This window comes from Nylanderia fulva, unplaced genomic scaffold (genome assembly GCF_048542155.1).
Source record: "Nylanderia fulva isolate GAGA-0341 unplaced genomic scaffold, ASM4854215v1 Scaffold101, whole genome shotgun sequence".
Classification (NCBI taxonomy): Eukaryota; Metazoa; Arthropoda; class Insecta; order Hymenoptera; family Formicidae; genus Nylanderia; species Nylanderia fulva.
In genome coordinates this window covers 1-55,328 of record NW_028189204.1, presented here as the reverse complement: position 1 = coordinate 55,328, position 55,328 = coordinate 1, and the positions used below count along the sequence as shown (strand labels likewise).

Genomic DNA, 55,328 nt, shown 5'->3' with positions numbered 1-55,328 from the left:
GCCGTGGAAATGGGCCGACAAACAGGCCCACGCGTTTGAGAAAATTCGATCGTATCTCGTTGCCACGCCTACGTTGTCGCGACCCGATTTCGATATTCCATTCGTCCTTCAAACGGACGCCAGTTCCGTCGGATTAGGTGCCTTGCTTACACAAACTATTAACGAGGAAGAACACGTAATCGCCTTTGCGAGTAGGACTTTAGCCAATCCGGAAAAGCGATACACCGTGACGGAGCAAGAATGCTTGGCCGTTATCTGGGCGATTAAGAAATTTCGACCTTATCTAGAGGGATATAAGTTTACAGTGATCACCAATCATAGCAGTCTGCGATGGCTGCACAATCTAAAAAATCCAACCGGTCGATTCGCGAGATGGGCTTTAGAGCTTTTAGAGTATGATTACGAGATCATACACCGGAAGGGCGCGTTACATCACGTGCCTGATGCGCTCTCGTGAATGTTCGAGAATAATACCGAGATCCCGATTGTAGCCGCGGTAGATGCCGTAGAAAACGCGAATACGAGCGACGCATGGTATAGGAAGCGCTTTGCGGAAGTCGCCAAGAAAGCACGCCCTTTTACGGATTGGAGAATAGTTGACGGACAATTGTATTTCTGTCGGTCGAAGCCTGTTGTTTCGGAGATAGTCGAGGATCTGGACAGATGGAAACTTGTGTTGTCGAGGAAGTTGCGGAGAGACGCGTTGAGAGAGGCACACGACGAACTGCATCGAGAAAACGTACCATTGCTTAGCCGTTCGCTATTATTGGCCAAACATGTTTAGAGATATCGCGGACTATGTAAAGCGGTGCGAGGTCTGCCAACGGACCAAGGTCGAGCAGGTCAGCCCTGCGGGTCTAATGGGTCACCGTGTTATAGACACCCCATGGACCGTAGTAGCTGCCGACGTAATGGGACCGTTCCCTCGGAGCAAATCCGGTTTCACTTACGCCCTCGTTGTTCAGGATTTATTTACAAAGTGGGTAGAGTGTTTCGCACTAAGGATAGCTAACGGCAATAAGATCGTCGAGGCGCTGGAAGATGTCGTGTCGCGATGGGGTACACCAAAGTTCCTTTTAACCGACAACGGAACCGAATTCGCCAACCGAACCATAGTAGCTTTCGCGAAAGATTACAGAATAACAGTTTCTAACACTCCGCCGTATCACCCACAAGCAAATCCGACCGAACGTATAAATCGCATTGTGAAGACAATGATCGTTGCCTTTATTGAGCAGGATCATTGAGAGTGGGATGAGCACTTGGGAAAATTCCGTTTTGCGTATAATACCGCTCCTCGATTGGTACCTCGCCCGCGTTTTTGAACCTCGGACGGGAACTATGGCCTCCGAACACGATACGCGCAAAATATGATGAGGTTGTCGCGATACAACCTCGGGACCCAATTGAGTGGTCAAAACGTATGAAGGCTATCGCGCCCCTGCGCGACTGGGTTTCCGAGAATCTCGAGCAAGCCTATCAAAAGCAGTCCAAGTACTATAATTTGAGACACCGCTATGTCGTATACAAAGTTGACGATATGGTGCTCAAGAAACAGCACGTACTGTCAGTCGCGTTGAAGCATTTTGCCGCCAAATTAGTGCCAAAATTTCATGGACCGTTTTGCGTTAGTAAAGTCTTATCGCCTGTCGTTTATGAGCTCACCAATTTAGAAGATAAAGTCGTTTCGAAGGTACATGCAAAAGACCTCAAACCCTATTATCTTCCTCACTTCTAAATAGTTGTCGGAATCCTAGCTGCTGGCAGATAAAAATGGAGGGCTTAGTGAGGGATTTCCTTTAACGCCACGAGGCCCTGCTGGACGAGGCCGAAAGGACCAATCCCGGAATCTAGGCCGACATTGGGGAACAGATCACCGAGTACCGGCGACGACGATATACCACTCGAGGAGCGGTGATGCGAGAATTCCCCGCCACCCAGGATACCGACCAACAGATCGAACAGCCGTGGTCCCGACACCACGCCTTTTATTCGGCGTTCAGTCTCGAGTACGAGACACGGGACCAGGCATCCCAGACGGAGACAACCGTGATGCGGGACCGCGGCGCTCAAGTCACCCCCATATTAGTACCAGGGAAAACTCAGACGAGTCGCCCCGTACCGCTGAGAACCCGCTCCGTCGCCACCCAGACGGACGGCGTCAATAGGTCGTCAAAGCCGGATGGAGCTTCCGCTTCCGACTTCTGGGATGTGCCGCTGCCAACACCTCGGCCTCGGGGCAGAGAACGCGGATGGCGACCTTTCTCCTCCGGAACCATTGAGCCGCTCCGGCCAGGCCTCAGAACGCTAGTGAAAGCCACGCGCCAGCTTTCACCCTCGAACGAGCAGCCCGATCGCCCGCCCAAACGGGCGAGCCCGACCTGTCTGCGGGACCGGAAGCGGAACTATAGCCGCTCTCCCGCCTGTCGACTCTCTCAGACGCGGTCACCGGAGGCGACCGAGAAGGAGATCGCCGTATCGAGAGAAAGAGCTAAGGACATCGCGGACCGCCCGTTTAACCAACCCCATCCTCGCTCCACCAGCCATCCAGCATTAGTATGCTGGAATTGTCAAGGGCCCGATTATCGGTACTCAAATTGCCCGTTGCCGCGAGGAGCAACCCCCTATTGCTACGACTGTGGCCGGTGGAGGTCACCATGCGGACGTGCCCCCAGTGTGGACCCGGCGGGGCCGACCTGGGCTCATATTATCCCGAGAAAGGACACCTGGGCCGCCGAGGACCGCCCGACTAGTTGCCGCTCCTATTATATTTTTTTTTCTTTTCTTTTTTCTTTTCTACCGCCTATCTATTAGTTGCCGTCGAAGCTTCCCATTTTGTAGCTATTCTACAATAAACAAGGAGAGAGGCATCCGCTAATTATACTCCGCTGAGTGACCTTTCTTTCCCGTTTCGTCTGTGAATTTTGCATGTACCGCGTAAACTTGGAGGCGAGACAACTAGTTCTTTTGAGTTTAATTGCTATTAATAGAGTAAAGTCGTCGATGCAAAGAAAGAGAGATCAGCCGCTGTCGAGCCATCGCCCCTAGTACCGTTTCGGAGTACAACCCGTAAGTAGTTCGGCGGATGGATGACAGCGTCGATTCTTGGTCGGGACCTTCTCCCGATCTTCCTTTGGGAAGGAGAAGTTGTGACGTAACAAATTGAGATTGTCCGTCACAAGGGCCGAATGGCCGACCGGGAAGGACATGGGACCTCTGCTCTCCCGATATAGCGGGGGAAAGAGAGAAAGAAAAAGAGGGAGAGAGGGAGAGAAACCCCGCGTTAGGAACGCCGACGGGAGAGCTGTCGCCTCCCCGGAGGCCCGGAGGAGAGCCAAGGAGCGGCCCCGCCGTGCACTGCCGCGTCGACCGCCTAAGGAGGGCAACCAGCGGACAAGGATCCGCGCGCCAGGATAATTAAGCGCGCGGCCGCAAGAATCATCAAGGCCACGCGCGCGGCCCGACCTGATAGCGCCACGAATGGCTTATCTAGGTAATTGGATCACCGGCGTGTCTCCTGAGGGTTCCCGATTTGTCACTGTCTGGCGAGCGCCCGGTGAGATAAGTGGGTGGGTCCCGAGGTAGATAAGTGGGTGGGTCCCTAATTAACGGTCGTTGTCAAGAATTACGCCGAACCTAGTTGCCAGTCACGCGTGAGAGTTCTAGATATTGTTTTTTTTTAGCCACCTGATTAACGTAGCGGATATTGAGAGAAGAGCTATGACCCATCCACTCTCTCGCGTTCCCGAATATTCTCTCTCCCGCATCGACAGTCCTCGCGTTTAATTATTGTCGCAATATATATATATATATATATATATATACATATATATATATATATATATATATATATATATATTATCACCGGTCGCGCAAAATTCACATTGAAAATGTGAACCGTAAAGTAAAAAGGAAATTTCTTCTTCAGAATGTCGGTTTTCAAAGGAAACTTCGGCACGATCTCTCCGTCCAATAATTCACAACTGACAATGAGTTGGGCGCCAGGTGCGGCAGCCGCACCGTCTCTCAATCACACTGATTACCAGAAAAGCCAAATTTTATTATATATATATATATATATATATATTATAATAAATAAGTAATCTTATATAAAATGCGGAATGATTAACAACAAGCAAGTATAATATGAGTTTTTAACGCAACAAAGATTATATTTACTTACCTTATATGAAAATACATATATTTGTACAGGAACAAACTCGTTAAAAACAAACATGCTTGTTTTTCAATAAAGAGAAGTTTAGACATATGAGAACACCGATGTATATTTATATGTATAAAAGGGTAGTACCTAAGCGAACAAGAATTGTAAGTAATAGATTAAGTCATTCTCATTGTAGATTATTCAGAAAGATACACTCTCAGTCAGTCAATCAGATCAGTTCGCATACGATTATTATTCTCAGAGCTTTCGCTATATACGATTCGTCAGCGTTATTTATACTTATACATTTTTGCATTTTATTCTTAAATACTTATAATTATTCGTATACATAATCATACTTGTACTATATTTCCAAAAGTGTACTTATAAAATATATTACTGTATAATTATTCACCGGTGTAACATCACTAAATTTCATATCCTTCATTGATTCGAGAGTCGCCGACCTCCATTGTAAGTATTACAAGTAAACATTATAATTATTCACGAGTTAGAATATAAATCAATTAATTAATATTAATTACTGTTCGATATAAAGTACTTAACAACTAATAAATGATCATATTATTTATTAACAAATAATATTGAATATAATTCAACTATTCATATATAATTATTAATGAATATTTACAATATATTAATCCATATTAACACACATAACTAACTCTTAATAAACTACATCATTAACTAACAATTAACTATCTCACTAATCATTTGTTATAATCTCACGACGATTCCGTTAGTGTTAGTCGACACTCGCGGACTATCATTGCTGCTCCATCCTTTGAGTTGTCTCCTTATACGACTTATTGTACCTGAAATAAATCACAAGCTAATAGTGTCGCATGTGATATAAATACTTCTGCGTGTACAATATATATATATATATATATATATATATATATATATACTCATCTGAACTTAAATCCAATTGGGTTGCTATCTTTTTACTTTCATTTTATTTCTTTATCTATCCTGTAACAAAAGAAGGCAAAGCACATCTTGTAAGAAATCTAGTAGAAACTATCAAAACTGCATACTAACAAGAATAATTTAACATTCAATATGGATCTCATAAAAGCTTACCTATTTATCTCCGGTATAGTAGCAAAATGGGACGCGGAAGAAGAACAGATCGCGCGCGCCTCATAAGAAAACTTACTAGTGCTTTAGAATCGGGCGACTTCTCTTGCAAATGTCACATTCCCCTACTATTCAGCGTGCTTTCTCCAAACGACTAGTAACTACTAAGGAAACAGTCGACGACTCTGAGCCCGAGATTATTTACGAATCTCTGTCGCAAAATCTTCCTGCGATCAAGAGAATCGTTACGTTATGTAAAACATTCAAAATAGTTATCAGACCTCCTAGGAGACCAGAAATCATCACCCTCGACTGAAATAAAAATATATACACATATATCTCAGTAACATTGAGTTAGTTATTTTCCTGCTACATAGTATATAATAAAACTTCGCGTTAGAATTAGTTAATATATAACTATTAATTTAAATAATTACCGATACTATATTATCTTATATAATTATCGAAATTATTTTTTTATTAAACAATTGAAGAAATAATTAATATATAATTATTAATTTATACAAGTATTGATATTATATTATTATCTTATATAAATATCGAAATTATTAATTATTAACAATTAAAGAATTAATTAACACATAATTGCTAATTTAAATAATTATTGATGTATTTATTATTTTATATAATTACTAACCTTGTTACTTATTAAACGATTGATATTGAGAAATACTTAAAAATTTTATTAAATAAATTATTATCAAACCTTATTATAATATCCTTTTATTATCAGTTAATAATATTTATTATTACGGCAGTAAGTACTAACTAATTATACATTTTAATTATTAAAATACTTCCCAATCTCCGTATTCAATCTGTTATCCTGTCCTCGCGCGTTCTTCCCCTACTCCTGACCACGCGCGTTCTACCGCTCGGCCCCGTTTACTCAGGTTTCCCCCACTATGCGTACTCGTGAAGGCGCGTGAACGCGCAGAATTTAAAGCCCAGGACGTGACAATATACTACAACTGAAAACTCACCATTTCTTAGAGTGCAAATATTATGGAGAACGCAAAAAGCTAATATAACTTGTATTTTTTTTATATCAGTCAGGGGTAAGCAATCTAACAAAATACAGAACCGTACCCTTAATAATCCGAACGCTCGCTCTATGGCCATCCTGGTTGATAACAAACAAAAGTTATAATTTGTTTGAAGTGCTGTGAGATAACCATTATCTTTAAATGGAATCATTAAATGCGGAAAGATTGCATATGCAAAATCTGCTATAATGAATATCGAAAGGAAAGTATTCATTTGGCATTTCAATGTATTGTAATTCTGCAAATGCAGAATTTCTCAACACTCTTGTATCATGTACTGAGCCGACATGTCCTGCATAGCAGTGAATAAAAACTGTTTTTGCATTACATACCGCTTGCAAGTGAATCATATGAAATTGTTTCCTGCATATGTATGAAGCAGGATTTTTCTTTGGAGCTCTAATTCTAATATATGATCTATCAAGGGCTCCGATTACATTAGGAAAACCTTGCTTTCGCAAATTCTTCAATAGTACGGTGTAGCACTTCATTTTTTGGCCACTGAATAAATCTTGGTGCAAAACAATGCAAGGCATAAGTTACCTTTCTTACTGCTCTGAATGCTGTTGCTTTTCCAACACCAAATTGGATATGTATTGATCTGCGAAAATAAATATATATGCTACACAACTCTACATTTAAAAATAACAAAAAAACTGCATTCTGATATTGCCAAAACTGAAAATCTATAGTGTATGTATGTATATGACGAAAATTATAGATTTTCAGTACTAGCAGTAAATATTAAAATAGCCATTATATTATTATTTTATTATAGTATAAGAATAAAAGTAAATACCTATATCTAATCTGGAGTAGCTAAAAACTATAATGTTATTAATAGTTGTTTTTTTGCCGATATTTGTTTTCTTCCTGTTGTATTTGTTAGACCCAAAGCTGGCTCAATCAATTGCATAATCATTTCAAATGTTTCAGAAAACATCCTGCAAATAATAAACATGACAATTTAAAGTTTACTATTTTATAAAAATTGCAATTAATTTCTATATTTGCTATTTATTTTCTTTTATAATTAAACAAAATTTATATTTTTTAAGCGGTAATGATGAAAATGCATTTTCAAATAATGAAAAGCAAATTTAAACTTACAAAATATAAATAATTTCTTGTGCAATCATATTAAACTTTACCTGGTATTCCTTGTATTCTTGTCGCAAATATCCTGGTCTACTCGTTGTACATAATCAAATAATTTTTCGGAAGGAATATTTGTTCCTATAGTATTTCCTACTATAATAATAGCATAAATAGTGGACATATCTGTTTCTTCATCACTGTCACTTTCACTTTTCATTTTCACTTTCACTAATGCTCGACAAACATGAGTCGATTGTTGATATTTCATCTCCTAATATCATAAAAGAAGATGAAACAGTAATAATTGAAACCAAACAGGATTCAGTGTCAGCGTCTATCACGTCCATGTTTAATGCATAAAGTGCATGCAATCTGTTCCGTTACTAGAAGACGCATGGTTCATGCATAAAGTGTATAAAGAAACGGAACAAATTTTGCACTTCATGCTCTGCGTAGGGCATTCATGCCTTCCATGCGTGAAACGAAACGCACCCCCAATGATTAGGCGTTTTGTGCACCTCGGCTTCTACAACGCGTTCCTCTGTGTATCGTCTAATATCACGGGGATGGTCGGTCTCTATATCGCGATTAGCAAGTGGTCTATGTGCATCAACTTCCACGAATCGATTATTGTCGCGGATTATGGTATAGTGAAGGCGGTTAATTTCGCGGTCGATGGCACCCTCGGACACACTCATGGCACCGTTCGGCGGTGTCTGCAACATGTTAGCCTGACATTAGTTTGAATCGAAAATACTGTTGTCGTATGATGTTAATGAAAACTCTCTACGTTGCAATATGTTACTGGGAGTTCGGCTTACGCGTACTTTAATTTTATTTTTATTTTCGATATCGGCATTGGTTTCTTTTTCCGCAAACAGACTTTCGTCGAAAGTATCAAACGGGAACTCGCTCGTTCGGTTATCACGTGAGTAGATAATTCTGAGTCGCTCTCGCTCGAATAATGTGCTTCTAATTTTATTTGTACCTTTTCGAGGGTTTCTAAGACAGTGGCAATGCCTTTATTGCCCGCTCGGCTAAGTTGCTAAACAGCCACGATTTATTTGCTATTGATTGCTGGGGAGTTTCGTGTCCTTCTGACATTCACGAAAATAATAAAATTCGGACTTACAGTATTACGGCTCGCATCGTTACGCTCTATACGGGTCGGCTGCTGCTGCTGCAACTCGATCACTTGTGATCGTGAGCTGATAACAGCTGCTCCGAGTTATCGCTCGTAATGATGCGCTGCTCGTGTGGTTGTCGTAGATCAGCGTTGTGATCCTTGGATGTTGGCGATCCTTTTTGACCCTCAACTACTTATCACTCGTTGCACTGCTTGCGTCCGTTTTCTCTTTCTCTCGTTATTGTCGTGGCTTCTGCTTGCTTCCGTCAGTGTTACTGACGTGCCCGTCTAACACCTTTTATAAATATTTTTTTGTGTTTTTACAGGACTTCTTTCTATAAGGAAACTTCGGCAATCTCCGGCATACTACCGTTGCTACCAATTTGTTGCACCTCGGGTAAAGTACTTAGGGATGTAGGCCGGATTAGGAAAAGAACTTCCGAACTGTCGGAGTTTTCCCAATAATTTGTAGTCTCGATAAATTTTAAGTTTACTTCTTTATTCAATATATTGATATATAAACTCAATCAAGACTCTGAGTATAATTATTTCTAGACCTCGTGTGACTCCGTTTCTCTTTTTTACTTGCTTAACGCGACTCTCAATTTATTCGCGATGCGACTCTGATGTTGATCTTTTTGAACTCATTCTTTGTTCACTCCTGAGTTTTTATGTAAACTCGGTTTTTTGTTATTTCGTTTGGAAGGAGTGCCTGGCGACAGGCACCTAGTTGGTGAATAGTTTTTACATACGCGGTTAGATTTTGAGCGCGAAGCTGCTCGAAAGACGAAGCTCTTAGCTCGCGTCTCCGCGGTTTCCGGCCCGCTGCTGTATCAGCGGTCTTATCGCGGAAAATATAGTAATTCTATATTTTATATCCGCTGTATATGTAATTATAGCCTTTCGGGCTATAACAATTTAAAATAATGAAATGTAATAAAATCTTTTTCAAAATAAATTTTTATTTTTATGACGCAATATTTTGATATTACAATTTTTTTGTAGAATTTTCAACTAACATTTTATAACCAATTTTTTACATTAATTTAGAAATAACAGTTTTTTATATAACACTTTCGGATATTGAATACATTTAACGGTTTTTATTACTCTCTTTTAAAAAAGATAAGTTTTTATGAATATACAGCAAATAAATAGTAACAAATAAATAACACAACATATGTTATGCTCAATTTATATATAACATATTTTGTTAACATATATATGTAATGAAATACATATGACTGCATGTATATATAAGTTGTTAGAAAAATTAAAAATAATTAATTAATAATACTTAAGCAGCTAAGTAATTTAATAATTAATTTATTAGTAGTAACTTAAATAACTAATTAGTTCATATTAATTGTTTGATGTTAAGCTTAATTATTCTTTTTTTTAGCTTTAGTAGTATAACTTTTCTTATAAAAATCATAAAATAAATAAAGAAATATTAATACATTTCCTATAAAAAAAACAGCTATCACTGAATGAAACTTCTCTTGCACTTGACAAGCTGGATTAAAAATTTGCAGACCATATATTATCATTGCAATAAATTGTACCTAATTGCGCAAACAGAAAAATAAAAATGATACACATGCGCATTATATTGCTTATCGAAACATCAAAATAATTAAAATAAATGTGTTTTAAGTGTAAAAGTATAATAATAAAATTTAATTTATAAAATATATATTTTTATTCGAAAAAGATGACAGTCATCAATTTCTTCTTCTGAGAAATATCAACTTGAATTGCTGTATGTTTTATTACTATTATTTTATGTAAAGATAATTATGTAAGTATAATTATAATAATAATAGCTAATCACAAAAAAAAAGAAACATGTATATGGAATATACATAATGCTTTTTACGATTCTGCACTGTCAAATGACATCTGATTATATTTTTCATTAAGTGGAAATCTTTATTGATTTATAGCTTAATGAGATCTGCAAAGGTCGTCATTGACAAAAGTTTGTTTGCTTATCTTACAAACAAGAATATTCATTTTTGTGAAGTGTATTTCTCACTTTGTATGGCTCACTTTCGTGAAGTGTATTTCTCACTTTGTATAGGTGTATAAACTTCTAGCCAGTACATTATTACACATGCGTTTTATAATTACAAGCTCTTTATCAAGATATTTCAGTTTTTTCCGTTTTTTATTATAAATGTATTTGTTTTTTTGCGGTGTTTTCATTAAACTGAGCAATTTGTCACCAGACATTTGGAAGATCTATTTTTTTCCAACATCTCTTTGATATTTCTCAATCGTAAATACATTGCAAATAAAGAAGAAATAAAATGATGATTTAATATTTGAGTTTGTCATTATATTTAAAGCTTACTGTGCTATATATAATATACAGGGTGTCCAGTAATTGTCGCCTCAACTGTCGTGTGTAGGTAGAGTGAGTTAAACCGAATAGGAAAGTCCTCTACCGTTTTGTGATTTTCGCAATAATTATTGAGTTATTAAATAAAAAAATCGGCCAATCCACGCGAATAGAAGCGCGCGACGAAAAGAAATGTCCTACTGTAACACGATACACGGAGCGTCGCTCCTCTCTCCGTTTTGCCGCGCGCCATGTATCATGTTACAGTAGGACATTTCTTCTTGTCGAGATATATATTATTTATTAGATTTTAAAAAGGCTAACTTTGCTAATAAAAAAATATACTTAAAATTTACATGATTCACTTGTTCGTTTTTCTGTATTGTAATTCTTTAAAATCTTTTATGGTAAAGACAGTGTATTGATTTGAAATAATCCATTTTACAAAATATCATTTTTTTAGACGCACCAGAATTTTAACCATACTCATTAATTTTATTCACATACAACCGTATAAACATTGAAAATGCATCTGTCATTACAAACGCGCCACAATAATAAAACAAGTTAGCCATAAATAATAGAAGTTTTCAGTTTAGCAATGTATATCTTTGTAATGTATGTATTTTATTAATATTTATTTCTTCTGGGTGCTTCCTTTCAACTGAAATACAACTGAGGCAGTTTCATATTAACTTTTTAATTTTTGGTTGTAGGTTAGATATTTAATAATTAGGAATGTAAAAATTGGCGTTATTGAATTTAGATTGTTCGTATATTTTATCTTATTCAGTTTTTTCATATGATAACTTAAATTAATAATATATTCTACTAACAACCTTCTAATGTTAAGATATGTATGTGATATAATAAAAGGCCAACTTAACGAGCTTATATGATATTAATTGAAAAATTTTTTTATTGATTTACGTCATAATATACAAAAGTTAAGATAAACGTTTCGACTGTACGACAGTCTTTTTCAATATCATGCTAATATGTCAAAAAATTAATTTAGTCATATCGACCTTATTATAAATACAACATTTATGAGATTATCATATGACGAACGCAGTACAAAATTCATGTTTGTTGGCTTGAGTTAGAGCGTCAGATTTATGTATGTCATGCTGTTATATTATGTAACGACATTTTTTGTCACAAACATAACACTTTTTTTAAAAAATTATTTCTTTTTACTTAACATAATCACAATGTGTACTTTTTTAAAAAACAAATCTATATCTGTCTATGTCGTTACATAATATAACAGCATGACATACATAAATGACGCTCTAACTCAAGCCAACAAACATGAATTTTGTACTGCGTTCGTCATATGATAATCTCATAAATGTTGTATTTATAATAAGGTCGATATGACTAAATTAATTTTTTGACATATTAGCATGATATTGAAAAAGACTGTCGTACAGTCGAAACGTTTATCTTAACTTTTGTATATTATGACGTAAATCAATAAAAAAATTTTTCAATTAATATCATATAAGCTCGTTAAGTTGGCCTTTTATTATATCACATATTTTAATTGTATACGAGCCGAAGTTTAATTTATAAAATATATATATTTAAGATATGTAGTTTCTTTGAACGTGTGTATTTTGTTTTTTTTTTTTTAAACTTTTGAAGAAGACCATATAATTCTTATGGTCGAAACGTGGTCGAAACGTAAAAATATAAACACCTATCAGTACTTGCTAGTGGGTCGATTTCACTCAAAACTTTTTATTCAATAATTAGCTTTTATCAAATCTTTACGCTTGGTAATTGAAAAATCTTTACGCTCATTTATTTTTATAATAATTTAATCATTTTTTGAAGATATTGTTAAGTTCATATCCACGTTTTGATTTTGGAATAACAATTCTCTACATTCAACAATTTTTAAGATTGTTCTTAATTAACTACTCTAATTTCTTCAAATACCGTCTTCCTATTGTGCTTTCAGTACGCAGTAATCAAGTAGTTAGTAGTTCAAGTCGATATTTTTCAAAAAAAGGAATTGGGAATTTCTTTATTTATGATAAATATATTTTTTGAATAACAATTTGTATAAATATATACTATATGTATAATATATATTAGATGTATGCAAAAGTTTTAGTCATTTTTTTAGATTCTTGCTCCTTTTATAAATTATACAGGGTGTCCTATTTTAAAGGACCCAAATATATAAACTCCGCATTACATTTTAAAGACCCAAATATATAAATACTGCATTATATTTTAAAGACCCAAATATATAAACACCGCATTACATTTCAACATTTTGACTGGAAAAATCCTACTATACTACACAAAGAGAAATTTTGGAAAAAAAAAAAGCTGAAATGTATTTCATTACAAAAATCAGGAAATGCTATTAATTTACAAAAAGGTACAGAAAAATTTACCACAGTATATGACTGTTTAGATGTTAGTATTAGTTTGTTTAATGTATGTCTCGTTTATTTTGTTGTCGGATATGGACGTAAGTTTCAAACACGAACATATTAATATTATATATATTGCGACGACTTTTCTCGCCCCTGGAGCACCGAAGTGGCGAGCAAAGGTCGTTGTAAAAAAAGGAGAGAAATAATAGAAAATTGTTTATTCCTTAAAAATTTATACGCGGAAACTGAGGTTGGTGGTCGCTCCGCGCGTGCCGCAGCAAAACGCCAGCCGACGGATACGCGAAAATGCTCTAATTTTTGGGCGCCAGACGCGATCTTTTACGCGTCAATTCGCGACACACTGAATAACACGAAAATCCGGCCGGAAGTTCCGCAACGGACCGGCTGCTCACCTAACGGTAGAGGGGCAGGGTGTGGTTGCCGCGAAAGAAATAACAAAACGTGGACTCGAAGTAGGCGCGAGATTTCTTTTTTCTGATCACCCGGTGTTAGGATGCGACAACACAAAGAAACATATAATAATAAAGACGCGACGTGTAAGATAAAAAATTGATTCCGATTTATTTCAATAATAAAATAAAAGAAAGAAAAATAATACAAAATGTAATATCAAGTAAATCGGATAACTCAGAGTCAGAGTACAAAAAAAGTGATTAGTAAAAATATAATTTGAGTCGTTAGCGAGATTTGTAAGCAACGTAAAATCGGTTTTACAGACTCAATATAGAATAATAACGCCGAAAAAATATGATACTAACGAATTTGACTTGATTCGCTACTCGCGCTAAGCGAGTGAATTCAAATCAGGTATCGACTTGACGACATAAAATTTCCGACAAAGACGACAACATATAATGAGCCGCCAAATACAGCTTTAATCTCCGCTCGCGAAATAACACAACTCTACGCACGTCACACACGCGACAACTCTACAACAATTTACACGTCATAAACGAGCGAACAAAAGATTCGGCGGTCGGAACATTCGAGTTTAGATCCGACGAAGTCTCCGTGATAATCAGAGAGCACAAATGTCGCCGCGAAAGAATACCATTCGATAGTGGATGCGAATGCGCCGGCGACCGGCAGTTCACGGCTATCGCCGTCTCACTCACTCTCGCGCGCGCTCACTCTCTCTCCTTGTCGCTTTCGCGCTCTCACACGCGGTCTCGTCTGCACGGTTCTCTTTCTCGACATCTCTTTACCGCCGAAATAAGCGACGGACTGGTACACGATCTATGCAATTTGCCTCACTCACTCGCACACACGATACTCGACATTCTCCGCAAGATGTGATCTTTCAAACACGCGAATACACACGACAAATAAGTTGAGACGGCGCGACGATAACGAACCCCCAAGAGACGTAATTCGCAATATAACTACAACGCGTACTTGTTCCGGAATTCTTCGCCGCTTGACCACGATTGTTCTCGCAAAATCCTTAATCCGAAATAATACGCTACTAACGGGCTTAGCCCGTACGCTAAATAATAAAAGAAAAACACTAAATTTCGTGATCGCGCCAGCACGGTCGAGGCTCGGAAGCACAAAGCGGACGAGTTACTTGCGTAATACTCAGAGTAGCCTCACCGGAGAAACTCCTCTCTCGTCCTCGGGCCTCCCGAATCTTAATCCTGCGGTGTTTGGTCCTCTGCAATCTTACGATACGTCTCTGTACGTCGAGCGGTTGCGCCAATCTGCCGGGTCTGCCGACTCGCTATCGGCAGCCGGGCGAATTCGACAAGTTAGGGGTGGGATTTGCGATAGCCAATTACGGCTTTCCGCGTATTTCCCGATTTTCGAAATTAGTACGGACATGTGTGGGGTACTTTTAGTACCCCTCGCGACAACAAATTTTTATACCCGAATCTCGCTGAGGAGGAGCGCTAATTTTTAGGCTTTCACGGCCTGGAACGACGGCCTCCTTATCATATGTTGGCCGCCTGGGTACATGCGGGGAGGACGCGGAAGACAGAAATTATCCGCGGGCCTTTGGGAGCCTTCTTGGCGCCTGTTGGCGGGCGCGCTCCTGCGGCTCCCTCTCTCCCCGCGGCCGTTGTGGTGCTGTCTCCTCTAGGGCCACGTATTCCGTGCATGGTGTTTTCGCCGCTTGCTGATTTTTGGTTTTTCTCCTCGACAATCTCTTAAACCAATATCCGTACACCAAAGCTCCCGCAATACATAAAAAAATAAAAATAAACTCGTTAATAATAATATCTTTCGCGCCGCTAAGTCTCTTGGGACTCGCTCTCGCTCTCTCTCTCTCTCTCTCTCTCTCTCTCTCTCTCTCTCTCTCTCTCTCTCTCTCGCTCGCTCTCTTGGCGCGGCCGCTCGGCTTTATGGCCCCACGTCGAGGAGTGACGGACGTTGGGACGACCACGTCACTATATTTAGTTGATTTTTGAGACTTGTGTTTTTGCGCTGTAATGTAAAAAATTGAAAGATTTATTTTAATTTATATAGTATAACGCATTGACTTGTTTTTGATTGTGATTTTCTTTTGTATAGAATTTTTCCTTGATAAGGACTACAAACCATATAGTCGAAACGTCACAAAAAATTGATTATTTTTGTGGCAATTAAATAATCCCACATAATATTTATGCCCGATGCACGGCCGCTGCGCATAGTTCAAGGCAGCCAAGTTCGCTCGCCCGTGAGTGAGATACGCGCGGGCAGCTATATACGCCGTGCGCGCTCAGTATCGGGCACGTCCGTTAGGCGCTGCACGCCGAGTTTGCTTTTCCGTAGGCAAGATTCCTGCCACGAGAAATATAAGCGAGCCCCCCTGCGGAGTTAGACACGATAAATTTTAGCGGATTCTCGCTACATCTTTCCGCAAGGTGCCTCGACGCCCACACTTTGGTGTTCAAACGTTGGAATAAACGCGACCATGGCAATCAAGGAGAACGTCCTTCCTTCAGGAGGAGAATATTACGGTATCAGGCGACGAACACGGCCTACGCTGTTACACCTCCTGGCGAGAAAAGGCTCCGGCCTTTCGAGCCAGGATCCAGGCGCATTTCCGCCTTCTGGCGCTTTCTCGCCTTTCTTGGGCACGTTCTCGCTTCGTGGCGCTTTCTCGCCTTCTTTCGGTGCCCCGCGCCATCATCTCGGCGCTTTCTCGCCTTCGTCCAACGTTCCACGCTACGTCTCCGGCGATCCCCGCCACGACACCAGCGCTTCCCGTCAAAGACCCGGTGGCGCTGCCTCGCCAACACCCGGCGTTCCACGCCACCACGAAGTCAGCGCTCCTCGCCACAAAGCCGGCGCTCTTAGCCAAAACGCCGGCGCTTACCGCCAAGGATCCGGCGTCTTCCGCCACAATGCCGGCGCTCTACGCCACTACTCCGCATCTCTCAGCGAGATTCCGACGTGACCCCATCCTTGTCCGGGGTGGTACGCCAAAATCCCAACAATAAGTCGCCGAGGAATATACGCATCCTGACGGACGTCTCTCTGCCTCGAAGCGACATTCGGCGCCCGAACTCCGGTGCTACATTCCCTAAGTCCGGCGCCAAACGCCATTGTTCCGGTACTAAACACCGCGGCCAGGGGAAGGCCGATTCCGACGTCAAAGGTCTCGCCTACAGGACTATAGCCGAAGGAGACGTCTCGAAAGGTGACCCCTCCAACCTCAGTTCCTGATACTACCATATCAGAACCGGAGTTGGACTTGCATCCATCGTCGCCAATTAGCCTCTCCTCGACCGACGGGAGCCCGAAATGACCTTGGACATCTCGTTGTTTAACGTCGATCATCAGCAGTACTCTGCCTAGATCGACCCGGACGATCAAGACACAGAATGAGGAGTGGAAGAATCGAGACCAGGAGAAGACCACGGAAGATCTATAAGCAGTTCCTTGCAAGGAGACGCAAGACCAGGAAACATAAACCCGGAAACGTGGGGGCCAGCGACTACGTTCCTATTGATTTTTTTACACACACTTACACGCCTCCACATGTAAATAGGAAATAAACCATATTTTATTAATTAAACACGAGTGAATTAATAGCGAACCTTGTTACTCCCTAAGCGTCTTTACTCTTCTGCGAAAACCGAATAGTAGTAAGTATCCTACAATTTTAAATAAATTGTTGCCAGTGTGTCAAGTTATTATTATATTTATTATAAAATATCTTATTACGAATTTAATTACATGTCCAACATAAATTTACATGATTCACGCTTTTTTATGTAAGTCTTATTATTATTTTTTAATTTTATTTTTAATTTTTTTTTTATTTCTTTACGTCATCCAATTTTAATTTTTGTTTATTAATTTTTATTTTTATTATCTTTCAATCTTTTAATTTGTTTTGTTTTTCTTTCAAGGAGCCTTACATTTTTTAAATAAGTCTCAATCAATATTATGCACATTATGTAACCTTTTACATCGAATTTATGGGTAATGTGTTTTCTTATTCGTAATTTTATTATGAGTTACGTAAATTATACGGAAAAAATTGTTGCGTTTTTCTTTTCTTCGTATTTACGACTACTTGTTTCAATATTATAGCCTGAAAAAGACCCTATTACAAGGTCGAAACGTTGCATAATTAATAAATAACTTTTTATTATTAGCCAGTGTGGTCAATTTAAACTCACAACCTTGATTTTTATATTGACTGGCAATTACAATATATTTTACCTTAATAAAACATCTTGTAAAATATTCAGCTTTTAGAATCATATCTTAATACTTTTATGCATGCAATAATAAAACCAATCAATCAGTGTAAAAACAACACAATTGCTTTTAAGAAAAAGTATGCAGCTGTGTGTATGTTGAAAATTACATTTTTAAAATAATTATCTATTTTCTTTGTACTAATTATAGCCGCGTCATCGATAATTCCTTTCTTATAATCGCGACTGCATCGGAATAATTTATTTGTGCGCCGGAAGAAAATTAGACGTTAGTTAATATGTTCGTTTAATTTGAGAATTAAAATTTATTCAATTCAAATTCAAACTCTTGGACAGACAGGACGCAATCAAGTAAGCGTGAAAATTTTAAGAGTGCGAGACTTTCAAGTCGAGCCGAGTTATTTTCTGGATGAAATCTGGTCGTATAGTGCCTCAAATTCGGCAAATAAATTAAACTCGAGCTACCTCTGACCGAATGACTCTAAACAATTGAAACATGACAATACAATTCTTTCAATCAATTGCGGGTTGACAGATTTATTTGTCTCGAGTCCACTTATTTTCCCTGTCATTATTGGTCTCGAAAAAATTAAAAACAACTTGGGCAGTCTGAAAGCGGCGTTTTGTTTCAGAGTTCGAGAAACGATTTAACGGCTGAATTTTAATATTATACTTTCTTGAACACTAATTGGGCTCATTATTCTATATAAAAAAGTATTAAGGTAAGATTATCAAAGATTGAATATTTTACAAGATATATTTTATCTTATGTCAAAAAAATGTTTACTTCAAACCTTTATAGCTTAAAAAGTATTTAATAAAAAAAACATTTTATTATAGGTTTTTTAAAAAAGCTTTTGACAATGAGATAAACTACAATAATATGCATTGAAAAATAAGTTATTCTTTTTAAGAAATTGACGGTGACCTTTACACGACTGTCCAAGGTCAAATTATTGTCATCATCTTACGGTCTCCTTGAAGCCATACAAATTTGTTTGAAATATTTTTCGATTTAATGCAGTGTTTCTGATATTTTAATCCTTTAAAATGGGACATCCTGTATAATATATGTATACGGTAAAATTTAAGAATGTTTTACAATATTTCGCAAATATTTATTAAAATATTTGCTCTTATTTTGTACTTTTTGCCATTTTCCGAGCAACTATTAGATTTGATTGTAAAAAAAGATACTGGTTTAGAGGCAACTTTTAAAATACATATCAATCACATCTTTAAAGTGTTGCTCAGCTAGAAAATTTCTGTATTGACAGGAACAGATGATAATCTAATAACACTAAATCTAAAGAATATACCGTGCGAGAGAATTTCTTACCTTAAATTAAAGATAATTTGTTAAAAAAAAAACAATATGCGACTTAGCATTATGTAGCAAAATATATTTACTTTCCGAGCTTTTAAATTTTTCCAATCTTATACAATCATTTGAAACTGATTACTCTAATTGTAAGTTTTGTCATGTGTTATTTGTGGCAGATTTTCATTCAATATACATATAGTATATACAAGGTGTAACTAAACGAACGAATACAAAGCATACCATCAGGTGCAGACCAACAAATTAAATCTAAAAGTCCTGAGCCATTTTTTAATTTAAGTTTTATTTTTGACGCTATAAATTATTAAAGTTTGCCAATTAGCGCGTGGCTACAACGGTAGATAACGTAGGCGTCTTAGTAGACGTACTAAGGGCTACTAGATGGCGGTCGCGGGCCTCGAGAGTATCGAGATTCAAGTAGACATCGACTTAGTAGGCCTTAGTACGCTGTTTTCCGTATATAGTCACGCGCTTATTGGCACATTTTAACAATTTATAGCATAAAAAATAAAACTCCAATTAAAAAATGGCTTTTTCGACTTAGTTTCTTGTCCGGCACCTGATGATGTGCTTTGTATACGTTCGTTTAGTTACATCCTGTATATACAGAGTGTTCCAAAAGTAACGGATCACCCTAACTCTTCAGTATTGAAGTTTCAAGAAAAATGACCTAAATAAAAGTTGCTGGAATTAAATAAGTTACCTTATGATGACCTTGACCTTTACCTTGATCTCCATTTTCAAGGTTATTTGAAGGTCCACTCATGTTTCTTTAATGGAAACCCCTATTTTTGACCTTGGATGCTAAAAAAGCGGAAAATTTTATGTTCGGATACCCTCTGATGAACTTAATTCTTGCGGCTCACTATTAGAGAATGCCGGCTGGAACTCTGGCAAGTTTCGACGATGAAGTCGGCATGTTTTTTGTAATTTAGATATTGCTAAAAAAGATTCAGTCCTCACTGGTTAGATTTCTCGACGCCAAAGAAATCTTTTAATCGATTGAAAATTAACCGCGATAAGCTGTTTTTCCGACATGTGCTTTTTCACTACTTTGACCTCAAGAAAACTGTAGCTGAAACGCATTGCTTATTATCCAAAGTGTATGGTGATAAAATTCCACCGGAAAGAACATGTAGAGTTCGGTTTGAACGCCGATCTGATCAGCAGATTCTACTCCTTCTCCTATGGGCTTTTACTAGTGTTACTTAATCCACGTTACTTAATTAATCAAAAGCAAAGTTCTAGATATTCTGTTAAGTGTGACTAGAATGAATCCAAAGCTGTATAAATTTCGTGTTAAAATCAAAATTGTAGTATGGATTAATGTTGGAAAATAGAAGTTCACACTCATGTTGTCATTAGTAAAATATTATGAATAAAATTGACTATACTTATCCGACATTGTTCTGATGCAACTACGTATTTCTTTACAGAGCACTTCATTATTAAAAAGTTTCTCTTGAATTAAACAATCTTTTTTGGAAATCTTCCAAGTATTTTTTATGTTCAGTCAATTTTTATCTTTAAACTATGGCGTATGTACGAGAGTCACTATTTATATTTCGGGAATAGAAACAAAAACAAATAGTTAAGCTGCGAATATATTTTTATTGTTTTTCAAAGTACTCGCCACAATGATCGATACACTTTTGCATGCGCTTAAACCAATTTTCAAAGCATTTATTCCATTCCGAATGAGGTATCTCCAAACCATGATTTTTGAACGCTTCAATAGCTTCTTCGGGCGATGAAAATCGTTGACCACGCAGTTTATTCTTCACGGATGAGAACAAAAAGAAATCATTGGGTGCCAAATCAGGGCTGTACGGCGGATGACCCATCAATTCGATGTTTTGAGTGCTCAAATAATCTCTTGTTTGAGCCGATGTGTGAGAGCTCGCCTTGTCATGATGAAGAACAATCCGACGTCTCTTGTTTGTTTTCCTTATTTCACCGAAGATTTCTGACAAACAGATGGTTGTGTACCACTCAGAATTTACTGTTCTACGATCCTCTAGAGGCACTGTTGCAATATGACCAGTTTTTCCGAAGAAACAGGCCACCATTTTCTTTGAAGTGCTTCGTGCGCGAACAACTTTTGTTGGATTTGGTTCATCTTGGAACACCCATACAGTCGACTGCTGCTTACTTTCGGGCTCATACGAATATATCCATGATTCGTCACCTGTCACGATTTTATAAACGTCTTTTGAAGCACCGCGATTGTATTTCTTAAGCATTTCTTTGCACCAATCGACACGAGCCTTTTTTTGAGCGATTGTCAAATTATGTGGGATCCAACGCGAACATAACTTTCGCACAGCTAAGTGTTCATGTAAAATCGCATATATGCTGGTGGAACTAATGCTTAGGGATGCCTCAATCTCACAATAGACGATCTTGCTTAATCATTTCGTGCACAGCATCGATGTTTTCTGGCACTACAGTCGATTTTGGACGACCTTCACAAAACTCGTCGGACAGCAAACTACGACCACGATTGAATTCACTATACCAGCAATACACAGTGGTTTTTGATTGAGCTTCATCGCCAAAAGTCAAATTAAGTTGATTGACGCACTCTTGTTGTAATAATCCACGTCGAAAGTCGTAAAAAATCATCGCACGAAAATGTTCACGATTCAGTTCTATTTTTTGCCGAGACGAAACTTTCAACTAAATATAAAATAAACAAATAGCGTCCGTATGACAAAATGTTCTGAGTACGTATATCGTCAAAAATGTCAAACTTTACGATGGAACCGTCAGATGGACTCACATGACATCAGTGTTGCCAATTCCCGAAATATAAATAGTGACCCTCGTACAACTTAGTGAGTAGGAACGATTAACACTATTACAAAGTTGGAGTGATCTTCAACATTCTTACTCGCAAACTCGAACAATATTTAATCAAACGTTCTGAAATGATGGTCAACTGTTAATTTTGAGATCTACAGTCATTCGAACTATGCAGCAATATAAAACTACTGGTGGAGTAAAAGATAGCCGGATATCTAGATAGCCTAAATCAGTTACAAATAAGAAGAATCAGATGGAGATTGCACAAGCATTTGTAGAAAACCCTCACCTTTTTATTTGCAACGCAGCTGAACAGCATAAAAACATTCGAGCATCTGTTCATAGAATTTTGAAGTTAATCAAATTTCATCCATATAAAGTTCACTTAGTTCAGAAACTCAATAAAGACGATGTTAATCGTCGAATAGAATTTGGTGATGATGGATTTGCACGACAGGGACCAAGATTTTTCTTACAATGTAGTATTTTCTGATAAAAAAACTTTCATATTAAAGGGCAAAGTAAATAGACACAACTGCCGATATTGGAGTGACACCAATCCACGCTGGATGCAAAATCTCTTACTCAATATTCACAGAAATGAATATCTGGGCAGGTATTTTGAATAATTCAATAGTGGTTCTTTTTTTATTGATGGTAATTTGAACGCCGCAAAATATCTGGATATGTTAAGGAATCAAATAATACCAATGATAAGAGAGATTGCAGGTGATTTGAACAAATTTGATTTCAACAAGATGGAGCAGGACCTCATTATGCCATAATTGTTCGCGACTTTCTTAATAATTAGTTTTATCATCAATGGATTGGAAGAAAAGGTGAAATCAAATGGCTTCCTCGATCCCCAGATCTGACACCTCTTGGCTATTTCCTGTGGGGTTATCTGAAGAGTAGAATCTATGAAACAAAGCCAAATGATATATATGAGTTCCGAAATCATATTATCCGAGAGTGTATCTTGATGAACCAAGATATGATAAGATCTGTCTCTAATTTTTATTAATGTACGACATTTTTCAAGAGGTTGGAGGCCTTCAATTTGAACATTTAATCCACTATATACATCTCCTTCTTTTTGGCCACAGAGCCAAACGCGATGTTATTGCGAAAATTAACCAAAAAATTAAGGAATCTGAGAATCTGTATCTTATGGTTGGGATCTTAAGAATTCTCCTTGTTCCTCTTCTAACTTCCCCTGTACAGAAATAGGCGAGAAAAATATTGGTCCGAAAGTTGGCTAAATCGGGAATCGAACCCGAGACCTTCCGCTTGCCGGGCGAATGCTCTTCCAACTGAGCTATTCAGACACTTACGAAACAATATTTTTCTCTTATTCTATCTAAGCATTTAAGCTTATTTCTATCTAAGCATTAAAAAAAGTACTAATTATAAAAAAAGAAGGGCTATAAGAGCTATTAAACGTAAGACAATTAACAGTTGATATTAAGAAAATTCAAACCAAATAATAATTACATAAGAAGTCATTATTTGCGAACGTTTCGGCTGACATTTCAAGCCTTCTTCAGCGCAATACATAGATTTTTAATTATAAATTAAACCTTACAAATTAAATTTAAAAAGAGATTGTAACATTAAATATTAAAAACGGTTATTGACAATGTCAAGAAAACATATAAATATTGAAACAGTTATTGATCTCGTTACATATGTTGTTAAAAAAGTTATCGAGTATAACACCAATAATACTGATACATACTGAGTTCGAGCGACCGTACAATACAATTATTTATAAGTATTACCCTTCTTGATTTGATGGTCAAGGAAAATATCTTGATTCAATCTTTATGATGTAATGATGTTAAGTATTTGATTGAGATCTATATAAACAATATCTAATTATACATTATGATCTACTAAGAAAAATGCACTATACACTCACTCCAACAAATTGGTGATTTTTTATATAGATGTTTCAAGTATCAGGACTGACATTTTTTTAGATGTTTCAAGTGAAGACAAAACAAAACGTCTAACCATTACGACTCTCACATATCAAATGAGACAGTAACTCAGTGTTTAACCCCTGTATATCAAGGCTTGTTTTTTGATCCTGATAATTTTAGTAGAGACTCTAAAATGTTATTATCTATCAGGTAAATATTCAGTGTCATTTTGTAGATTCAATCCATTACATAGTCTTTTTATATATAACATTTCCGATATTAATCTATTATTATAATACGGTTCTTTATCTAAAATTTTTACTTCATCCCAGTCAAAATCATGGAATGTCAAAATCAGAACTCAATTCTATGATCAGTAACAACTGACTTATTAGAACAATTTCTATTGATATGTTTTTTATGCTCCAATATCCTAGTATTCAATTTTCTGCTAGTCTGACCCACATATGAGGCATCACAATTTTTACAGTTGATTTTATATACTACATTAGTATTCGCTCTTTTAGATATTTTATCTTTATGTATTTTTATAAATTTCCCTAATTTATTCATACTTACATAAGAGAGTCTAGTATCAGCTTTTTTGTGATATCTATCAATTTTTCAGTAATATTCGATAAGTAAGGTATAGTAAAAAACAAAGTAGCGTCATTTGACTGTCATAGATTATTATTTGAAATATTACTTCTGTTATATCCCCCAAAGATATACAATAGATATAACTATTAAAAGTTAACTAATATTAAGAAATGGGTACTCGTATTGCATCCGCAATTACGACAGACACTGACCGCGTTAAAAAGCGCATACGATGCGAGGTATACGCGAAATCAGAATTACGACAGATAATGACCGCGTTAAAAACGCATACAATGCGAGATATACGCGGAACAGAAATTGGTCAACGTGCAAGCAAAGCAGAAGGACTTTGAATCTGCTTCGCTTGCACCTAGATTCTCGACCGGGGAAACCTGTTGCCAGGCACCCCTTCCGATCGGGAAAAACTCCAAAAAACAACGATATAAAAAGAGAGTAGAGACGCGACAACTCGCTCAGTCGCAGACACAAATAATCGCTCTAACCACGATCTCGCTAACCGCGCGCGCACTTAGCATCGACTCGCAGTTGTGCGCGATACGCGGAGTAATATAAAGTCAGTGCCGCACACTCGTAAAGCTTCAGTGTATTGATAGTGAAATAAAATAAAGACCAAGGTTGAAGTTGAATAAAGAATTTTAATACAAAAAGTGTAGTGCATTTCTCTACAAACACCCGACAAGTCCTGACGCCCCGGATTCCCATCCCAATTTGGCGCGACCCTTAAGTGTCTCTCCCGAGGCACACAACACTTCTAGAATAAATTATGGTTTTTAGTCTATAGTTAATTGCGTCAAAAATGAATTTTATTGGATAATTATTATTGATTAGGATGTTAATAATCATTTCAATATTTTTTTGATGAAAAGAAGGATGCGATAATAAAAATACTCTGTCAATCAAACCAAAAATTGTGCCTCTTTTTTTGACATATAGAGTGTTGCGAAAGAAAATTCAAATACCTTCCAGAAAACGTAGGCTTTTTAACACACAGCTAATCACAAATAATTTCGTTATTTTTTGATATCGTATTAATTTGATGTCCAAGAAACTATGATTTTTTTCTTTTTCAATTGTGAATTGTATACGTGGGTGTAATGAATTAAAAGTATTTAACGTGTGATCAATATAATTGTTAGGTACTGACAAAATAAGGTCATCTACATATCTATGGAAAAATACCGGTTTATAGTTAAGTAAATTTAGAGCTTTGGATTTCAAATCTTGTAACACTATATTAGCCACTATAGGAGAAAGAGGGGAACTCATCGGGGTTTCAAAGATTTGTTTGTATATAGCATTGTTAAATGTAAAAAATGTAGAGTTTAATATTAGATTAATACCATTCATAAATTCCAATTTACTAAGACTGCAATTATTAGTAATGAATTACCATCTCTCCAATAAACCTTCCAATACTAAGTCTATGGGTATATTGGTAAAAAATGTATTGTTTCGTAAGTGTCTGAATAGCTCAGTTGGAAGAACATTCGCCCGGCAAGCGGAAGGTCTCGGGTTCGATTCCCGATTTAGAATTCTTGAGATCCCAACTGTAGGATACAGATTCTCAGAATCCTTAATTTTCTTGCTTAATTTTTGCAATAACATCGCGTTTGGCTCTGTGGCCGAGAAGAAAGAGGTGTATATCGTGTTTATATTAAAAGAGCCGATCTAATATTCTTATTATTTAATCCACTAGTTTTCCATTCACACATAAGTGAGAATCCAAATCCAGAAGCAATCTCCATCTTGCATCCATTGGCCAAATAACTTAGATCTTGCCTTCAATGGCTGGATCATTACGATGTTGCCTTTAGTGGCTGGATCATTACTATTTTGCCTTCAATGACTGGATCATTACGATCTTGCCTTCAGTGGCTGGATTTGGGGTCTGAAAATCCAGCTTGCTATGCAGGCAATGAATACCTAATATTTTGTTCGATCAAGTGAACATTAGGAACGTATTCCATTACTGCACGGTGCTCTCAAATAATTATTTGACCTTCAAATAACCGCTACAGTTTATTTCAACCTTCATAGATACATATTTGAACGTGAAATTTTCCGCTCTTTCAGAATTTGAGATCAAAAATAGGGATTTCTATTTAATAAACATGAGTTGACTTTCAAATGATTTTGAAAATGGAGATCAAGGTCAAAGTCAAGGTCATCATAAGGTAGCTTACTTAAATTCTCACAACTTTTATTCAGGTCATTTTTCTTGAAACTTTAATACTGAAGAATTATTAGGATGGTCCGTTACTTTTGGGACACCCTGTATATATAACACTTGCAAATCATTAGTTTCTAGTTTTCGTGGCCTAGAGTGTGATTGACAATTAACATCAAAATTACTATTTGCAAGTATTATGGATAAAACATCTTTACAAAGAGCAGAATAAATTAATTTATGTATACATGTATACTTATAGCAACGTTTTTTTCTTATTGAAATTTATATCAAATGTACATATCAAATATAAAACTTTTGGTCACTTATCTTGTTTTGTGAAATGATGTTTAATATTAATTATATTTAACGTTTTAAAAATGTTAATGTTAACATTTCAAAAACACAAAAAGGTAAAAATTTATTAATATCTTAAAGAATTGTATCAATATGTAGAAAGACTAAAACTTTTGTGTAGAATACCCCTAATATATTTTTACATGCATACTCACTCGTGTGTGTATAAAGTTTTATTATAAATAAAATATAATGCAACTTACCATTTGTATTTTAGTTAAAACAGGTTTAAGAAAAGATATCATTTGTTGATATTTCGGGCCCCATGCAGAAACAAAATAATATACATACATAATTACATGTATCACACAATTAAATAGAGAAATTAATAACACTCTCTCGTCCAAAATGTATTTTAAATAAATCCAAGCAAAAAAAATAATAGAGACATGATGATAGACGTGCAAAGTGGAAACTTGATCCTGTTTCTTCCTCAACACAAATATACAAGTTTCTGTCAGATCGAATATTTTTAATACAAATAGCCACCATATAGAATTGAACATCTGAAACTCAACTTTGATAAAACCAAGCACACGAAGTGCTATTAAAAAAAATAAAAAAATATTGTCTATATATATATATATATATATATATATACATAAACAATATTTTTTACATACATAGACAATATATATATATATATATATATATATATATACATAAACAATATTTTTTTACATACATAGACAATATATATATATATATATATATATATATATATATATATAGAATGTGAATAATAACAAACAACAGCAAATATCCCACAGTAATTATCATAAAAATATCTGATTAAAAACGGAAATAAAAGAATTTTAAGTTAGTATAATATTAAATGAAAAAAATTATTTAATTGTGTACTAATTTGTGTAATAATGATCTGCTCAATAATTATCGATAATATAATTATATTAATATAATACTTTTCTAAAACACTGTCTTAATTTTTTCTCTTTGAAACTGAAATTATTACGACTTATAAAATTTATATATTTGTAATTTGCAAACATTTAATGTGTAAGTAGAGAAATAATATGAGGGCTCTATTGAACCAAAAGTTTGATCTTAGAACTTCTTTTTTAAACTGCTGACAATTTCTTGAGTAGAATATAAGGCCACTCATAATCTTATATTCTATATTATCATATTTACTCTACTCGCTTTCACATTGTCTATTTATATTTAAAAATTATTTATAACTTATTTTTCGAATAGACAATACATAATTTATAACTAATTATAATATTACATATAATAAAAATATACTTTAAGCGTATTGGGAGAATGCGGAAATGGCTCTGAACACAATACGCCATATTTTGAAAACCAGCCAAAAGATATATGTTCTTGTACCATCCATAAGTTTGCTAAAATTTGTATAAAGTTATAAAGCAACATCAAGGTTTTCAATTTATATGGCGATCGACCTATCATGTAGTGGGGTCCAATATAATAAATAAAATACAAATATCCAAAAATTATCATCATTAATGGAAATGGTGAAGATATTAATGGCCATTCACGACTTAACGGAGCTGTAAAAAATGCAACAGTTTTTGAAATAAAATATACAGTGTGCACAAATCCTATATAATAAAATTTAAATTAAAATAAATTGTTATAAATGGCTTTCAACATAAAAAGATAGAGTAAATAGCAATAGTAGCCTAGCACCGTAAGTCAGGTGCAAAAAATCTTGAAAAAATGACAATCTTATCTAAAGACACACTTATCTAAAGTTAACATCGCGAAATTTATTATTCATACAAGTAGACAAATGTTTCACACATAATCTCAACAATAATAGCGGACATTTCGAATCCCTCTTAGAGCCATCTTCAGCGTTAATAAAGTCTAAATCATCCCGCATAAACAAAAATTAGAAGATAGAAAATAAAGGTTTATATCTATGCCCAGACAAATTTTCCATTAAAAAATCCATAACAAATCCGCCAATCCGATAGAGTAATTAAAATCAAATCTCCCCCAGCAAACACAATATATAAATGTTATATACTCAAGCATGTTACATGTAACGTATATGTTAGTTGTAATTTCCCACTCATAGATGTAACATTTTTAATATTACATATATTACATTGTAGTTATATTGTCATTATATCCCAAGATAGCACTGACTTATCAATACATCAATGTGCTATTTGGTATATAATTACAATATAACTACAACGTAATATATGTTATATTAAAATGTTACATCTATGAGTGGGAAATTACAACTAACATGGATGTTACATGTAACGTACACGTTATATTACCTGTTATATTCCGTTTTATTGTAGCAATGTAACAATTATATATCGGTGTTTGCTGGGCTAATTGTCGTCATCATAGCGCCCACACGATATTAAATTCCTTCAAGGTTGATAAGCCAAGAGCAGAAAAACACAAGACACCATAATAAAAAACTCATTAGAGTCGTATCATAAAATTTAAGAAATATAAGCAATAAATTATAATTGTAGTTACTCAAGAAGTCAAAGTAAATAACTAATTTTTAATATAGGAATGATATATTTAATTCGACCCAAACTAGCCAAGAAAATTTTTATTTTATTTCCACAACGTTTCGACAATCTGTTTTTGATCCTTTTCAAGTGAAAAACTAGAATGGTACAATTAATTAAAATTAATAAACATTTTTGATGTTGTTCGCGAACGCGCTGCGTGAGGAATCGCGCGACACGACAAAGGATGAGTCACTTGTAGTATAAAGAAACCTTTAATATACGAATCTTTACTAAAATATAATGTACAATATTTAACAATTACACGCACAAAATTAACATAAAGTTTAATTAGTTTCAGCGGAGAAATCAAATCAAAAGAAAGAGCGGCGGTTGTCGATATAAATGTTCTGCGGTTTTTTTGAGGCGGTTTTGACTTACGCGTACACGGCGGAAAGCGATAAGGCACCTACGCCGGGGTGAGCTCCTCTTTTATAAATTTTGGAGCGGAGCCCACCTTCGCGTGAAGCGCCAATAATTTGCGTGATTTTTAAAGTAGCGCATGCTCAATAGCATGTAATTATTCGGCGGAACGGTTGCGACACCGTTACTTGTTTGTATATTTGAGCGTTTTTTATGTGACAGCTGTAAATTTACGACTTCTTTTTATTCTATTATACAAAACAAACGTGACTTTATTATTACTGATCGATGATTCCAGAATTTACCAAATAACTATTTTCGAGATCGAATTTTGTATAAATTGAAAATCCTAATAACGTTTTACTGCCGAGGTAATTAACAGACGATAAGATTTATTTTGCATCTCAAACATCCCGCCCGCCTTGGCGCAACGTGACAAAAGGTTGATGATGTTTCCGGCGCGGATCACATTCCGATAGCGGTTGATGGTGGGGCGGGCTCGTGTCGGCGCGGCGAAATTCACGTGATGATCGCGTGTTGTGAGTCGATCAGCTGAGTCGACGAAAACACGTGGTGATCACGTGTTGCGAATCGATCAGCTGAAACGGCGAAAGCATGTGGCAGATGTGAACGGCGAGTGAACGATGCAGTAAACGGTGAAAACGAGACAAGTGTTATAGTGAGGTGATGAGTGAAATGAGTGAAGTGTGACAGTTGATATGGTGCATGACGTGATGATCGTGTAGTGAGTGATGCTATGTGTCAACGTGCGGTGTAGGAACGTCGTTCACGCCCGGAAGAAACACGAGCTTGACGAGTGGGCGCACGAGCTCGGACGTGGCCGTTCGGATCGTCACTACGCGTGTAACTCCATCGTCCCCGGGGTGCAAACGCGATATGCGAGAGAGGGGCCAGCGGTTCGGGGGGGTGATCTCGGAGCGAACGAGGCAGAGATCGCCGACGTGGGGTGCAGGTGCATCCTTGAGCCACTTGGTGCGTGGGGCGAGTCCGTGCATGTATTCGGATGACCATCGCTGCCAGAAGTGATCCCTCATCCGCTGCAGATGACGCCAACGTGACAAGGTGGACACCGTCTGCTCTGTCAATGACGGTTCTGACAAGGCGAGGAGCGGTGTCCCGATGAGGAAGTGACCGGGGGTCAGCGCCGAGACGTCCTCTGGATCATCTGAGAGTGCCTGCAACGGACGTGAGTTAAGACAGGCTTCAATTTGTGCAAGGAGTGTGCTCAACTCCTCGAACGTGAGGGTGGCCGCGCCGATCACCCGACGGAGGTGGAACTTGGTCGACTTTACGGCGGCCTCCCATAAACCACCAAAATGCGGGGCCGCTGGCGGGTTGAAGTGCCAGCGGATTCCTTGAACGGTGGCGGCAAGGATGACACTTTGACCTTCGGCTGTCGCTGCGTTGAAGAGACCTCGCAGCGTCCGATCTGCTCCGATGAAAGTCGTGCCACAGTCGCTGTAGATCTCAGCACACAGGCCCCTGCGGGAGACGAAGCGGCGCAGAGCGGCGATGAAGGCCTCCGAGGTGTAGTCTGAGACGACTTCTAAGTGAACGGCCTTTGACCAGAAGCAGACGAAGACTGCGATGTACCCCTTGTGCGCACGGTGTCCACGCCCCTTGCTGGTCCGGAGGAGGATTGGTCCCGCGTAGTCCAAGCCGGTGCTGAGGAACGGTCGAGTTGGCGTTACTCGCTCCCGAGGAAGGTTACCCATCGGAGGCTGTGGTGTGGCGGCGCGCCATCGAGTGCAGGTTATGCATCGGTGTAGCTGCTGTTTGACGGTGGTCCTTCCTCGAGGCACCCAGAAGCGCAGGCGGAGCAGGCCGAGAGTCAGTTGCACACCTCCGTGCAGCGTCCGTCGGTGGCAGGAATCGATCACCAGCCGAGTCAACCATGATGCCGCCGGGATGATCATTGGATGTTTCTCGTCGAGTGGTAGCTGAGCATGTTTGAGACGTCCTCCGACGCGCAGCACGCCTTGATCATCGATTACCGGACTCAACATCGCTAGGTGGCTCCGTGGTGGGCTAGTGCGTCCAGCAGAAGCCGCAGCTACGTCCGTAGGAAAGTGGAGCGCCTGCACCACTCGCAGCCATCGAAATAAGGCGACGTCCAGCTCGTCCGGATGCAATGGACGGCCAGGTATGGCGTCACGTCTCGCCTGATTGAGCCATCGCCGACACCATGCCGTAACCCGCAGCAGCCTGTGCAGCGTTGGAAACCGGAGGAGGAGGTCAGGTTCTGCCGAGACCGGTGCCTTGATTACCAGACTGGTGGCTCGCTGCTCCGGGAGGTCATCCTCTGGGACGTCGATGTTTGAACCCGGCCATGCAGTCTCGTCTCCTGAGAGCCAGGTAGGTCCTGTCCACCACAACTCATGATTGATTAATTCAGCAGGAGTAACACCGCGCGATGCGCAATCTGCAGGATTCTCTCGTCCAGCGACGTGTCTCCATTGAGCGTCTGGAAGCAGGGTCTGGATCTGAGATACTCGGTTGGCGACGAAGGTTTTCCAACGGGTGCTGTATCCGCGGATCCAATGAAGTGTGACCCTTGAATCTGACCACAGATGCACCGGCGTCGTTGTCAAACCGAGAGTAGCGCGCACGTGTAGCATGAGCGTGGTAAGTAGAGCTGCTGCACAGAGTTCCAAGCGAGGTAACGACACCTGCTTGACAGGCGCGACCTTCGATTTTGCCATCAATAGGTTGATTGACGTTTTTTCTGTTGCAGCGTTGCGGATGTACACCACGGCGGCGTATCCTTGCTCTGAAGCGTCGGCAAACCCATGGAGCTGCAGTTGCGAATGGTCGTCTCCGGTGTTGAGCCAGCGAGTTACACGGATGTTATCCAATAGAGGAAGCTGATCCAACAACTGCCTCCAGCGGTGTGCGTCCTGATCAGGCAGCGGAGAGTCCCAATCCAGCCGTTGAAGCCACGTCGTCTGGATCAGAATTTTGGCTCTGATGACGACAGGCGCGAGCCAACCCATCGGATCAAAGAGCCGAGCCGTTTCGGCTAGAACTCGTCGCTTTGTGAGATCAGTGACTAGACGTGGACGAATTGAGAAGGAGAACCAATCGCCTTGAGGATGCCATCGGAGGCCCAGGGTAGCGTGACTCTCTTCTTCCCATGAGTGCGGCCCACGTTGCAGCTGATGTTCTGGTGGAATTCCTGTGAGCACCTGAGGATCGTTGGCGGCCCACTTTCTCAAAGGAAATCCGCCCGCCGTGCAAAGACTCCGTAGTTCCTGCTGAAGGTCGATAGCATCTTCCAAGCTATCGGCGCCGGTGACCACGTCGTCGACGTAGCAGTCGTGTCGCAGTGCCTTGACTCCGCGTGGATATCGTGCCTCTTCGTCTGCTGCGAGTTGATGAAGAGTCCTGATGGCGAGGAAGGGTGCACACGCTAGCCCATAGGTCACGGTCCTCAGCTCGTACTCGTGGACGTCGTCAGAGCTGTTGTGGCGCCACAGGATAGTTTGCAGGCGACAGTCCTCCGGATGCACGAGGATTTGTCGGTACATTTTCTCGATGTCCGTGACGAGCACGTACCGATGCTAACGCCAACGAAATAGGACGTCAGCGAGTGCTGGCAAGAGATTGGCTCCAGTGAGGAGGTGTGCGTTCAGCGACTCTCCGGACCGTGTGCGCTGGGAGCCGTTGAACACGACCCTGAGCTTCGTGGTCGTGCTTGACTCCTTGAGGACCCCGTGATGCGGTAAGTAACACCTGGGGCTGCCAGTTGTTGTAGTTGTGCTAACCTTCTCCATATGTTGTAGGTTCTCGTATTCCTCCATGAAGTCTAGATAAAAGTCACCGAAACGACGATCTCGTGCTCCTTTCCGCTCCATGGCATCCAGTAGGCGTTCAGCAGGTCGACGAGTCTCGCTGAGCGATGTCGGCGGCGGTGAAGTAAATGGCAGCCTCACCATGTATCTTCCACTGGACGTGCGTGTGACCGTGCGCACGTAGATGTCCTCGCATCTGGCTTCATCGGCGGTAAGCGGTGTCCCAGCCACTGGCTCGCGTTCCTGCTCCCAGAAGCGTCGAACCATGTCAGCGAGGTCGTGGTCTGCGGTGCACTGGAACGTGCTGCGATGTCCTTCGGTTGCTGCTGCATCGTAGCCCCCGGACAGGATCCATCCTAAGCTCGTCTGTTGGGCGATCGGCATCCGTGATCCGCCCTTGCGAAGACCTTCCTCGAGGATCAATGCGTAAACTTCTGCTCCAAGAAGTAAATCCGCAGGATCGTCGTCCAGGAAGCGCGGGTCGGCCAGTCGAAGTCCTTGGATGTGAGGCCAGCTACGATCTTCGCGTTGAGAGGTGCCTTGCTGCAATGAGATGCGAGGCAGCACAAAAGCAACCACGCGGAGCTCGACATTGGTCACGTCAGATGTGATGTCTAGCGTGACCTTGCCACGCGCTGATCCAGAGCGAGTCCCTCCGATGCCAAAGATGGACAGATCTGTTGAAGCTCGAGGCAGCCGAAGACGCTGAGCCAGTGCCTTAGAGATGATGGACACCTCGGAGCACTGGTCTATCAAGACTCGAACCTCGTGTGGTGATCCGTAGCGATCAGCGATCTTGACGCGAGCGGTTGCGAGAAGGACGGCCTTGTGTGTTTCAGTTTGCCGTGCAGTGGCCAGTGTGGTGGCAAGTGAAGTGGCCTCAGCAGATGGTGTTGATGTGGCTGCCCCGTGCAGCATGGTGTGGTGTCGCGCATTGCACGTGAGGCAGTTCCTTTTTGACTGACACCGTGCTAGGAAATGATTGCCTAGGCAGTTGAAGCACAGTCGGTTGGCCTCCACGAACGTTTTCCGCTCAACCGCGGTCTTGGCCTTGAAGCCCTTGCACGTCATCAGTGTATGGTTTTCACGGCACAGTACACACTGAGGTGAATCTGTGCCTTGGTGCTTCGTGACGTGCGCTTTGACGAATCGTGATGTCTCTCCAGATCCTTTTGTGACACTCCTTGGTCGTGCGGCGTTGAGTGTCAAGATCCGTCGACTAATGAAGTCGAGAAGTGCCTCGTTCCGTGGTGGTTCGGTGGGGTCTGAAGTGGTTGACTCCCATTCGAGACGAGTGCGTGCGTCGAACAATTCGACGACCATGTGGTTGAACAGATCCATCCCGTGCGAGTTGATAGGGCGTCCGATGCTCTCCTGTGCGTTGGCTGCGGCGGTGACAGCGTTGTGAATGCGGCTCAGCTCCTCGGCGGTATCTCCCTTCATCTTTGGCACGGCGGTAAACGTGGCAATGTTGGAGCGGATCAACTCTCTTTTGTTATTGTAGTGCTTGTCCAAGATTGCCCAAGCGCGATCGTAATTGTCACTCGTGACAGGTAGTGACTTTATCAACTTTTCAGCCGGACCTGTCAGACACGAGCGGAGGTGATGAAGGCGCTCAATGTTCGAGATTGAATTGCTGCTCACGACGGACAGGAAGAGATCGCGAAAGGATGGCCAGTCAGCGTAGGCGCCAGAGAACGGCGGCAACTTGATGCGTGGCAGCGAAGACTTTGATGCGACGTCGACGGATGGAGACACGTTCGGCTTCCGAAAATGTTCGGTATAACTATCTAAAGTACTGCGTTGTGCAACGTACAGATTTTCCGTATCGCCATGTAACTCCGACTTGTAGTAATCGCTCTCGCAAAATTTCTCTTTCAGAGCCGCTCGAATGAGATCATGCTGTGTCTCGAATTTCGTCCACAGCTGATCTAAGATTCTGGTGCGTGTGGATACGGCACTGGCGGTGATGTTGGTGGTGCCCAGCTTCTTCAAATATTCCACGGAACGTGAAATGCGGACCTGGATCTCACGTTGACAGTCGATCAACGTGTTCACATCCATGGTGAACTAAGAGCACCCACGAACTACACGAAGTCACGTTCACAAACTTGCGGGTGCCGGCGAGAAGATCCGGCTCGAAGGACCAAAAATATGTTCGCGAACGCGCTGCGTGAGGAATCGCGCGACACGACAAAGGATGAGTCACTTGTAGTATAAAGAAACCTTTAATAAACGAATCTTTACTAAAATATAATGTACAATATTTAACAATTACTCGCACAAAATTAACATAAAGTTTAATTAGTTTCAGCGGAGAAATCAAATCAAAAGAAAGAGCGGCGGTTGTCGATATAAATGTTCTGCGGTTTTTTTTAGGCGGTTTTGACTTACGCGTACACGGCGGAAAGCGATAAGGCACCTACGCCGGGGTGAGCTCCTCTTTTATAAATTTTGGAGCGGAGCCCACCTTCGCGTGAAGCGCCAATAATTTGCGTGATTTTTAAAGTAGCGCATGCTCAATAGCATGTAATTATTCGGCGGAACGGTTGCGACATCGTTACTTGTTTGTATATTTGAGCGTTTTTTATGTGACAGCTGTAAATTTACGACTTCTTTTTATTCTATTATACAAAACAAACGTGACTTTATTATTACTGATCGATGATTCCAGAATTTACCAAATAACTATTTTCGAGATCGAATTTTGTATAAATTGAAAATCCTAATAACGTTTTACTGCCGAGGTAATTAACAGACGATAAGATTTATTTTGCATCTCAAACAGATGTTAAACGCAAGAATTAAAAATTTTTATACATACTTCCTTAATAAAAGCGCAGTTAGTTGACACTGTTGTCATGATTATTAAACAATATGATTATCGGACTTTTTTTAAAAACATTTGAAATAATTTTTGAAAAAACTTTTGAAAGAAAGTAACCGCATCTTATCGTTATGATGGATCGTCAAAAAACTGAGTATATAAAATTTTATACGACCTTTATAATTTTGTCATAGATGTTGTTTAAATTCTCTGTGTCTTTATGTAGGTTAACTGTATTATTAACTTTTTTGATAAAAAACATCTCTGTAATTTCTCTCTTTCTAACATGTTTTTCATTATGTAATATAACGGGTGATACCCAATCAAATTCATGTCCCAACTCTTGTCTATGTTTGCTTATGACCGAATGATTTGTTACATGTAATTTTATATTGTTAGAATGTTCTTTTATACGAGTACGCAAATGTCTTTTTATTTGACCGATATATGAGGAATCACACAATTTTTACAGTCAATTTTATACACAACATTAGTTCTATCGTCGTTAGGTAATCTATTTTTGCCTCGTTTTATTAATATGTCCAATTTTTTGGCTGTTTTATAGACTACACTAAAGCCAGCATTTTTCAATGAACAACCGATATTCTCGCTAACATTTTTAACATACGGCAATGAAATATAAGACTTGTTTTCTCGCACTTTATAAGTCTCATTTGTAATATTATTACTATTATTATTTTTTAGATAATTAATTCTTTTACTTATATGTCGTTAATATTAATATGTGTTGGAAAGCAATTGTTCATTAAAGTCTGCTGTACTATATTAATATTTTCATTATGAAATTTATCTGCTTTTATATTCCTTGCAGCATCGGATAGCCGACCGTCTGCAGTATTGAAGGAAGAGAACAGGCGCCTGCATCTCAAGACAGAGATGATCATTCCCGAGGGGCCCGCGGCAATATCCCGAGAGGACAGTGGGATCGCTTGGGCTTGATCACCCCAAGACAGTCCTCGCGACATAATGGTCCGCCGAAAAGGAAAACAAGGGTCATCCGGGATAGACACGGAGCCGCCTAAGAGACCTTCTGCGGATAAATTCCCGAGGGCGAGTTCGAGATCCTGCAGCATTCAGGAGCCCGTGAAAGGCGGCGAGAAGAACATTGATATCAGGATCGATTGCTGACTCGAAGCGGGGCGTGTTGCGACCACAGCGCCACCGCGCGAGGCTACCGGCGTAACGCCGGCCCAACGCCGCTCACTGTTTGGCTAGACGGTAATCCCAACACGAGGAACATTGGACCACGTCCATAGAATTGTAAGGCCACCACTTCGACATTCCGGTAAGCGCGGACCTGACCGGGACCCGTGTATTCGAGGAGATATTGCGTACCGAGTCTATGAGCTCGAAATGACTAATAGTAATACTGAGATAATTGCAATTACGAAGCACGGGACCTGCATCGGAAATCCGCGTAACTATTCTTTTCGCCTTCCTAGCTTTTCCGAGGGGCGCTGACGAACCGACAGTCCGTTTGTACGCATGGAATTCGTTTGTCACACATTGTAATATCGAGTCTTTATTAAGTAATGATATCGAGTACGCTGTAAGAAGTTATAGAGTATATGGAGAAAATAGAATATCAAAAGTACCGAGCTAGTACCGACACTATTGTAAAATCGTAAAATTACGTCGGAAGGAACGACAATCTCCGACTAGCTCCTCGATCCTATTATACCGAGATCTTGTACACACTCCTTGGAAATATGTATATATTTTACTCTTTTATCTTATGTCTGAAAGTGTTAATCATATTCCCGTTTCCTTTCTCTCTTTTTCTCTCTCTCTCTATCCGGAACTTAAAATTTAAGTACTCTTTAGAAAAAAAAACCACGCCACTCTGTCAAGATATAAATACTGAGTTACCGAGGTTGAGCCGTCGTGTATTACGAAAATTTCGTGATTTCTTCCGAGTGGTGCGGCCTGACCGTATCTGGCGCCCAAACCTTAGATATCGAGAGTGAGGAGCGTGCATAGCACAAAGGTGACACGAACTTGCGCGTCTTTTCCATTTCCAAGGGAAAATATGTTGCAAGTATTATTGATAAATTTAAAAATAATTTTTTTAAAAGGTTAAACACAAATGGATACAAATAGAGTTATAAATATAAATACTTATATCAAAATTTTTTAATCTTTGAGAAACGGTTAATTAAATCAACAAGATTCTTATTTAATTTGTCTGTGTCCGTCTGTAAATTAAGACCAATTTTATAAAGGAAAATAACCTTTATAGAAGAGTCCACGGACATAGCAAAAAGCAAAATAAAATATATCCAGACAAAATTCAACTTAATAAAACAAAGATTAACGGAAATAGATGCGTAGAAGTAAAACATAGATTGACTTTTATTATGGTTGATGCAAAAGTCTGTAACTCGGCGACTAATACAAAATCAACGATGAAATGCTACATCTCGACGGAGCTACATCAAAAGATTTTAATAATTTGACCAAATCAAAAGTATTAATAAAAGTGCGTTGCAATTTGGCTTATCAATTTTACATGCAAGAATTTGATTATTTGAATGTGTACTTCACTTAGCATACACACTTCCTGTCAAGAAATAGCAACGCAATTCAAGAAGAGTTCAGGAACAAAATTGGCCTTATTGTTGATGTACTTAAACCTGAATTTGAAAATATTAATAATGGTAATACCAGTCGGAGGTTTTTCAGCAATCCGGGGCTTACCGCTGTAATTATGGGTATTAATTTTTAATTAATTTTTCGATTAAAGATTATTTTAGAAACTATATTCAGTGGATATAAAATTGATACTAATAAATTCCGTGATTATGCAATGGATACAGCAAAGCTTTATATACATTTTTCTCTCGCATTTATTTATTTATTTCCGTAGGGGGGTTAAGAGGTTTTTGAAATTAAATCTCAAGTATGAGATTATTTCAAACTTTAAAAATCTTGGTAGTATACCAAGAATAACACGTGCCTTATGCACGGTTTATTTTCCAATGAAAACTTTGTTTTGTTAAATGTGCGCAGTATGGCTCTTTCTAGTGATTTAGATTTATATTTAATATTACAGAGCCGTAATTTATTCTTAGTTGTTTATATACAGTTATATTTATGGCATCCTATGACTCCCACACTATATAAAATTTTAATACATGGACCTGCCATTATAGAAAATGCTCTGTTACCAATTGGGTAATTACCAGAAGAGGCAGCAGAAGCAAGAAACAAACATTTTCGTTTATATTGTCTAAATTATGCTAGAAAATTTTTTACGAAGGATTACAATATGTATATTCTGAACTGACTTTTATTAAACTCTGACCCTTTCCTAACATCTATAAGACCAATATCTATAAAAAACCATAGCATTTAAAAAAAACATTAGAGATGCTTATTCCTGAGTCACTCATAAAATAGACAAATGAATATATAACTAAGAATAAAGCTGAAAAAAGAGAAGTTTTCATAAGAACTTTCAGATAAAGAATCTTCAGATAAAGAATTATGGACAGCATCGGCAGATTAAAACAATAATACGAGGGTCACTATTTATATTTCGGGAATAGGAACAAAAAAAATAGTTAAGCTGCGAATATATTTTTATTGTTTTTAAAGGTACTCGCCACGATGATCGATACACTTTTGCATGCGCTTAAACCAATTTTCAAAGCATTTATTCCATTCCGAATGAGGTATCTCCAAAACATGATTTTTGAACGCTTCAATAGCTTCTTCGGGCGATGAAAATCGTTGACCACGCAGTTTATTCTTCACGGATGGGAACAAAAAGAAATCATTGGGTGCCAAATCAGGGCTGTACGGCGGATGACCCATCAATTCGATGTTTTGAGTGCTCAAATAGTCTCTTGTTTGAGCCAATGTGTGAGAGCTCGCATTGTCATGATGAAGAACAATCCGACGTCTCTTGTTTGTTTTCCTTATTTCACTGAAGATTTCTGGCAAACAGATGGTTGTGTACCACTCAGAATTTACTGTTCTACGATCCTCTAGAGGCACTGTTGCAATATGACCAGTTTTTCCGAAGAAACAGGCCACCATTTTCTTTGAAGTGCTTCGTGCGCGAACAACTTTTGTTGAATTTGGTTCATCTTGGAACACCCATACAGTCGACTGCTGCTTACTTTCGGGCTCATACGAATATATCCATGATTCGTCACCTGTCACGATTTTATAAACGTCTTTTGAAGCACCGCGATTGTATTTCTTAAGCATTTCTTTGCACCAATCGACACGAGCCTTTTTTTGAGCGATTGTCAAATTATGTGGGATTCAACGCGAACATAACTTTCGCACAGCTAAGTGTTCATGTAAAATCGCATATATGCTGGTGGAACTAATGCTTAGGGATGCCTCAATCTCACAATAGACGATCTTGCTTAATCATTTCGTGCACAGCATCGATGTTTTCTGGCACTACAGTCGATTTTGGACGACCTTCACAAAACTCGTCGGACAGCGAACTACGACCACGATTGAATTCACTATACCAGCGATACACAGTGGTTTTTGATTGAGCTTCATCGCCAAAAGTCAAATTAAGTTGATTGACGCACTCTTGTTGTGATAATCCACGTCGAAAGTCGTAAAAAATCATCGCACGAAAATGTTCACGATTCAGTTCTATTTTTTGCCGAGACGAAACTTTCAACTAAATATAAAATAAAAAAATAGCGTCCGTATGACAAAATGTTCTGAGTACGTATATCGTCAAAAATGTCAAACTTTACGATGGAATCGTCAGATGGACTCACATGACATCAGTGTTGCCAATTCCCGAAATATAAATAGTGACCCTCGTATTAGTATAAGTTATATATGTATAAATGAGATATAATTCATATAAATTGTATTATAAATATATTTTTAGGTAAAATACGCCTTTTATTCTTTCTAAAAAAAGCAAAATCTCTTTTATATCGTATAAATTAATTTATCTTCTTATCTAAAATTTATTAAAATAATTTTTAACAACAATAATTTTGACCGACTTTTTGATTCAAATACTCCTACATATGTGTACCGGTGTGAATTTCAAAGTTTGTAATGCAGCTCTCTCAATATCTTGTAAAACAATGTTTACGATAATCGGAGAGAGGGGAGAGCCCATAGGTGTACCAAATGTCTGTTGATAAATTATTTTGTTAAACAAAGAAGGTGGAATTTAAAACAAATCTGACAAAATTCCGTCTCGGAAAGAGTGATGGCAAAAAGACCTGTTTTTTCGCCCATTTTATAGAGTCGAATTTTGGGATTTCAAATTTTAAACTTTTTTTAATGTCAAATAGTACTAGTATGATGAGACATTAAACCTAGATAAATTTCAAGATGAGCATAGGCACGGTTCCGGAGATATGAAGAAGTGAAAATGATAATTTCTTATTCCTGACTAGAAATCATCACATTCACTCCCTTGTATCTCCGGAACCATGCCTTTGCTCATCTTGAAATTTTACTGGGATTAATATTTTATCTAATAGTACTATTTGCAATAAAAAAAGGTTTAAATTTGAGATCCCAAAAATGGTCGAAATTTGCTATCACTCTTTTGCAGTTATTTTTAATATATCTTCATCTATTTGCAACGCTAGAGCCATGTCAATCGGAATATTAGTAAACAGCGAGATCACATCTAACAAGATAAACTTAAAACCATCAGCAACTATTAGAAACATAACTATCAGAATTCGAAAAGCTTTTATGCATAATTTGTAAATAAGAAGCTAAATAATATGAAGGACTATTGACCAATGAGGTAATTATTAGGAAAAGGCATTCAGGTTTGTGGATCTTAGAGAGGCTATAAGCATTTGGTTATAAGCGGAAACTGCGCGACCACGAGAGCTATTGAGCTATTGATAATTGTTCCTGCCTGCCTTCTGTACTTGACGCGTGACCTAACTATTTTTGTTTATAACTCAAAAACTACGCTTCAAATAAAAAATGGTAAAGAAAAAAATGGTCTCAGAATTGCGTCACGAATTCGTCATTTTAAGGACGGAAAGTTTCTCGGGAACACCCTGTATATCGTTAGTTTTTATTAGTTTTAAAAACATAATGAAAGATCTTAATTTGAGAATTTCATATAAATAAAATAAATGAATTTATTAAGGTCCATAAGGATAACATTCCCAAGACAAATCGCTGTAACGTAGTTTATAAAATTAACTGCTTAAATTGTAACGCCTTTTATGTTGGGCAAACAGGATGACAGTTACATACAAGAATTGCTGAATATAGGAATCATATAAACTGGAAGAATAGGACTTACTCTGTTATTACTAAACATAGACTTGATTTTGATCATCAGTTTGACTAGAACAACAACTCACTTTTAGATATGGAACCTATCTATGGAAAAAGACTCATTTCTGAAATGACCTACATTATGAGACAAAAAATGGTCTTAATTTACAGACGGACACAGACAAATTAAATAAGAATCTCGTTGATTTAATCAATCGTTTTTCAAAAATTAAAAAATTTTGATATATATACATTTATAATCTTGGTATATAATTTTTTAAAGAAAAATTCTTTGTGATTTAATTACGATTAGTTAATTATGTACATTATAAGCTGTGTATAGCTTTGTTTTCGGTGTCCGACTGTGAGTTATAAAAATAAGTTATGTACTTTGATTTCTTGAGTAACTACAGTTATAATTTATTACTTATATTTCTTAAATTTTATGATACGACTCTATGAGTTTCTCATTATGGTGTCCTATGTCTTTCTGCTTTTGGCTTATCAACCTTGGAGGGATTTAATATCATTTGGACGCTATGATGACGACAATTAGAGTTTTGATTTTAATTACTCTATCAGGTCGGCGAATTTGTTATGAATTTTTTCATAGAAAATTTGTCTCAGCGTAGATATGAACCTTTATTTTCTATCTTCTAATTTTTAGTTTTTTTGCAAGATAATTTAGACTTTATTAGCGCTGAAGATGGTCCTAAGAAGGGTCCAAAATGTCCGCGATTATTGAGATTATGTGTGAAACATTTGTCTACTTGTATGAATAATAAATTTCGCGACGTTAACTTTAGATAAATGATTGTCATTTTTATGAAAATTTTTTGCACCTGTTGTTCGGAAAATTTGTTTCAAATTTTGCGTGCTCCACATTTCTATATAATCAGTAAATGCGAGGGCGCTACAGACGATTTTCTGCTTATCAGCTAACTTTACTGGATATATAAATTCGCGCACGCGCCAAATAAACTTCGCAGATCTTCGCAGAAATAAATTTAAAAATGGAGAACCAGAAAGTCCATTTTCGCGGTTTCTTGGCTTTACAGACTCTGAAAGAGATGTTCTCTGTATATGGAGATGTCTGCGCCACTCACTAGACAATTCGCAAGTGGTATCGAAGATTCGAATTTGGCAATTTTAACATGGAAGATGAAACTCGCTCTGGTCGACCTCAGGAGGTTGATGAAACGCTTCTTAAGGATTTCATGCATAAAAACTCTTGAGTTAGAGAACTCGCCGACACTCTGCACAAGTCTATTTCCACCGTGCATGACCACCTAAAAAAGCTAGGATTCTCAACTCGACTGGATGAGTGGTTGCCACACGAACTGAATAAACGACAATTGATGGAACGTGTGAACATCTGCAATATGCTGCTTCAACGGCATCAAAAAGAACCGTTTTTAAAGAGGATTGTAACAGGCGATGAAAGTTGGATCCTATACAATAATGTTAGCCGCAAGAGATCGTGGGGAATTAACAGCGCACCTACGCAAACAGTGGCCAAGCCGGAGCTTCATCCAAAAAAGTTCTTCTGAGTATCTGGTGGGATTTTAAGAGCGTGTTATATTATGAGCTTCTTCAGCCGAACGAAACCATCAACGCAACGAAGTACAACCTTTAGTTGGACGAATTGAAGACTGCTATCGCACGAAAGCGCCTTGAACTAACTAACAGGCGTGGAGTTGTCTTCCACCACGATAACGCCAGACCTCACGTCGCGATATCTATCCGTAAAAAACTATTAGACTTAAAATGGAATGTCCTTCCTCATTCTCCATATTCTCCCAATCTTGCCCCATCTGATTATTACCTATTACTTTCTTTAAAAAATTTTTTTCGGGATAAAAGATTCGAGTCATTCGAAATTCTCAAAAACCAGATCGATTAATTTTTCGCCAGTAAGAAATCTTCATTTTGGAAGAAAGGCATCATGCAACTTCTCGAAAGATGAGCCAAGGTGGTTGAAAACGGTACATATTTACTTAAATAAAGTTCCGCATTGTGTAAAATATTGCGTTTAAATTTATATTGAAACAAACTTTCCGAACAACCTAATATACTATGCCAGGTTTATATTGCCATTTACTCTACTATTTTTATAAAATTTAAACGCAGAAAGGCGTAGTTATTATTTGAATATTTATTATACACTTTTTTGCAACAACACTTACAAAATTGCAATATAAGAAACTTGCATAGCAAATGAAACAAAATTGTCATGTTTAAATATTTGTATTTTGAGAAAATTATCCGGGGTTTTTATTTTTTAAGTAAAAAAGTGAATTTTTAAAGTACCATTTTATCTAAATCTTTATATCGTATTTTTTCAATTCTTAAATGTATATTTGCTATAAATATAATTTTATATATTAAAAATGTTGTATAATATCTGTATTTTAAAATGTTACTAAAATATTTTAAATCATTAAAAAAATACCAACAAGATAATACAAACCCTATTATCCTAAGGCTCTTTAATAATTAAATTAAAAAGTACAACTTAGGAAGGCCTTTAAAAGCCATATGCGGATGTTCCTACGTATATTTTACTGAAAATTAATTTTTTCTTACCAAGGCTTTATAATAAGAAATAATCTCTTACTTGAGATTTTTAATTTCTTAAAACATCTCTAACCCCCCCCCCCCCTCAAAGAAATATATGAAAATAAAAATTATTATTAACAAATGAGTAAAGAGCACGTACACGATCTTGGTGTAAAGTTGTAATCAAGAGACTCGGTAGTGTCTCGCGCCCAATTACCGGCATCGCCAAATAAGGCACGCCGTGTATCTTGACACGAGTCAGACGATTGAGTCTATTGTAAATTTCGAATGCTCAATAATTGCTGACTCAATCGTGTTTATAATAGACTTAATCGATAGATTGGGTTCGAATTATATAATAAAAGTGTCTTTATTTCTGCTCTATGTGCTTTGTAGCGGAAATATTTTAATGCAAAGTCTCAAATTGAACATTTTCATTTAAGAAACGTCCACGTCGTCATCGTTCACGCAAGTTACCAATGCGCATGCGCGATTCTTGTACAGTTCCAACTTTTGATACAAGAGTGTGCTATAGTAGCGTTTTGTGATTATGACGTACGATGTTTTAATAATATTGACAGTGTGAGGTTATGTTGGTTAGAACTGCGGTCCGAAATGCGTTCACAGTGCTAAAATAAGTATCATTCTATATCTTCGTTTGATATTCGTATACATACACATTGACGGGGTTATATTATAATATATAAAATAAAATAATAGATATGTATATATGTATGTATACACATTGATCTCTTGACATGTACACACATAACAGGTACGTGTCTTTTTTTTAATAATATACTAAATTTTTCATATAATAATATCTATTTTCTTGTAACGCAGGATGATTGCGTAACAAGAAAATAGATTATTATATTATTATGAAGAAAATATAGTATATTATATATATATATATATATATATATATTATATGGTATTGCATATGAAATGTATTTAGTATATAAGTATATATTGCAAAATGTAAATCCTTTTATTTATCTGTGTCTTTCTTGAATGCATATTTATATATTGATATTTGCAACTACTTTCTAGTTACGTTACCATTTTATTAAACTGTTTTTTTCATAATAATAACTACTTTCTTATTACACTATTATTCTACTATTTTTTTTTTATAAGTAGATAATTATTGATGTAAAATAAGGAAGCGATCTTTACCAATAATAATTATTTATATATTTATGAAAGGTGTACTACAATGGTATAGCGTTGCAGAAAATTATTATAAAATAAATAGTATAAAATGATAACTTAACATAATAAAAGCAACAAATATCAAAAAGTTGCAAATATCATTATACAAATATATATTTATGAAAGAATATGTTTGTGATATGCAATACTGCACATATATGTGATTATATTATTATGCAAATATTTTTTTATATAATAATATCTATTTTCTTGTTACGCAATCATTCTATTATTTTTTCATAAGATTAACAATTATTAGGAGACGCGGTAGTGTCTCCGGCCATGTTCAAACCCTAAAAGACCTTAAAAGACACTACAAGTCTCCTTATCCTGCACCATCAAAGTCCATTTTTTGGGGGTGTAGAACTACTAAAATATAAAAAATTTTGAATTGCACGCAATATAACCTGAAAGGCGGCATCGCCACGAGTAATTTGAGCCAAGAAGGAATAAAATCGGTCAAGCCGTTCTGGAGATACAAGCGGTCAAAAAGTGACGTTTTTTATGAAAAATGAAGTAACGTCGTCTTCTTCTTCTCTGTCCGCGTCCGCTGACGTCATCAGGATTATATATATATATATATAATATATATATATAAATCTCTTCTCACCTTTCACTCACACCTCCCTCAACTTCCACCCACCCCTTTCCCTCCCACATCCCGCCCCTACCCCCACCCCCACTCCCACCCCTCTTTCGCCTCTTTCACCCTCTTTCGTCCTCTCTCACTCTCTTTCGTCCTCTCTCACCCTCTTTCACCCTCTTTCGTCCTCTTTCACCCTCTTTCGCCCTCTTTCATCCTCTTTCGTCCTCTTTCACCCTCTTTCGCCCTCTTTCACCCTCTTTCGTCCTCTTTCACCATCTTTCGCTTCTTTCACCCTCTTTCGTCCTCTCTCACTCTCTTTCATTCCCTCTCACCCTCTTTCACCCTCTTTCACCCTCTTTCATTCCCTCTCACCCTCTTTCGTCCTCTTTCACCCTCTTTCGTCCTACCTCACCCTCTTTCGTCCTCTCGAATTTAATGAGTATTTTCGCAAAATTGAAAAATACGGATCAATTTTGGCGACAACCGTCCAATAATGTAAAATGCATGACTTTGCATTACGGTCCAGCGACGTGGTTTTTGACTTTGAGTCCTAGTGAATGGAAATGGTCCGATTTGGGTGAATATTTACAAGATATGAATCCCGATAAAGAGAAGTTAGACATCAGCGAACTAATCGCATACGATCCTGTAAGTACTTCTAGATTCATGTGCATAAAATTCAAAGCCATGATTGATTTTATTTGTTCGTCCGATAATCCAATAGGAAAGGTTATTCATTACTTCTGGCGACTGGAATATCAACGTAGAAGTATCCAGCACATGCATTGTATGATTTGGATAAAAGATGCTCCAGTATTAGGAAAATCGCCGGATGAAGAAATTGCTACGTTTATTCAAAAATACGTAACGTGTGAAAATCCAGATGAAAATGTTTCGCCAACGTTGTACGATACGGTAATAAGTGATCAGAATCATAAACATAACTCGTATTGCATGCGTACGAAAAAAAACGGAAACTAATATATACAGAAAGTGTCGGTTTGATTTTCCTCGGCCAGTTACTGAGAATTTCGTTTTAAGAGACGTTATCACTTCGATAGTCGGTAGAAAAAATTTACGCAGTAAGAGCAGATTGTACGATTTTCCTCGCAAGGAGTCGGAAAGGTTTATAAATGATTATAATCCTGTCTATCAAATTAGCCTGGGAGGGAAATATGGACATATAATTTATTAGAGAAAAATCAGAGTTTTTAAACTCATATTTAACAAAATACACGACAAAGTCGGAAAAATGCAATACAGACTTTGAAGTAATAGATTCGAATAAGTCCTTGGCATCGAAACTGTGGAATTTTGCAATGCGTTCATTTAATAACAGAGAATACGGTGCTTTAGAAGCTGCGGATACACTATTAGGGAATACCTTGTACGGTACGGATAATGATACCATGGTCAAATGGATCGATGTTAATGAGGTGAGAAATAGAAAAGTTAAAACATTTAATGAAATTTAAGCTTTCGATGAAAATTCTACGAATATTTACTGTTCGTCACTCATCGATGATTACTATCCAAATAGACCTCAGGAATTAGAATCATTGAATTTGTACGATTTTGCCAGATTCTGGGAAATTACGAAACAGATGTCAAATAATGACGAAGTCAAGTGTTACAAACTGGCATCGGGTTTATTTTTAAAAAAACGAAAAAAGGGTTATTTAATTAACCATTATCGATTTAATATAAAAACTGAGCCCGAAAAATACTTTTACTCGCTGCTTGTTCTGTTCAAACCATGGAGAGATTTAAGTGAACTCAAAGGTACATTCGAGACTTACACGGATGCCTTTAAGAATTCAGAGTCTGTTTTAACGAAGGCGATGAAATATCACGAAAGGCTCGAAGAAATACAGAAAGCTTTTGAGAACGTTGCTGAATTAATCGAGAAGCGCGAAAATGATCTGAAAACAGCAGACAGAGACAAATCCGATGACGATGAACTGGATTGTAATCCGATAGAAGCTGACGACGTGATGAAAGATCTGGAAGATTTTGGTAAGATTGACGACCCGATTGATTTATCGCAAATGATGTCGCAATTGAACAAAGACCAGAAAAGAGTCTTTGATGGAGTATGCCAAGTTTTACAAGATAAGAATCAGATTCTGCGACTGTACGTAAGTGGCGAGGGTGGTACAGGGAAAAGTTTTCTAATTGAAACGATTAAACATTGGATCAGAATAAATTTGGAAAAAACGACAGCCATATCTGCTCCCACGGGTATCGCAGCATTCAATATCGATGGCTTGACAATCCATAGAATGTTTCAACTACCGGTTAGTCATGAATCTACACCAAAATATACGCAATTGTCAGACATGGTCTTGAAAACTTTGAGAGACAAATTAAAGAATGTCGAATTATTTATAATCGAAGGAATTACATGTAACAATGCAATGATGGATTTAGGAACGACTGTATTCAGTGATGATCAAGCCTATGTAGGTTTGTCACGAGTAAGTAAATTGGAAGGCCTACATTTGATAAATTTCAATCCAGCATCAGTTAAAGCAAACTCGAGAGCCATTGTAGAATATAATCAACTGAGATCTATATTCAAATCTGAACTGCCACAAATCAATCCGTCCGAGAAAAAGGTTGTGAAAATGTACGATCGTCGATGGGATATCCCTAATATCATTGATGATATGCAGAATTATGATTGTGAGGAACCAGAAAGTATAGTTACGTGGAAAATATATGGCCTTTGCAATAACGATGCTGTTTCGTGTTACGCTAATGTAATATTACAATGTGCGTTTCATTGCGTACGTATTAAGCAACAAATACTGAAAAATAAAGCATCGAATGCATTGATTGATGCTATCTGCACGTATGGTGAACGTAAATATTGCAACATTCAAGCGGTTAGAAGATCTGTCGGAAAACGCTTCGAAGAACGAACACAACAAGATGTTTCGGAATTTTTTACGGCTCTAATCATAACGGCATAAATCAATGATGTATTAAAACTCGAATTAAAGCACGTAACATGTTGCTCGAATGTCAAATGTAATTACAATGTAACTAAGCTGGAAAGCAGTAGTTTGTTAATATTACCTATACATTCGACATTAAAAAGGAAAAAAGGTGTCACTCTACAAAGTTTTATTAATGTAGAATTTTCTAAATGGGAAACGATAAACGGCAATTGTAACGAATGTAAGGGCACCGTGTTGAAAAAGAAAACCGTAATCGAATCAACTTTATCCGTCGTAGTAATACAGCTCAATTTATATACTTTTGTAAACAGTGCTTCTAAAAAAATTATCAACAATCGGATTACCGCCGTGCCGACGAGTAATATCACGATTAATAAAAAAAAGTACAAGCTAATGAGCGCTATATTTCACGAAGGTGAAGAAATGAATCGTGGTCACTACACGTGTATGTTGAGAGCTGACACAAAATCGGAATGGTATTACTCTAATGATATGGAAGTGTTCAAGAAAAAATGGCCCAAAGGAGCACAAGGGGCATACATATTGTTCTTAGAACAGATTAAATAATGGCGCTGTATAAAGGCTGCCGTAAACGCTACATTAAAACATCAACTGTTCTAGCGCTGTATAAAAGTTGCCGTAAGCGCCAAAATAAAATATCGGCTGCTCTGGCGCTTTATAAAAGCTGCTGTAAGCGCTGCATTAAAACGAGTGTAATAAGTTTCTAATTTGACCTAGGCTTCATGACATTTCAAAAAGTATCATCAAGAAAAAAATTATCAGACAGAAATATGTATGTCGTGTTAAAATCGGAGAGACGAAGAAAAATATATGATTGCGTTCTCACGAGAATAGGCGATGGAGGGGCCCATTCTTTATTTTCAATATTCATACAAGAATATAAATTCATTCTGTTGCAATTGAAATAAATGTGCAATGTATCGTTAAAAGTTATTACAATTATACAAACATTAACATATATGATTAAATAAAATATATATGTATACTATAATATAATTATATATTTTATATATGTACATATATACCATATATTTCAATTATTTTGAACTGTATGGCATAAATTGTTACTTATACAAAGTTATGTGATAAGAATCGAAAATACATATATTTGTGATACTTGAATTACTAGAAAGCTGCTCTATATATCTGTACTTTAAAAAGTAAGTGATATCCTAAAAAAATCATAAAAATGAAAAGGTCAGGCCATGTTCAAAAAAAGGTACTCAAAAAATTAAACGATCTAATAATAAATTATCACGAAAAGTAACTGATATATTATTCAAGGTGCCAGTTTAAAGTGAACATACGTAAAGTGTATATTATCTAAATTTAGTAATAATATATTACCATGAAAAGTAACTGTGATATTTTATTCAAGGTGCAAGTTCACATTGAATATACATACATATAAGTAAAACTGATTACAATTTGATTCTAGAAAATAAATGCGATATGTTATTCTTAGTGCACAAAATATAATAGTCGTTTATAGAGATTTGATTTGAAATTCATACTAGCCCGTACAATGAAAAATAATTGCTCGTAATTCCAGAGTACCAATTTGTTAATGACTCAGAAAAATAACATGGCGGCTTGCTCTCAAAAAACTTTCGATGGGTAGAATAAATAATTGAAATAAGAGTTGTGAAAATTGTATAAATTAAAAACCTCCAATCTTTCTTTAGTAAAATTTCGAATTTTTGTATCAACTTCCGATTTGTGTTATACCGTATTTTCAGGGAGTAAGTTATTGATCAGAAAACTTTGCCTTGTTGCTCGAAACGGGTGTATATTAAGTAAAATTTATAAATGTACAGTTCTCAGGTCAACTACAATAAAGCTATACGCTTAAAAAGTTTACTGATTATTTGTCGTAATATACAATGCAAAATTACATATTAATTATTCAAGATACAAGTGAGAAATAAATATCATTAAAATATACAAAAAAAATTTATCAATTTGACTCTGAAAAGTAAGTGACATGGTTCTCAAAGTGCAAGGTTTCATTTGACTTACAATTTTCTTCAGAAACACAAAAGAAAAAGGTATTTGTATATAGTTTTGTATATTCACTTCGTTGTGTGTGTAGAGCTTTTAAAAATACGTTGAATCCTTATTCTAATCTAATCTTCTTCTAATGTAATACTTTTCGTATTTCAAATGTTGTAGTAATTATTCTGTAAGAGCTTCAACATTATTTCTAAATGGACATCGAGAAACATCATAGTTTTTTGAGAGCAGGCCGCCATGTTATTTTTCTGAGTCATTAACAAATTGGTACTCTGGAATTACGAGCAATTATTTTTCATTGTACGGGCTAGTATGAATTTCAAATCAAATCTCTATAAACGACTATTATATTTTGTGCACTAAGAATAACATATCGCACTTATTTTCTAGAATCAAATTGTAATCAGTTTTACTTATATGTATGTATATTCAATGTAAACTTGCACCTTGAATAAAATATCACAGTTACTTTTCATGGTAATATATTATTACTAAATTTAGATAATATACACTTTACGTATGTTCACTTTAAACTGGCACCTTGAATAACATATCAGTTACTTTTCGTGATAATTTATTATTAGATCGTTTAAATTTTTGAGTACCTTCTTTTGAACATGGCCTGACCTTTTTATTTTTATGATTTTTTTAGGATATTCTTATAAAGAAATAATAGGATGATTGCGTAACAAGAAAATAGATTATAATATTATTATGAATAAAATATAGTATATCACATATTATATAGTATTGCATATTGTATTTAGTAAGTATATAAATGCATATTTATATTTTGATATTTGCAATTACTTTCTTGTTACATTACCATTTTAAATTATTACTTTTATAATATAATAACTACTTTCTTGCTACACTATTTCTTTTTTTACAAGTACATAATTATTGATGTAAAATAAGCAAGCGATCTTTACCAATAATAATGAATTATATACTTATGAATGATGCAGTATGATGGTAGCGTTGCAGAAAATTATTATGAAAAAAATAGTATAAAATAATAACGTAACATAATAAAAGGAACAAATATCAAAAAGTTGCAAATATCATTATATAAATATGTATTTATGAAAAAATATGTTTCTGATATACTAAATATGTGATATGCAATATTGCACATATATAATTATATCATTTATTTTTGTATATAATCAAACTAATCATTATTTGAAAAACAAAGCCCTGAATATTTACTTTTGTTAGCAATATATAAAGTTAAATATATATATATATATGCATATATTTAACTTTATATATATATATATATATATATTTATATATATATATATATATATATATATATATATATTTAAAACCACAATCTCCACTTGATTCCTCTCGACCAATAGAGCCAAACGCGATGTTATTGCGACAATTATGAAAGAAAGAACATTTGGAAAAATAAGGAATTTGAATCCTATGGTTGGGATCTCAAAAATTTCCCCTGTTTCTTCTCTTAACATCCCCTGTAAAGAAATAGGTGAGAAAAATATTGGTCCAAAAGTAGGCTGAATCGGGAATCGAACCCGAGACCTTCCGCTTGCCGGGCGACTGCTCTTTCAACTGAGCTATTCAGACACTTACGAATAAATATTCTTCTCAATGTTTATACCCCCCCACCCACCCACAGCAATAACATCGCGTTTGGCTCTATTGGTCGAGAGGAATCAAGTAGAGATTGTGGTTTTAAAAATTAAAAGAGCTGACTTAATAAGTATTTTCATTATATATATTTAATTTTATATATTGCTAACAAAAGTAAATATTCAGGGCTTTGTTTTTCAAATGATGATTAGTTTGATTATATACCAAAATGAATGATATAATCTCTAAAAACTTACCTTTAAAAAAAGGTAAAAAAAGATGCCCAGTTAAGGCATGTTAGTAACAAAAAATTATCCATTGCAAACCCATGTAGAATCCTATGAAAAATTAATCATTGCAAACCCATGTAGAATTCTATGAAAAATTAATCATTACAAACCCATGTAAAATTCTATGCCAAATAAACCATTGCAAACCCATGTAGAATCGTATACCCATTGCAAATTCATCATTGCAAACCCATGTAAAATTGTATGAAAAATTATCCATTATTATAAACCCATGTAAAATCTTACTACAAAAGTAATGATATAAAAAAAATTGCGCTAAGTGAAAGTAGAAACTTGTACCAGTGAAAAATTGCAAACATATATAGAATCGTATAATAAACTAGTAAATTAATATAATAGTAAATTTATATAAAATTAAAAAAAAATAAAATTTTAGTTAAAAAAACCAGGCGCGCTGCTAAGTTTCAAAATTACAATGCACCTTAAAGTTACATACTTAGTTAAATTACAACTTAATTTAATTACAAAATATATTTTAACTGCAATAAATTTTAAAGTAGCAAATAATTAAATTTTAATATCATTAGGATATTATTTAACAGAGCGCTAAGTTTTTTTAACTAAAATTTTTTTTTTTTTTAATTTTATATTAATTTACTATTATATTAATTTAGTAGTTCATTATACGACTCTATACTATATGTTTGCAATTTTCCACTGGTAGAAATTTCTACTTTAGCTTGGCGCAATTTTTTTTATATCATTACTTTTTTAGTAAGATTCTACATGGATTTACAATGGATAATTTTTCATACAATTTTACATGGGTTTGCAATGGTTTATTTTGTATAGAATTTTACATAGGTTTGCAATGATTAATTTTTCATAGAATTCTACATGGGTTTGCAATGATTAATTTTTCATAGGATTCTACATGGGTTTGCAATAAGTAATTTTTTGTTTAAAGTAATAACAGCAATCAATTGTCAAATGTTTCTGTTATTATTTAACCATTTTCAGTGACAAACTAAAATACAATAATTGATATTAACAAATAATCGGATAAATAAGAATAAATTAATATACCTTTAGAACAGCAGTAATATCAGTCAAAAAACAACGATCTAT

At 36.9% G+C, this 55,328-nt stretch overlaps 3 protein-coding genes and 1 non-coding gene across 4 annotated transcripts; all 4 read right to left on the bottom strand.

The window, feature by feature from the left end:
* Positions 1–4,268: 4,268 nt before the first annotated feature.
* On the bottom strand, positions 4,269–6,856 carry LOC114931171 (uncharacterized). Its single transcript, XM_085483892.1, has 4 exons — positions 6,669–6,856; positions 6,380–6,574; positions 5,273–5,496; positions 4,269–5,161 (listed from the first exon to the last, which is right to left on the bottom strand). The coding sequence occupies exons 1-3, from the start codon at positions 6,825–6,827 to the stop codon at positions 5,467–5,469; spliced, it is 384 nt and encodes a 127-aa protein (XP_085340018.1). The 5' UTR covers positions 6,828–6,856; the 3' UTR covers positions 4,269–5,161; positions 5,273–5,466.
* Positions 6,857–9,648: 2,792 nt separating this feature from the next.
* LOC114931159 (uncharacterized) lies at positions 9,649–33,632 on the bottom strand. The gene is made up of 4 exons (XM_029303129.2): positions 31,043–33,632; positions 28,460–28,779; positions 27,397–27,699; positions 9,649–10,125 (listed from the first exon to the last, which is right to left on the bottom strand). Exons 1-4 carry the CDS (start codon positions 33,630–33,632, stop codon positions 9,943–9,945), a joined length of 3,396 nt encoding a protein of 1,131 aa, XP_029158962.2. The 3' UTR covers positions 9,649–9,942.
* On the bottom strand, positions 23,379–23,451 carry TRNAA-GGC (transfer RNA alanine (anticodon GGC)). The gene has a single exon. It is a non-coding gene; the product is annotated as a tRNA-Ala (tRNA).
* A 33-nt stretch (positions 33,633–33,665) lies between the features above and the next one.
* LOC146725177 (uncharacterized) lies at positions 33,666–35,960 on the bottom strand. Its single transcript, XM_085483912.1, has one exon. The coding sequence runs from the start codon at positions 35,958–35,960 to the stop codon at positions 33,666–33,668; it is 2,295 nt and encodes a 764-aa protein (XP_085340038.1).
* Positions 35,961–55,328: the final 19,368 nt, after the last annotated feature.

Bases quoted from the DNA above. Each gene is read 5' to 3' on its own strand.
- LOC146725177 (XM_085483912.1), bottom strand. From the start codon at position 35,960: ATGGATGTGAACACGTTGATCGACTGTCAACGTGAGATCCAGGTCCGC.
- LOC114931159 (XM_029303129.2), bottom strand. From the start codon at position 33,632: ATGTACCGACAAATCCTCGTGCATCCGGAGGACTGTCGCCTGCAAACT. The intron at 28,780-31,042 runs GCGATCTCTGCC...TTTATTATATAG, and splicing joins TGCACCTGCACCCCACGTCG to GATTTGTGCACACTGTATAT. The intron at 10,126-27,396 runs GTAAGTTGCATT...TTGCGCAATTAG, and splicing joins TTTTAACTAAAATACAAATG to GTACAATTTATTGCAATGAT.
- LOC114931171 (XM_085483892.1), bottom strand. From the start codon at position 6,827: ATGAAGTGCTACACCGTACTATTGAAGAATTTGCGAAAGCAAGGTTTT. The intron at 6,575-6,668 runs GTATGTAATGCA...CTGCATTTGCAG, and splicing joins ATATGATTCACTTGCAAGCG to AATTACAATACATTGAAATG. The intron at 5,497-6,379 runs GTACGGTTCTGT...TCTTGATCGCAG, and splicing joins GAGCGTTCGGATTATTAAGG to GAAGATTTTGCGACAGAGAT.